This window comes from Pinus tabuliformis, chromosome X (genome assembly GCF_031772625.1).
Source record: "Pinus tabuliformis cultivar Carrire ecotype Pingquan chromosome X, CPIR1, whole genome shotgun sequence".
Taxonomy (NCBI): Eukaryota; Viridiplantae; Streptophyta; class Pinopsida; order Pinales; family Pinaceae; genus Pinus; species Pinus tabuliformis.
In genome coordinates, this window is record NC_142308.1 from 1,528,251,872 (window position 1) to 1,528,323,960 (window position 72,089).

A 72,089-nucleotide genomic window follows, 5' to 3' on the forward strand; every position below is an offset into this window, starting at 1 on the left:
CCTGAGGGAGCTTTTAAGTTAGCAATGCGTTGTTGAACTTTTTCTGAATTACAGGAATTTTCCAAATCTCATATAAGGATATATTAGCCTTTATCTTTTTAAGGTCGTCTATTGGAACATACTCAATATCTTAAACTGTATATTTTTTAGCGCTAGGTATGTATTTTTTTATGTTTTTATCTACTATAGGTTGTGTTTGGATTTCAACTAAAGCTTTACTTCTAGTGTATGCAAAAACAAAACCAAAATATTCATCAAATACATTTAATGAAAAGGTAGGGGGTTAAATTTCTTCTTTGTCCCCTGAATCAAGTTCAACTTCTTTTTCTTCAACATTATCAAAAGTTGGATCTAGATCTATTGTCAAATCCTGTAAGATATTTTCCAATCCCTCAGTGTTTAGACCTTTGTTAAGAGGAGGTGGTTTATGAACAAGTGGTCTCTTCAAAGACTGTTTAAAATTTCCCCTATCAGATGGCCTTTCAAATTTTCCTTTCATAAGTTCAATTATTTACTTAGATAATTTTTTAATGACCTTTTGAAGGCTTTCTAGATGTAAGTTTGTTTGATATTTTTACTAGTAGATTTCTTTGATGATTCTTCTTTTTTACCGAAGGTAGAAGCAAAGTCGACTTCTTTTTAAATGCTTGTTTTAAGGCTGATAATATTTTTCTCTACAATTAAGGCTTATTCAAAGGCTGCATGCAAGGTGGGATTTTGAGCCCCTTCCACACATACAACTATATCATGATGTAAAGCCTTAATATAGTAAGAAATAATAACGTTTTTAGGAGGTAAGGACTCAGGTTGGATTTTGTATTTTAATGATAAAAATACAACATTAATGTCATTATCAGTTTCTTTATTATGCATTTTCATGTTAGAGAATTCATCAACCAAGACTTTAGGTGGTTTGTTATCCCTGAATTTCTCCAGGAATGTAGACCTGAATTGTGCCCACGAGACTATGCTCTCAGGAGGCTGAGTGGAATACCACACAATCGATTTCCCATCAAGTGTGTATGGGAAGAGATTGCATACTACATCCTCATGTCTAACACTCTTTTTCATACTTGCAAGCATAAAATATTTCACATGATCCTCAGCAGGATGATTTGAATTAGGATCAAAACTTGGCTAACATTTATGAGGATTTATTAGGAGAGGATGTTGCATGCCTGGGATGGCTACTACATCCTGGTTAAGCCAAGGAGTTGTAGGATCATTTTGGTAATTCCATGATTTCCCTTATTATCTTCCATCCTAGGAGATCCCTCTGATTTAAATGAGTCTGAGGAACTTCATTCACCAGAAGAATTTCCTGTGGATGAAGGTGAACTAGATGGAGAATCAAATCCTCCAAATATAGTTGGTTCTCTACCAAGTATTTCAAGAAGATAAACAAATCTATCAGTAAGGATATCATGCAATCTATTGTTAGTTGTAATTACAATTTGTGGAGGACCTATAGGTAGTTCAAGCATTGTGGCGTAGAAATATCCTCTCTGCAAACAGAGACGATCCCTCTAGCCCAAGAGAGTGGATCTAGCCACAAACAAGACAATCTAACAAAAGTTCCCTTAGATTGAGAATGGATAAGATCCTTCCTCTTGTATCGCTTATCCTTGTTTGATTATGTCCTTGTGTTTTTTCTCCATTAATCATCTCCTTACTCGTTAATCAAACACCTGAAACAAATAGACAATAAACCAACGCAAACATGGTAGCCTACAATAGATTTAAATCTGCTTAAGAGGCTAAGGAGTCTTAAGCTACCAAATATAGTATTGCAATTGATATAGGAAACAAAATAGAAATTGTATTAATATGATAAAAAGGAAAGTACAAACTTCATCTTAACGTTGTAGGTTTCCTTCGATGGGTCTAGATCCCAAGCATCATTCTAACATCTCATCAAACACCTCAATCATGGGAGTTTAAGGTCTCTTTCTCCTTGTTCACACCAAAACATTCTACAAGCTAATGTCCCTTTAACAATCTCTTAATAAGCATAAACTAAGAGCTAAGACTAGCAAGCCCTCCAATCTTCCAAGATGAATCCAAGCTAGCAGAGGTTGTAATAGCAAGGGGATTATATAGGCATGAGAGAGGGGATATGGTTCCTCTTATGATAGGAAGAAGCCTTATCTCTTGGTTTAGTTCCTTTTTAATATGGGAAAGGATCCCAAACAGTTTCTTTCGGATCCATCTCTACTAATCATTTACCAGAACTCCGCCCATGAAGCTTCTAGATCTAGAAGCTTCGATTCCATTTTTAAAACTCTCCAGAAGAGGATCGGCGTAGGTAATCAAGGGATAATGGTGCTGATCAGTGTGGGGCTCAGTGTTATTCTCAACAAACCAGCGCAAGGAAGAAACCAAGGGATAGTGTCGGCCTTTAAATCTTGGTTTAAAGGAAGTATCTTTGGAAACAATGTAAAGGGAAAATGCTTCGCAGATGGAAAGTGACTCAAAGAGATGTTCTTCGTGATAGGGAAGTACACAGGGTTTACTGTAGAGGTGCTCCAAGATCAAGGAACAAGGAGTAAAAGGACAATGGAAAAATTATGTGTAACATTTTCCCCCTAAAGCATGAAGGCTGAATAAGAGTGAGGGATGAAATGCTTTACGAGTAGATGCAAGGAACCAGATACCATCGTTGGAAAACCTGCAAGTCAAACATACATACACATATATGAACTCATATTCATGCCTAATAAACCAGAGTGGCATATAACAATACATGAATCCATGGTATAGGCACAACTATCCATCAAGAAAAGGATCATGTGCATGAATCCTCGGCATGGATGCTACCATTTGACTGAGGGGATAAAAAGTGATACCCATGGCATGGTCGCAACCATCCGTCTAAAGAATCATGTATATAATCATGAATGACTCATCACTCCTTGCAACATGGACTTTTGTGATCTAATCCCAAGGTCTTGTGCTCCAACATGACCCAATCAAAGTACAAATTCTAACATGTGAATAGATGTGCTAAAGTCGAACATGATAGAAATTCACTTGATTACCGATCGATGATGTGAACCATTAACAAGCGCGAGAGAAACCACCAATAATGACAATGGCTTGCAAGGTACTAACAACACAAATCACGCAGTGTGAATAAGGAATCAAAGTTGAACACTTGTGAAATCATTTGATCGAAGGCCAATGATGAGAATTGTCGTCGAGTGTGAAGAACTTTCCATTGTGGCATGTAAGCTCTAAGGTACTGGAAGAAAATTTCTAGATCAACTCCCTAGATAATGAGCTAAAGTCAACATGAATTGATTTGTTGAAGGAAGGTCATAATGAATGCTTCATCATCGACACAAAATGGGAAACAAAATGAATTAGAGTAATCCAAGAAGGTGACATATGATCAGATAATGTACAGGTAGGAAGACTTCTCTTGAACATGTGGATGGCATGACTCCGGAGTTTGGTAGCATTTTACATCATAGGATTAAAGGTCATGGTGACGTGGCAGAGATCATATGAGAGGTTTAAAATGGATAACCCAAAACCCATGGAGGCAAGTGATAGAGTGAGGATGTACCAAAACCTGACATGAACAATAGATGAGTGTCAATGTTCAAGATTGACATGTTGCCTCAAGTGAAGAATACAATTGATGAAATACTTCCAATTTTCCCCCACCATTTATGGTGAGTACGCCAATTATTTTTACACAAGCTTGACGGGGATATCATATGCTTTTAATATAAGTCCATCCTTTAGATGGATCCATCCTAGTAAGTTTTACGAGCCCTATGAAGGAGTATCTCTGTCTCATCATAAAGACAAGTCCTATGTCATTTAATCTTTTAACGAGTCCGACAAAGGTGAAACTCGGCATCTTTGTCATTTTATAGAGAGTTTGAAAAAGACACGGAAAAGAAAACTCCAAAAGGTCCCTTTTCATAAAGTTGTCTCTCAAGCCAAAAAGATAGAAAAAATACTTGAGAGAACCTCTTGACCATGTCAACCAAGGAGTACATTTTTCGTAAATAGTTTATCCCGGCCCAAAAAAGGGGTAAACATATATTGGGTAAACGACGTTTCAGAACTGTTTATGACATCAAAATGACAAGATATCAGCAATCTTTTCATGCTTTGAGCATCAGAAAATATATTATGATAGACTCCCCATTTGTATTTACTTTAACGAGTCAAAAAGGGAAAAAATACTCGGCAATTGTTTCATTTTTTGGAGTCTGAAAACAGTTGAAAGATGACTCCATCTGGAGGAACGAGTGGTATGAAAAGATAACAACTAGTTATATAGTAATGATGGAATTGATCAAAACATGTAATGGTCAAGAGGCTAGCTAACAAAACCACTCATTTCTGTGGTTCCTCAGGAAAGGAAAAATAACCAAGTGAAAGCATATAATCATCCAAAGAGATGGGGTGATGGAATGAAACAACCAAGGATCATCTAGCAGAAATTAGCTGATAAAAACGACGATCGCAAGATGTAAATTGGTCATGGGTTCATTTTTACACAAGCTTGAACCATGAGGAACTCTGCTTGAATTCAGTTTCATGTTTACACAAGCTTGAAATGAAAAAATATGCTTGAGTTTGGTTTCATTTTTACAAAAACTTGAAACAAAGACAAAATATGCTTGAGTTACATGCCCCCCAAACTTCATTTCATTTAGCTAGGTGGATGGAATGAAGGTTCAATTTCGAGATCTAGGAAAGACTAAACTGGGATTTTACAAGATCTTAATCAAAGACTTGATTTGGAAAAGGGAGTTGTTTCATTTTTTGAAAAGGTAGATATAGGAAGCTGAAATTATCCTCGAACATCTGTTTCATTTTTTTTAACGAGTTTGATACAGGAAGAAACTGTCCTCATACATTTTCTCCATGTTTTAACGAGGTTGATACAGGAAGAAACTATCCTCGGACTTCTTGATTCATTTTTTAACGATCTTGACACAAGACAAGGAACTATGTTCTGACCCCTTTTCATGGACCATATGAGAACATGGCTCCCAAGAGGTCCTCATTAGACAGGAGAACCACGCTCTGGGAGGAATACATGTCAACTAGTACCAATGGCAGATCGAGTTCCAATGCCCCCAATACATAATGTACTATACCACTTGTGTGATCATCAGTGGATGTGGAGACAAAATGGGTAGCCACGTAATTGACCTGTAGGGGGGAAGGTATTGATTGCAAACAAGAACCAATATGGGATGATGGTTGCAAAGGAGGCACTTGGTGACCAATGAATGATAATTGATCAATGGTCACTATTCTCCCTTCGTGTGGAAAACAAACCACACGTAAAAGCGAAGAAACAAGAGCTCCCATGACATAAACATAGTCGCGTCCAAGGAGAAGATTGAAATCTAAGGGACCTTGGACTACCATCACGTCTATGTAGATGGTATTTCCTCCCAAAGTAATAGGGAACTTCAGAAGGATCCATAAAGGTTGACTAGCTCCTCCGTTGAAAGCCAACAGATTCTAGGTGACAAGCACAAGCTATGGGGATCCCAAAGCTTGCCAAGTAGTAGAAGACATGATGTTAATAAATGAGTCTTCATCTAATAGAGTGTCGTGTACTACCATATTATAGGCTTGTACCGTCATCTGGAAAGGCACATAAGATGGGAGGCGGAATGCAGTCAATTGACTCCAATCAAAAGGAATAATAAAACTACTTGGTGGGGGTATCATAGGATTGCCCCCATGCTTTACAGAATAGGAGAAGTGTTAGAAAATTATATATATTACAAAGAAATGGAACATGTAAAATATATTGCATAAATACAAACACATAAAACAAGATAGACACAGATATACGCGGTTCACCCATTTTGGGCTATGTCCACAGAGAAACATCCAGTCCTTCTTTTTATATTATCCAGCAAACTGAAGAGATACAACCTACAACAGATGTGTTGTAATTCCCTCTTTTCTCTCACACAATCCCCTCTCTTTCTCACTCAGAATACAGATCTACATAGACACAATACAATTCCCTCATATATAGCAAGGGGTTGCCTTCTAGGGAGAAAACCCTAAATTAAACATAAGTTCTACTGTCAGATCTTCACCTAATCAATATCCCAGATTGACTACATATATTTGGATCCCCCCTGCAGCGTATATTTTACGGGCGGTGTTGCCACCACATTACGAACTGGGGTCCAATGTGGAGATACCTCTAAATAAAGAATATAATTAGGCTCCACACCCAACAAGAAGGACTCTCTTGAACAACTGGGATGGGAGGGCCACTCTTCAATTCTTGAGAACCTAAGGAGACGAGAAGAACATGAGCAATATGGTCACTTCTATCTTCGGGAACAAAGTGAAAAACTAAAGGCAGAGCCAAGTTGACACTCTTTTTGACCAATGGTTGGTCGAGAATAGATAGAAGAGAGTCATGCTTAGGAAGAGCAGGATGGGAAAGAGATGAATCCAAGTCGATCTCTTTACCAACTAGGAGAGGGTTAGAAGAAAGTATCTGATAACCAACAAGGATTTGGGCATGCAGAGTTGTAAGGTTTTCCAAAATTTTGGAAGCTTTATCCATAAGAGGACAAAGGTGAATAAGATGCTTCCCTTCACATAACCGACAGGGGTATCTAATATTCCCCTTCTTCCTACCATCATTAGCTAAAGGCATAGCATCAACATGATCTCTAGAGGTCGACAAGGATGGTCGATTAAGGTCTTGAGACCATACCTCTAGGACTCTGGGAATGCCAAGACAGTCTCGAAGGAGATGGTCAATGTTGGTCAGGTAAATCCCCTCTGCAGACAGAGGCAATCCCACTAGCCTAAAACAGAACTAGCCACAATCAAACCACGCTGCTACGCAAGTTCCTAGTTATGCATCAAAGGTGAATTAAGAAGACCAACCTGGAGTCCAACGCTATGATTGAAGCAGAGTTGATATTCCCGCTTCCTCGCTCCAGCAGATCATAAACGAATACCTGCACATGCAAAGGAAGGGACAGATACCGACATAACATCTACCAAGGCACAACTATATTTCAGTCAGAAAGGAAATAAATCAACACATCACCATAATAGACAATGAGATTGGAACTATAATAGCAGTCGCTCATTAATTAATAATAAACAGGAAAAGTTACAACCATGGTTCTGACGTCGAACCTCTCCTGGCTGGGCGAGTAACTATATGTGTCTTGCAATGCATCTCTTCTCCGGCAGCATAACCTCTCTAGCATTCACTAGCATTCCTCCAAGAACTCAAAAACTCAACATCTAACCCTCCATGACTAACGACTATCCCTTAGCTTGTCAAATGCATAAGGACAAGCTTATATAGATGAAGAAGGGAGGAGGATACAATGAACCGGGACACCTATTGTGGATTAACATTATCCCCAAAATCCATTAAAGATGGAGATAGGATAGAGCTCGACATAAGACTGATTTTTTATCCTCAAAAAGCTCCATGTAATGAAGGAAACAATAGTCGGACGTGCGTTAAGGCAAAAAGCATGAACAAACTTGGTTGGTGCGACTTCTGCTCTAAGACAGAGCCAATGGTCGCGCCCTCTTTTGAGGATCTCCATGATTGGCGCTGGTAAGATACTGTGGACCTGCGCCAATGGAAAAAAAGCATTTTTCAGGGATAATCTGTAGAAGGTGTCTTCAGGGAACATGAAGTACATACTCAGGGGAACATAATGCAAGTGTTTTTAGACTTTGTCACTTCTTATAACTCCCGGGATGAGTCCTCCAAGGTACGACAAGAGGAGTAACAGGGATGGTGACAAATTACTGTGTAACAGATGCCCCCTAAAGCATGAAGTCCGAGAGGTGGAGAGGGGTGAAATGCTTTACAATAACACACAAGAACACATAAGAACACATATAGTTACTGCCGCCGAGGATCTGTGTTAAGAGACATGACTGATAGTTCAATTACATGATGTACGTGGTATGGTCGTAGCCATCCATAAGAGAGTACATAAATAATCTAGATCCACAGTATGGACGCAGCCATCTGGTTAGGATCAATGAATTGACTCAGGTATGGTTGCAGCCATCCAGTGAATGAGTCAAGTATCAAGAATCACGCCTGAATTACAACAGACACAATCCAGGGTCTTGCGCTCCATCTCGACCCGAACAAGAGTACAAGTTCAAGCATGTGAATATATGAGCTGAAGTCGAACATGCATGAACATCGTCTAATTACCAGTCAATAGTGGAAACTGTTAACAGACGCGAGAGGTACCACCAATAATGACAATGGTCCTCAAGGTACTATAGGTACAATCTACGGTGCGTGAATTAATGATCTGAAGTCGAACGCCCGTAGAATCATTCGATCGGAGGCCAATGATGAAAACCTCACGTCGAACACGAAGAACCTGCCATTGAGGCATGCAGGCTCCAAGGCACCGGAAAGGAGTCTCTAGATCAATTTCCTGGATAATGAGTTGAAGTCGACAGGAAGTGACCTTGATCGAAGGTGGGCCATAATGTTTCCCACATCATCGACACGAGACAGAGAGATAATGTTGTGAATCAAGATTATGCGAACTATCAAAGGGAGGTTGTTTCTTTGCAGAGGTCAACTTCTCTTGAACATATCAGTGGCACACTAATGGAATTGGCAATATTCGACATCAATGTATCAAAGGTCATGATGACGAGGCAATGAGTGGATGAGAGGTCAAATAAGGTACCCAAGTCCATGGAAGCAAGTGAAAGATATGAGATGAGATATCCCTACCCTGCACACGAAAACAGAAAAGCGCCATGTTCAAGAGCGACATACTGCCGTCACGGTAATAATTATGGTTCAAAAAATTTTCTTTTCCCCCCGCCATTTCTGGCGAGTACCCCAGTTATTTTTAACAAGCTTGATGGGGATAGCATATGCTTGTGTTGTGACAAAATCCGATGTCATTAAGTTTTAACGAGTCTGAGAAAGGAAGAACTCGGCGTCTTTTCATGTTTAGAGAGTTTGAAAAGACAGCAGAAAAGGAAACTCCAGGGATGTCCTTTTTCGTAAAGTTGTGTCTCTCGGGCCCGAAGAAGTATAAAATAATACCTGAAAGAACCGCCCGATCATTATGATCGAGGAGTACTTTTCATAATTAGTGATTTCGACCTGAAAAAGTAAAAAAGTGGTCAAAACCACGTCGTTTCGTGACCATTAATGAGTTCGAAACGACAAAAACCCGGTAATATTTTTATGTTTTAACAGTCGACAAAAAGAACTTAAAACGACCGCCCCTTATTAACGTTTAACGAGTCAAGAGGAGTAACTCGACAATCTTTTCCTCTTTAAATGGTCAGAAAAGAGCTAAAAGAAGACCTCCATTTTATTCTCTTTAACGAGTCAAAAAGGAAAAAATACTCGGCAATCTTTTCATATTTTACGAGTCAGAAAAGAGCTTAAAGGCGACTCGTCCTGAAGGAACGAGTGGTATAAAGGGTAGCAACTGGTCCCGGTAATGGTGGAACTCGCTCGAAACATGTAAAGGTTAAGAGGCTGGCTAATAAAACCACTCATCGCTGCAGTTCCTCAGGAAAGGATAAACAACCAGGTGAAAGCATATGATCGGCCAAAGAGATGGTGGCGATGGAATGAAACAACCAAGGCTCATCTAGCAGAATTTAGCAGATAAAAGGCAATCACGAGATGTAAATCAGGTATGGGTTCATTTTTACACAAGCTTGAACCATGGAGAACTCTGCTTAGATTCGGTTTCATGTTTACACAAGCTTGAAACGAAAAACTATGCTTGTTATTAGTTCGCATGCCCCCAGCATAATAACGCAAATCGAGGTACATGCCCCCCAAGCTTCATTGCATTCAACAAAGTGGATGGAATGAAGGTTCACTCTCGAGATCTGTTAAAGACTCGACTTGTATTTTACGAGATCTTAATCAAAAGACTCGATTTGGAAAGGGAGTTTTTTCATTTTTTAATGAGCTTGACATAGGAAAGGAACTATGCTCCGACCAAACTTCATCATAATGAACAGGAAGTCGGGGCTACCAAGAGTGCCACTCCCGGTGGAAGGACAACATCTCGGAAGTCAGGACCCAATGCCCCCAGGACACTGTGCATGACGGCGGTATCACTGGATACAGGCACGGGATAGGTGGCCACGTAGTTGATCTGTGGTGGGGTAGATGCAGCTGGTGGATGAAAACTAGGAGGGAATGACGACTGCGTAGGAGGGACCCGTGGACGAACGAACGATAATTGATCGATAGTCACAATTCTTCCATCGTGTGGAAAGCAAATCACACGGAAAAGTGAAGAGACAAGGGCCCCCATGGCATAAACATAGTCACGACCAAGGAGAAGACTGAAATTTAAAGCACCTTGGGTAACCATTACGTCTATATAGACGGTCTTGCCTCCCAAAGTAACAGGGAACTTTGGAAGGATCCCTAATGGTTGACTAGTTCCTCCGTCAAAAGCCGTCAAATTCGATGCTACTGGCACAAGCTGTGGGGAACCCAAAGCTTGCCAAGTGGTGGCAGGCATAAGACTAACAGATGCACCCTCATCCAAAACAGTGCCAGGTATCGCCTTATTATAGGCGTGTACCGTGATCCAGAAAGGCACATGGGATGGAAGGCGGAGTTTAGTCAAACGACTCCAGTCGAAGGAAACGACTGAACTACTTGGTGGGGGAATTGTATGATTGCCCCCCTGCGGGACCGAAGCAGGACTCTCAGGAGCGGCTGGGATAAGAGAGTCATTTTCAGATGCAGGAGAATCTGAGGAGACGAGAAGAACATGGGAATGATGCTCTTCCGAAATAGAGTGGTCGGTGGGTGGTGAACTCGAGTCGACACTCTTTCCGACATATGGTTGGTCTGGAACAGACTTGGCAGAGCCAGATTCAGGAAGAGGAGGCTGGACAAGAGAGGAATCGTGGTTGATCTCTTTGTCAGCAGGTGAACGATCTGCGGCTGCAGAGAGACGTTGATAACCAGTAGGAAGTTGGGTTGAGGGAGCTGTAAGAATTTCCAATAAATAGAGGCTCTATCCATGAATGGACAAAGGTGAAGGGGATGATTGCCTTCACAAAGTTTACAAGGGATTCAAATCTTCTATTTTCCCTTACCGCTTCCTGGTGATAAGGTAACATAGCCATGATCTACAGAGGATGATGTAGGGTGGTCCGGATCATGAGACCATACTCTAAAACCCTGGGAATGCTAGGACAATCGCGGAGAAGGTGGTCTTCGTTGCACAACTTACAAGGAAATTTGACCTTCCGCGGAGGAGCACAAGGTGGCTCGACTTGGGTTATACTTTTAACCTCTGGTTTAGGAGTCTTCTTCTTCTTTGTCTTCTTCTTCTTCTTCTTAGCCACCTGGTTACTGGAATCTAGAGGTTCACCAGGCGAAGTAGAAGATGAGGACGCAACAGTAGGCGAAGAAGGGGAAGGGTCCACCTTGGAATCAACAAGACGTTGTTCGGGTGGAGGAGGTGGTGGTTGACCCGAACTGAACGGAGGAGCACTAGAGGGTATCTCAGGCTCCTTCCCGGCAGATGGCGGGTAATCTTTTGTTCGAGTACTGATATTGATGGGTATCGTTCCAGCCATAAACACTTGAGAACCAAAGGAAGAGGGAGGCTGAGATGGGTCAGCCACCATCTGAGTTTTTTGAGTGTGTTGGGTGGGAAAGGGCTCTTTGAGCACTGCAGGAGTCCCAGGGGTGCCTTTTAACAAACGACTAACTTCGGACCACCTGGGGCAGTGTTGTAGGGAAAAGTATCCGACTCGGATGGCCCTATCCCACTCTAAGGGTGACAGTTCCTTAGCAACAACTGTAAAACAAACTACTTAAGGTTTACTTCTTTATGAAAGCAAAAGAGAATGGAGAAAGCACTAACCGTTGCCTTGCGCTTAATGTCGAATCCAAACTCTTCTCTTTGGCCGCTTGCTCCTAGCTCTTTGTTCTTCTGCTCGCCCAGCTACGATGAGATCCTGCAAAATAACAAAGAAGGAAACTACAAGAGGCATGCAATCATAACTGGTTCATGGATTAGTGTAAACCAAACATGCAATCATCACAATATATAATTGAAACAAGAGCACATAGAAGAACCTCAATAGCTTTTATTAATGAAGAAATAAAGGTTCTGAGAGTATTACAACCATTGAAGGCTCCAACCCAGCAACACCTCCCAGCAGAAAGAATTGCTCTTCTTCACCTCTCTCAAACAATCACCCAATAACTCAATAGTGAAACCAACAGCATATCATTACTTTGCACAAAATTCCAGCCTCCTGAGCTCATAGGAGAGAGCTCAATATATAGATGAATTGAGAAAGGATGAGTCAGCTTGCAACTGATGTGTAGCTGCCTTGTGTCCTCTCTCTCTTCAGTTAATCTTTAGTTGATCTTCAGTTCTTGAGTCCACTTGGAGAACTTTGCTTCCACTTGGAGAAACAGAGCCTCTGACTCATCACAAGGCGAAATACCTGATCCAAGTGTCATTTTTGGAAGATTCCAAAGCAATGACTCACTGTGCCACTTGTCCCTTCTCGCTCAGTGCAGGTGGCCTTTGTCCCACTTGCTTTGCAACGCAGGTACACCATGGAGCAACTGAGTTTCAGCGCAGAAACCTAGTGGAGCACCTGCTTTGATTTCAGGATTGCTTGTTTTTGAGTGTTTTCAGGTGGAGAACTGATCTGAGAGCTGTTGGTTTGCTGACCTTGTTCCTCTAGGGGTAGGAACATCATGTTTAGGGAACTTTGGATCCCTTGGATTATTGACAATTCGTGCTTGTTGCTGTAAGGCACAAAATTGTCTATAACAGATGCCCCCTAAAGTATGAGGTCGTTTATCGGGTGAAATGCTTTATTGAGAGGATCCGAAGTTCATTCAATCTGCTGAGAAGTGTCCTGTAATAAGATACAATACAATACATTATTTTTCATACATTTTTCATGATCTAGCTGAGGCGGGCATTCCCATGCTCAGCTTTATAAATACATTTTGGTACATAGAACAGACGATCGTCTGATTGTAGACTGATAATTCTCTGCTGAAATTATCATCCTTTGAGAAGGATGATCATCTGCTGTAATGGTGTACATATCAAATGTCTTTATGTCCTGAATATATATCGCAGCTTGGATAGATGAAACTAGATCCGGGGTCTTCAATCTCTTCCGATCTTCACTCGATGTACAAGTCGATCCATGTGAGAATTTCTTGAAGTCGAACATGGAAAGACATCGCTTGATTACCGGTCAATGATGTAAACCGTTAACAAGCGTGAGAGGATTCACCGATAAGGATGATGACCCTCAAGGTACGGCAGTACAATCCACATGGTGGGAATAAAGGACTTGGCGTCGACCACCATGCAAAATCTTCTGGTCGAAGGTCATTGATGTATACCTGTCGCCGGAAGTGAGAAACTTGCCATTGAGGCATGCAAGCTTCAAAGTACTGAGGGGGGTGTTCCTAGATCAAATCCTTGGATAATGAGCTGATGTCGACAAGGAGCAATCCGTCAAAGGAGGGCCTTAATGAATCCCACATCAGTGACACGGAACGGAGCTAGTGATTGTGATGAGGTGAAAACAAACTGTGATGTATGATTCAGGGTGGCGGTCATGAAGTGGATGAAGGATAATGTATGGCAGTGGGTGGAACACGGTTGACTCTTTACAGAACCACATCTCTTGAACATATAACGACACTGATGTGATGGATTGGTAGCATTACCCCAATTGTGGATGGTGTGGCGAAGACCATGGTTATGAGACCGGTGAATGAAACAACCCAACCCGATGTGATATGGAGGACAAAGTGTCATGTTCAAGAGCGACTTGCTACCATTAATGTTGTGAGGTTCTCCCAATTTTTCCCCAGTCATTGCTGACCAGTACCTCTTTATTTTTGTCAAGCTTGAGGAGGATAACATATGCTTGTTCTATAACCTGCCCTTCGGGCAAGCCCATCGCTATGTTTTAACGAGCCTAGCGATAGGGAAACTCGTTCTCGTCTAAAGACAAGTTTGTCACTATTTAATCATTTTAACGAGTCTAATGACAAAGAAAACTCGGTCCTTTTCATTTTTAGAGAGTCTGAAAAGGTACGAAAAGTTAACTCCAAAATTCCTTTTTCGTCTTCTAATCCCTTAAGTCCGAAAAAGTATAAAACAATACAGAAGGGATGAATTTTCGATTTCTTTAACGAGCCGAACAAAACAAGCGCTCGATCTTTTTGTGTAATAATCCCTCAGGTCCAAAAAGATTAAAATCTAGAGGAGGGATAGCTCTTCTTGTCCTTTAACGAGCTGGAAGGCCAAAACTCGGCAAACTTTTCATATTTTACGAGTCAGTGAAAAGAGCTCAAAGAAGACTCGTCTTTTGAGGAACGAGTGATGAACAGGGATAGCCGCAGATTCCAGGTACAGGTTGGAATTCTCCAATCACGGCAGTGTCACAAGGATGGCTAAGTGAAATCACTCTTCGCAGCTGTTCCTCAAAATGGGTAAACAAACATATGGAGGTGAACGATTGGCCAAATGAACGGATGGAGGTGATGGCATATAAACACGACCAAGGGCTTTTAATATGGCTTTCAAAGGTTACATTTCTCGAGGTTGTTTACCGGTTCATTTTTTCTGGATGAGCTTGAACTGTAGGGAAAGATTGCTCACAACTTGTGTTTATTTTTTAACGAGCATGAACTCTGTACAAAACTGCTCGATTCTTGCGTTTATTTTTTAACGAGCATGAACATTGCTAAAACTGCTCGATCATACCAGTCTTAATACAAGGAATGCTTTAGGTGAGGTAATCTTATTTAAGGAGCGATACCTCACTAATTACTCCAATTTGGCAGGTTTTAACTTTTGCCCTTCATCCTTTCTTTATGCAAGCTGGAAACGGCTAATCCTACGAGTTTAACGGGTTAGACCTACAGGTTTAAAGGGAGGACCTAAAAATTTACAAAAAATAAATAGTCGTCCCGTGCTTGCACTCCAAAAGGTTTGCATGCCCCCAGGTATAAAGTATAATTTCAAGGCTCTTCTTCTCCTCTGTCCCACCTTTGTTTTTCTACTTGTCATCTTGCTATATTTTTAACGATACTTGTCTTCTCGTTATTTTTCAGTGCCGATGGTACTTGTCTTCCCATCAGTTCACTTTTTGATTTTTGCAAGATCGCAACAGATAAAACATTGGTGTTACGGGGGAGAAGTCCTCTTACTTATTATCCGAAAAATGGTTTTGTTTGCTGCCGCAAACTAAACTCTCTTTTCGGCGATGTCTATCATTAGGTTGCTAAGGATGGTGACTACTTGTTGCAGCAATTTCCTCTCTTTCTTTGAAGACTTCCCCTACTTCTCTTTTAAAACATATTGTTTTAATGGGTGAGGCTTGACATTCAAAGATGGTGCCTTCTTACTGCCACAAATAGACCCCCTCCTTAGGAGAGCCCACTTCTTTGGACAAAGGGAGTGATTCTTCCGCTTCAACATAACTTTGACAAAAGAATTTTATCCTAGAACAACCCTCTCTTCCTTTTTTGGATGGGGTACGGACTAGTCTATTCTTCTGCGGAAATTAACTTTATACCTAAGGTTTTCTCTGCCCGAGGCAGGCCAGGGTGCATGCCCCCTGGGTCCCCATTCTTTTCTTCTCGAATTACTCGCATTCATCGGGAAGTAGAACCAGGGGCGGTGGTATTCCTTGAGTGAATAAACCGTTAAGGGATGGTATTTGACTATTTGCAATGCGTGATCCTGGAAATGAAAGTTGGTCTACGAGCTTGACCATTCTTCCTTCGTGCGGAAAACACATGACTCTAAAGAGCGAGGACACTATTGCCTCCATGCAATATATATAGTCTCGTCCAAGGAGCAAGTTATATGCCAAGGGTCCCTGGACGACCATGATGTTCATATGAACTGTCTTCCCTTTCAATGTAACTGGAACATTGGGGAGAATCCCTAACGGGTGACTGGTTCCTTTATCAAAACCTGATAGATTTCTCATCTCAGGTAAAAGCGCCGGGCAACCCAGTGCTTTCCAAGCAACAGAGGAAAGGATACTCACAGATGCCCCTTCATCAATGATAGTTCGAGCCATCACCATTCTGTAGATTTGGACTATGATTCTGAATGGGATACTGGCTGGTAACCAGGGTCTGCCTAGTTGATTCCAATCAAAGGATACAACTAGGTTGCTTGGTGGTGGGACCGAATATACGGCCGGATACGACCCTGACGATGTTCCTTCCTGCGATAAAGGAATGGGCGCATTGCCCTGATGCTCATCAGAGTCTGTGTTGATGAAAAGAATATGGACGGTGTCATCCTTATCCTCTTCAGTGAGGGTGTCATTTGAAGATGGGTCTTCAATGACGGGGTCATTGGAGGATGAAACCTCCGAAGGAAGAACGGGGTCGACTGCCGTTTCGACCTTTAGACTTTCGTCTGTTCTGGATTCAGTAGGTTCATTTTCAATGACCGACACTTCAGCTGACCACTTGAGCGGGTCAGCTGGATTTTCAACTACCGAGGGATTAGGCGCGAGTTTTTGGTATCCAGGAGGAAGTCGTAACGGTGAAACCGGACGATCTTCCAAAACTCTCTTTGCTTCATCTAAGAATGGACATTTGTGGATGGTGTGATCGCCTTCACACAATATACAGGGTGATCTTGGTCTCCCTCTTCGTCCTTCACTCTCGCTAGTTGACGGACTGCAATCAACATGACTACCAGAGGTTGATGCTACCGGATTGTGCAACCTTGGGGACTAGTCCCTTAGTATCCGGGGAATACAGGGACAATCACGATGGAAGTGGGCCCCTTTGCAAATGACACATGGCGATTTAGGCCCGGTCGGTGCAGTGTGTGGGTTTTTGTCAGCTGTCTTTTGCTTGCCCCCAGTCGCCTTCGCCATAGGCCCCTTCTGCTTCTTTTCTCTTTTCTTCTTTTCCTTCTTCTCCATGGGAGGCTGACTTTTGCCGGCTCTACCTTATGAAGATGAAGGATCAGAGGAAGAATTGTAAGAAGTGGAAGGCTGGTGGGTAGCTCTAGACTGTTCTGACTGTTGATTCGACTGCTCAGGATTAGTGGCGATCTGGACTACATTAGTTGAAAAGAGCCATACAGGTAGGCCGATTGTCAAACCTGGAAGTGACAATGTTGCCATATGAGGCGCACCAACATCTCCCCAAGAGGAGAAGGGATTTGGACTTCCACCAAGGTTACTTCCTTGGTTGGTGGGCTCCATACTTTTCAACTGAAAGATCAACGTGGGAATAACAGGTGATTATGTTCCGCTTAAAATAAATTTTATTAACGACGCTTTTAGACACAAACTTGCTTTTTCATGTTTTAAGAGTCGAGAAAAAGCTAAAGATGACTCTAGTCGCCTTCGATGTTTTAACGAGCCCGAAGTGACAAATGCTCGGATGGACTTTTTCAGTTATAGAGTTTGAAAAAGGCCAAAAGAAACTTCTCTGGAGTTCTAGGCAGAGGGTGTGCCAAACTTTTCGCGAAACCACAGAATACGTTTTACGGTACGGGTGGTCGATCTTCGTGAATGCTGTGTTCACTGCATCGCGATCAGTAGGGCGGTCGACACGGCTTCCTATGGATAAAGGATAATTGCCTATAGGGGTCTCCCAATATATATGCGACGGTACGTGGGAGCACAAGTCCGTATTAGTGCCACCGACTCTCAGGAGGAATCACCCACCTTCGTAGAGATCGACAGTCACTATGTTTAACGACGCCGGAACACATCTCTACCTAGACCTCTATGTGTTTGCGTTATGTTACAAAGCGTTGTTATGTAAATTGGATTTATTTTAATGTTGATCTTGCTTATCAGTTTGCCTTTAAGGATCACCACGAGATGTATATAACAAATTCCTGAATGCAGTCTAAGATGAGAAGCAAACTTTTCAATCTTTCAACTTTGAAAACCTTAACTACTGAGGGAAAAGAAAGGAAAATCTTTTCACACAGATCATAGAGCACACACTAAAATGCAAATCTTTCCTAAATCGTCAAGCACACAGTCAAATGAAAAATGCACAATGCATGTATTTTCTTTTCCCTTTCTTAATGTGGATGGATTACAAAAAGAAAGTGGTTATATAACTTTGATTTCGATTTAAAGCGAAAGTAAACAAGTTTGTCCAAAATCAAAAGACACCTTAAGATTCACTTGCTTAATCACTGGAAATACATGAAATCAAACCATACTAACGAAAGTAAAATGACTAATCAGCTATGGACAACAAACAAGCTAACTCTTTAGACCAGCAAAATGCTTAACACAGGTTCAGATCTAAAAGGCCAAAAGCATGACTAGTTTACTTTTCGTTATGGGAAATTGTAAATGAGTAAGAAATACAAAGAACAAGTACAATTTCGTTATATAACAGAGGCAGAATGATGGCAAGTAATATTGGTTTCAAAACAGGCACAAGACTGACACCTAGCAGCAAAACTAAGTGAAAACAGGCAAGAGAAAGGAGGAAACCCCAAATGCACTAGGCAAATTTGGGCCAACGCAGGCTCTGCACAGCCAAACTGACTCTCAGCGCAGGTAGCCCCTTCGGGACCTGCGTTGCAAAGCAGGTAGCCTGTGTACTACCTGTTTTGGAAAACGAGAATTGCGTTTTCACAGTTTCCGGGTCATAATTTTCTCAAAAATGCATGGTTTTTGCTCAAATCAGAAGCAATCAGTCAAGCACACTCAAAGGGATGATTAAGAAGGTGCAAAGCTATCACTAAGAGCTTACAAGGATCCTTGTAGATCAGCTCTTCAAATCATGAATTTGCTCAGAAAATGAGCAAGAGTAGCTGTCCTCTACTTCGCTTTTGATATAGTCAAAAGCTTTTCGATTTGGTACTCTTTTGTTCAGGAAATGAATAGCAAAATACTACAAACACAATCAAACGGATACGATCCCCAGCGGAGTCGCCAGTTTGTTGTAGGGAAAAGTATCCGACTCGGATGACCCTATCCCACTCTAAGGGTGACAGTTCCTTAGCAACAACTGTAAAACAAACTACTTAAGGTTTACTTCTTTATGAAAGCAAAAGAGAATGGAGAAAGCACTAACCGTTGCCTTGCGCTTAATGTCGAATCCAAACTCTTCTCTTTGGCCGCTTGCTCCTAGCTCTTTGTTCTTCTGCTCGCCCAGCTACGATGAGATCCTGCAAAATAACAAAGAAGGAAACTACAAGAGGCATGCAATCATAACTGGTTCATGGATTAGTGTAAACCAAACATGAAATCATCACAATATATAATTGAAACAAGAGCACATAGAAGAACCTCAATAGCTTTTATTAATGAAGAAATAAAGGTTCTGAGAGTATTACAACCATTGAAGGCTCCAACCCAGCAACACCTCCCAGCAGAAAGAATTGCTCTTCTTCACCTCTCTCAAACAATCACCCAATAACTCAATAGTGAAACCAACAACATATCATTACTTTGCACAAAATTCCAGCCTCCTGAGCTCATAGGAGAGAGCTCAATATATAGATGAATTGAGAAAGGATGAGTCAGCTTGCAACTGATGTGTAGCTGCCTTGTGTCCTCTCTCTCTTCAGTTAATCTTTAGTTGATCTTCAGTTCTTGAGTCCACTTGGAGAACTTTGCTTCCACTTGGAGAAACAGAGCCTCTGACTCATCACAAGGCGAAATACCTGATCCAAGTGTCATTTTTGGAAGATTCCAAAGCAATGACTCACTGTGCCACTTGTCCCTTCTCGCTCAGCGCAGGTGGCCTTTGTCCCACTTGCTTTGCAACGCAGGTACACCATGGAGCAACTGAGTTTCAGCGGAAGGTGAAGAAATAGGGGAAGAAGGTGAGAGGCCAACCTTAGAATCAATGTTACATGGATCAAATGAAGAAGATGGTTGGACAAGAGTTGGGACACTCAGGACCACCGAGGTCGAAAATAGCCAGACAAGTAAACCAATAGTTAACCCAGGAAGGTACAACGTTTCCATATAAGGAGTGCCATCATTTCCAAAATAAGGAAAAGGACTAGGACTCCCATCGGAGGGGAATCATTGACTGGTAAACTCCGCAAATGTTGCCATTGGAATTGACCCTAAAGAATCACTAAGGACGATAACTTTAACTAGGAATATTTCGTGGGCAGTTAATTTTAAGACACTGAAACAAAAATTTGCCTTCCGATATTTTAAGAGTCGAGAAAAGAGAAAAAGGTGACTCTAGTCGCTTTCGAAGTTAACGAGATCGAAAGGACAAGTTCTCGATTATATTTTCAAATTTAAAGAGTCAAAAAGATCAAAATTACAACTTAGGATAATCTAGGCAAAAGGATTACCAGGTAATTGTGAACTGCAGAATACCTCCCGATGAACCAAAAAGTACGAGAAAGCTATCTCCCCGAATGTTGTGTTTAGTGTATCATGTTTACAAGGCGGCAGACTCAGATTCCTATGGATAAAGGATGGAAACCTATAGGGGTCTCCCTTTATATACGCGACGATACATGGATCACAAGTTCGTACTAGCGTTTTCTAAAGTTAACGACTGTTGCTAGGTTTAAAGACGTCGGAACACATCTCTAGCCTAGACGACTAAATGTGAGCGTTAAGTTTCAATGCTTCCTTAGGTTAATTCGATAAATTTTAATGGTTGATCTTGAATTAGGTTTCAATTGCAATGCCCTATCGCTGTAATCTGAAAACTCATATATGTAGTTGTATGAGAAAATAAATCTTTCTTCGATGAAAGTTAACACTAACTGAGGGATAGAGAGCACACAATCAATGCAACAATCAAAGAATGAAATCTTTCACTAATACATGTCCTAAATGCACTTAATCTTCCCTTAACAACAAAAGAAGTTTCATTTCATTTCCAATGCTTATGATGATGTAATTCTAGTTTCTCAATGATGCTACTAATGCAATATTTTCACTTAAGTAAACTAGAATGATGTTCTTCTTTTCATAAAATGCAAAATGAATCTTTCACATAGAGCATTTTTAATTAAAATTTCACAATTATGAAAAAACAAGCATCAATCAAATCCAAAGCATGATAAATGAAATTAAAAGCAAATTCTTCCTTGAATAAAACAAACCAAACACATAAATGCTTCAATCGACAAACCAAGCAAAATGTAATCTATGCTTTGGAAGAGAAAAGAGACACTCAAAATAAGAGGACAAACGAGACTCTTTCACTCATTCAATTGAAAATGAAGCAATGAATATGTTGCGACTGAACAATGGATTAAGTGAAGCAGCAAATTAGAAACTTGACATGATGAGTAAACAAACAAATGAACAGCGATCAACCTAGATGCCCTAGGGTCATAGAAACCATCCAACAAAACTCAAAAAATCAAGCACTGAAACTTCAAGTCAATCAATCAATCAAACCTAGCAAACAAATCATCCTAGTCATCTTAGTTCATAGGTAGAATAGACACAGACAGGCCAAGAAACAGAATCTAGAAGGGCAATACACACTAGCATATGGTTTAAAAGAAACCCTGATTTCCACATACAGGAATCAACACGACTGTTTAATGGGAAGAAAGCACAATAAAGGTTTGTGGCGCGACTGTTTAAGCAGAACTAGCATTGGTCGATGTGACTGTTAGCAAAATAACAACATTGATCGAGGGATTCAAAGAAAAAGAAAAAAAATTCTCAAACCACAGACAGACTAGCCACTTAAATTCAAAATCAAAGACTATAAATGGTGTAAAATTTAGAAAACAAAAGAGAAATGGTGGTACAAAAAAAGTCATCACAAACCACGAGATGAAGAACAATCCAAAGAGAGGGATATGTAACTAGCAGAGTCGTCAATTTGTGGTGTAGTAATATCCTCTCTGCGGATAGAGATGATCCCTCTAGCCCAAGAGAGTGGGTCTAGCCATAAACAAGACAATCTAACATAAGTTCATTTAGATTGAGAATGGATAAGATCCTACCTCTTGTATCACTTATCCTTGTTCGATGATGTCCTTGTCTTTTTGCTCCAGCAATCACCTCCTTACTTGTTAATCAAACACCTGGAACAAATAAACAAGAAACCAATGCACACATGATAGCATAAAATAGAGTTAAATCTAATTAAGAGGCTAAGGAGTCTTAAGCTACCAAATACAATATTGAAATTGATATAGGAAACAAGATATCAGTTGTATTAATATGACAAAAAGGAAAGTACAACCTTTGCCTTAGAGTTGCAAGTTTCCTTCGATGGATCTAGATCCCAAGAATCACTCTAACATCTCCTCAAACACCTCAATCATAGAATTTTAAGGTCTCTTTCTCCTTGTTCACACCAAAACATTCTACAAGCTACTCTTCCTTTAACAAGCTCTTAATAAGCATAAACTAAGAGTTAAGACTAGCAAGCTCTCCAATCTTCCAAGCTGAATCCAAGCTAGCAGAGGTTGGAATAGAAGGGGATTATATAGGCATGAGAGAGGGGATATGGTTCCTCTTATGATGGGTGTTAGAGTCGGTCTAGTAGCCCTCCATCACTGATCAAATCTCTTTGTATTTGCATAAATAGGTGTCTCATCAGTGTCATTCTTTGCATTCCGTTAGGCATGCCATAACCATGATGGAGGAGCTGGTGTCTTTGTCCCCCTCTTGGCACCGTTGGATCAAGTTGTTTCAGTCATTAAACTGTTCAAGCTTACTTGTCTTTGTCTTTAGGTCAAAATTTTTAGGTCTAGGGTTGAGGTCAAATTTGTCTTCAAGGTCATGTCTCTGAAGGTCAATAAGTGCCCAGCAAGCCAGAGGGATGATTTTCAAAGTGTTTCTTCGAAAAATTTCATCTTGTACCGTTAATTTTCACCTTGGATTTAAAAACACTGTTTTTAAAGCCAAGGTCATTTCTCAAAATTTTGTAAAAATTGTAAAAATTCAAAATGATTCAAAGGACAGCATGTAACCCTGGCTCCCTTGTCAAGATCCCTCAGATGCTATCCCTGCAAAAATTATCAAAGAAAAGCATCAAATCAATCAATTTCAGGACAAAAGGAAACCAAAAAAGTCAAGTTTATAAAGTGTCATGAAAAAACATTATAAAGTGGGTTATGACATGAAATTAATTCAAACAAGGCTATAAAAGCCCTAATCTCCCTCCATCAAGCCTCATTGTGCATTCAAGTGATAGAGCAATTGTTTCCAAGAGTGTTTGAGTGAATTGTGTGAGTTGGGAAGGTGCGCGACCCGTTGGAGGCGCGCGACCCGTCAGAGGCGCGCGACCCATCAGCGCTCCCTCTGCAAAACCACCAGCAAATTTGCCAAGGAGCCACAAATTGCTAAATTTTTCAAGGTAGGCCCTCCATCATAAAAAATTATTGCTTGTTATAGTTCAAGAAGGTCATGATTATATTTGTAAAGGTCTCCATTTGCAAGTAGAAGTCTCTATTATGCTTTGGCTTGAAGTTGTAAAAATTGCTAGGGTTTATTATGCTGTTTTGAGGTATCCCATTGTTCTCATTTTTTCCACCTCCCATTACATTTTCCTTATCATTTTATGTAAATTTCCCTTCCAAATTTGTTAAAGAGCCCTAAACCCTACCCTTCTTCCCAAGAAATCAAAAGAAAAATTAAACCCTAGCCCTTCCTCCCATATCATTATTGTAAATAAATTTGGAAAATAATGTATATGCAATAATCCTTTCCCTAAACTCCCTGTTTCATTATTATTCCCAGTTTCCCTTTAAAATATCCCTTCCCTAACATTTCCCTTGTGCTCCTTGTCCCCTTGAAATAACATTTTAATCAGCAGTTTGCAAAGCAGAAACAACAGTACATTTCAGCCACTTTGCTCCTAAAACGATGTCAGAAACCGAAACCAATTATGAGCAAAGTGATGACCATACATCAGCTTCAGAGTTTGAGGAACATAGGAGGCCTCACAAGGGTGGAAAGGGCGGTCATCATAGGAGAGAGGAGCCCACCTCTTTGACCGATTTGCAGGCTTGTCCAATGGCAGTATCATGTTTTCATTATATGTCTTGTTATGAGTTTTACAAGAGGATCTCTCGGATTCAGCATCACAGGGAGTTGGCTCGCTTATTTGTTTTACATTTGCATGATGGACATGTGAACCTTGCCGGGGTGGATTTTACATTGACATCCGAGATGATTGCTCAAGCCACAGGGATACCTAATGTCGGAGAGGTGTGGAATAAGCGCAGGATGTTGGACAGTGTTCAATTTGAGCCTTTCATTAGACCTGCATTCATGAGACATTTGACGGGTGTATTTCCCTTCAGATTTTTGAGGAGTGAGTATGCTCCCATGATGAGGCTTATCATGCTCTTTTTCACCTGTGAGGGCAGATTTTCACAGATATATTCGTAGCATATTCGCCTGATGATGCATTTCACACGGGTACGGATGATGAACATCCCTGTTTTCATGTGCCAGAACATTGAGAGGATGGTGCCCCTGATGCAGAGGAAGAGCCCAGCACAGCAGTATAGGAGCCTCTATCATTACGGTTTGATTCAGCTTGTGGTCAGACATCAGTTGGCTCAACAGGGCATCACATGGGAGGAGTTCATCTCTCGTGAGTTCTTTACAGCACCACCACCACATCCGGAGATTGTTCATGAGGAGGGAGGACCATCACAGCAGCATGACACCCCCGTGACTAGATATGTCAGCTCTTCTCCATTGGTCACTTATCAGAGAGGCCAAAGGGCTTTATTTGCAGCAGCTCGGCGAGTATTTTCTCCATAGCAGGTAGAAGGGGTCTCGCCTTCTTCATCAGCTCAGCGAGTGCTATCTCCACATCAGGTGGAAGGGGCCTCACCTTCTTCAGTAGCACAGGCAGCACAAAGGGGCAAGCAACCCATGATCGAGGAGGGAATGACCGGTGATCCCGACATTGATATCATTGATCTTGATACCCGCTCTCCTACCACAGAGCTTCATGAGATCATTCAGCAAAAGGAGGCCGAGAACCGCTTGTTGCAGCAGAAGTTAGAGATGGCACAGTGGAGGATCACCTATTTAGAGCAGCGCAACAAGCAGTTGGAGGATGAGCAAACTCTTGATGAGTTGTGGAGGATTCGTAGTGACCGCAACTTGAATCGAAGAAGACCCGGTGATTTAGTACCCGTTAAGCGAGAGTCTATGCTTATCCGGCTCAATGCTCCTTTGGAGAGGCTGTTGGCCAAGGCCAACCAAGATAAGAAATTGCTTAGAAACATGAAGAATCATTATTGGGCACAGATGCACGTGTGCAAGGCAAAGATGAAGGTGCTCCAAAGGCGGTTGGTCAAAGCACAAAAACGGAGAAAAAGGCCCGATCCCCTCCACATCTTGGCTGAGGCTTCCTTGAAGGAGAATGGCACTAAATAGCTCAGCCCCAACACAAATTCCAAGAAATTTTGAGCATTTTGGGTGATTTTTGGTTTTTAAGGAAAAAAACAGGTTTTTCCGCTTGATGGGTCTCACCCCCCGCGCGACCCTTTCACTTGGCAACTCTATTTTCAAAAAACTCAGCATTTCTGGATTTGGCATGAAAAGTTACACATTCTCACCCATTGCCAAGAGATTTTATGAAGTTTTGGGCCTCCTGAAAGTCAAAAAACAAGAAAAAAATGACTTTCTGCCACATTTTTGACACACAGAAAGCAGTCTTGGGAGATTGCAATTTTGGAGGGGTACATGACCACCAAATTCAGAAATTCCACTTAGGTTGGAAAGTAGACATCCAGACCTTTCCAACAAGCCCACTCTTGCCCCATTTGGACACCTAGAAGTACCCCAAAAGTGCTCTCAAACGCGCGCGACCCGTTCAGGAATGGCGCGCGACCCATCAGGCAAATTACTCAGGATTTCAGCCTACAGCTCAGCAAAACGCAGTTTTGACTATGTTTGACTTTTTGGAGTTGATTTTTATCCTCCTTGTTGTAAATGATGTAATTTTATGACACTTTTACACTTATGTATCTCTTCTAGAAGATTCATTCATGAGATAGGTGAAAATTAAATGAATGAATTGGTTTCCTAGCTTATAGAGGCAAGTTGTTTTGACTGCCTAGTTTTCAGTGCTTAGTTTAGAATTGGTTGAAACAGATCCTAGGATAGTGAGCTCGACCCCTAGAGGCAAGGAAAGGTGTTAGCTTGCCTATATTATGTATTTTCTTAGTCATTTTCAGAGGTTGGAAGGTTGGACTCTTGAGGGAGAAGCTCTTATTGTATTATTCACTGTATCTCTGCAATTTTTGGCAAAGGAAGACTGGGGTTTTGCAGTCCTTTCTGGGATTCTTGTGGTTACATGTATTGATGGTGTGTTTATATTTGTACTTGTAAGTGTGTTTTGTGAATCATTTCCTTACTTTTCCTTCTGCAAATTAGGTAAATGAAGTGTTAAAGTAGAATTCATGACTGTCATGCTCTGCTTTTAAGTTTGCTTAATATCAATGTTTTCAACTGTTTAAGGGGAATTCAAGGTTATTGCTTGCTCTCCTTAACTCCTCACCAGTCATTCTCATCCATTCATCTCTATCAAAGACATCAATATTGTTTCCTACCTTGCCCCAAAGAACTCCCTGCGAAAACTGTGTCCAATCCCCGCACCCAAAATTGCCATTCCCCAATTTTCCACCAAAACATTAAAAATCCCAAATTAAACCTCTTGATCAGTTTACTAGCCTAAAATCAGTGTTTCCCTATTGGTCATCTCGCCCATTGAAGATATTTACTGAGATAGACCGGAGAGAGCCCTCTCCTGCCCCGTAGGGCTAGCTACGAGGCTAAGTGGTTTGATGTTGCCTTGGAGTTTACCTTTCTCAGCCTGAGGTGAAATTTCAAGCGCTAACAATGGGAAAAATCATTATTTCTTGGTTTAGTTCCTTTTTAAGAGGGGAAAGGAACCCAAACAGTCTCTCTCGGCTCCATCTGGACTAACCATTTACCAGACCTCCACCCATGAAGATTCTAGTTCTGGAAGCTTCAATTCCATTTTTAAAACTTTCCAAAAGAGGATCGATGTGGGTAATCAAGGGATAATGGCACTGGTCAATGTGTGGCTCAGTTTTATTCTCAGCAAATCGGTGTGGGGAAGAAACTATGGGATAGCGTCAACCTTTAAAACTGAGTTTAAAGGAGGTATCTCTGGAAATGATGTAAATGGAAAATTCTTTGCAGATGGAAAGTGACTCAGAGAGATGTTCTTCATGATAGGGAAGTACACAAGGCTTACTATAGAGGTTCTCCAAGATCAAGGAACATGGATTACAAGGAAAATGGAAAAATGTTGTGTAACAAGCACTAAAGGATCTTGTAACTAGGCATGAGGACAAAATTCTCTGGAGGGTCGCTGTTTGCTCTATTATTTCTTGCGTTCAAGAAATAACTTTCTGATATCTTTGAAAAACTTTGTCGATCTCTTATTGTGTATAAGTCCTTATTGGTGTGGTTGGTTCACTTTGGGTCTCTCAAGAGGTGGTTGAGAACTTGCTAAAGCCTTAGCAGGAGGTAGTTCAACATGAATCCTAGTGTGAATAGGTGACCTAAATTTTTTAATTTTATGACCACTCTTAGCCATTTAAAGTCAGAGGATCCTTCCTTCTAGTGTCATTTTGTTGACACAGGTTTTTTTCACCTAAGTCAACAATGGAGGAATATCCCGGACCAAGGCTCTTTAATAGACCAAGTCATTTGGTATAGCTATTATTGACGGGTTTTAAGGCTTTGTTAGCCTTGGAACCTTTCTTCTTGTAAAGTATTGAATCCGAGATGAACCTAAGACTAACTGTAAACCTATGTTATACTATGTTAGGTTATGATTAAAAAAAACTAAAGATACTACTATTAACTAAACTACGAAAAATATTAATTAGTTCAAAAATTTTAACCTAAACTAATTTAAGTATAAGGTTGTAAATATAAATGCAATATACAAAATCTATTCTAATTTACAGATTTCATTTATAATAGAATTAGAAATAAAATTCAAGATTTATGTGACAAAATTAAACTATTATACAATATATACAAAGCTATATTACAAGAACTGAAAAAGACGAGATAAAAATAAAACTTGTATGGGATAAGAATTGTCTGAAAATAAACTCAACAAACATTCCAAAAGTATGAGATAAAATGTTATTTCTATAATGTAACTATCTATAAAATAATTCTCAATGTGAATAAATAATGAAACAAGAAATGTAAACATGCAGGTTACTTGATTTAATTAATAAATAGAGCATACCAATGATTATTTAAATATTTCACATTCAGAAAGAAGAAAAAAAAAAAAAAAATATATATATATATATATATATATATATATATATATATATATATATGTATATTACTAGGCTAGATAGAAAGGAGAGAAAATGTAATTGATTGTTAAATAAATCCACAAACTTTTATCTATTGACTTATGGATACAATGAATAAAACGTTAGACTGAGTAAATGATATAACTCATCAATCAATCACAACATTACATTAATTCAATCTGTTTATATAAGACAAATATTAGACATATTTAAACATCTGGGACACAACCACAAATACTCAAATATTATTTCTTCCTAGATGGTGTTATAGCTCCAAAACTCACTCTTATGGTTTGTGATGCAGCACTCATGGCATAGGGCAACCCCTCTTTCTAGACTTGGTCCAAAATTTAAAAAACAGTGTTTTATTCCCTATACGCGACATCCCTAAGCTAAACGCATGTATACGTGGGTCTGTGTATACCCAACCCACGTATATGTATTAAAACACTTTAAAAAAATTAAATCTCCTTAATTTCAGGTGGAGATCGCGGGTTTTACCTACTAGTCACCTGTTAGTGCTCGTGGCCCAATTGTTCCCAACGAATTCCCAACTATAAAACTACTTTGGGAGAAGTATAAAATGGCTTCAATGGGAAGGCCTAAGGGAGGAGAGAAGGGGAGAGAAGAGAGAGAAAGGTTATTATGCTGAGATTTCCCTAACCAGGTCTGAAGATCCTTGTGCCTCCTGCACTCCCCCCATTGTTACAGGAAACCCTTGTTTCCTTGTGTGATGATGTCCATCTACTACTTTTGATATCATGGAGTAAGTCATGGAAGGAGTTTGTTAAAGGCTTGAGACTGGACGAATCCGGAGGACGGTTCCGCTTGGAGCCTGCGAAAGGACGACTCAGGTGAAATTGTTCCTTTCTGTACTTTATTTGTCTATAATAAAAGAAACACATGTCTTTGTTCCTGATATAAATCTTCTTCATGTTTATGATATCCATGTTATGATTCATGTATGAATCGTTGTTTAAATATTTTTGGGAACTTTTAAATCTTTTTGTTTCTGAAGGTCTATCTGCTGGTTTGATTCAGTCCTGAACAGTTACTTTACAGTGTCAGTTGTTAGTTTTACAGTAAGTATCTGATTTCAAATTCTCTCTGATTGTGAGAAGTGTTGGTCTTGTTTTTGTTTTTGCAAACGTCATCATTTTCTCAACCACACAAGATTTCTTGTTAGGAGTCTTGGCTGCTCTGTTTTGTCAGAGCAGAAAGGTTGATCTCAGCCTTTGTGTCAAATCTTGTTTTGGTGACCTTTTGTGTTTGCTTGTTAAAACTACTTTTTTGTGACCATCTGCTTTTCTTGTTTCATGAAAGTTGTTGATTGACACTTTCTTGAAAATTTTCTTTTTGATCTTTTGGTCTTTGTTGCCAAAGCTTCCATTCCCACTTTTGATTGTTAAGAGCATATTTAAACACATTTCTTTTTGTTGAGTTTTCATCCATTGTGTGTTGTCAACTTGCAAAAGTGTTTTTTGCCTATTCTTCAATCATAAAGTTTGAGTCTTGTTGAGAGCATTTTTTGAAAAGACATTTTTGTTTTTGCTTTTGAAGAAAACTTTTTGAAAAACTTGGTTTTGCTTTCTTGAACTTTGTTTTGATTTGGTCTCCTTTTAGTGAATGAAAGTGCTTTTTGTTTGTCTTGAAACTTGTTTTTAGTGTTTAGACGAAATGAATGGTAGAAACTCATATTCCATCTAAACATTTTAAGTGGCAAAATAAAAATTGATAAACAAGTAACTTTCATTTCTTGATTTAGAGTAGTCTTAAGTCTTGCATCAGCATGTACTTGTTGCATTAGGATAGATTTGCACATCTTTTTAGGCATCCATAGTTTTGTTAACTTTTGTGAGTGTGAAGCTTGAATTAAAGAAAAGAAAAGAAAATTTTGTTTTATTTGAAGTTCCTCTAAACCCTGTAGAAATTTCTTTTCATCGAAAAACGAAAACAAGTGCATTTGCATGTAGTTTGGTTTTTATTAATTTCTTTTGCATCAAAACACCACTAGTTTCACTTCCGCTTATCCCGTGACTTAAAGAACAGCCTATTTTAAAATCAAGCGCTAATTAAAATTCACTAAAATTTTTTTATTATCAAGTTAGATACACCAACAAGTTTTAGGATTTTAGGTCCTTGGATTAGGCGAGTGGAGAGATAACTCTCCAAGGCCAATTAAATTGTCAAACATAGGAGTTTGAATCGTGAGTGAAAATCCAATAGCGTTAGGAAGACTAGGAAAGCTCCAGATCTGGGAGTTAAGCATGAGGGTCTGTGAATACAAGGAAGAGAGATACCCCCTCTCCTACTTGTCTGAACTTACCTCACGACTGTTTTTCCTGGCTTCTGCAATGAGTTGGTATCCATAGTTGCTACTCCTAGGGATCTACACAGGTGGTTGCGGAGAGGAATCCCGTGGCACCTGAGGTCGACGTTGCATCACTCTCAACGGTACTACTAGAGGGCACCCTTGCGAATCTTGGGGGCTTGCACTGGCGCAGGCTATTGTTAGGAGGTCAGCGTAACTTCCTCTGTTACCTTCGCTGATAGGACTGGGCCGTCATTATCCCATACTATCTTCGGAAGGCTCCTTACTTCACGTTCTTGTATTTTGGTGTCCGGTCCTCATCACCCGGAGTGGAAGTACTTGAAAGTTGTTTGACTGGTTGATATCTTTTAGGGACTTTCTAGTGAGTGCTCTTTGCTCCTTGTATGTTGTTGGCTTTAGGTATTTTTGTCTAGTCACGTTTGGACTTTGTGTTCTGAGTGACTGGCTTACCACTCTACCAATCTTGAAAGGCTTTTGGTCGTTTGTTCAGAAGTTGTGGAGTTGCCTCCTCAAGGGCAAAGGTTTTGATTGCATGTATATCTTCCTTGAAAAGTAATTTCTACATTCCCGTAAGGGAAGGCTCTGTGGATCAGTTTGATATGGCTAATATTCCTGTGGAACCCAACCAAGGTACCCTTCCAAAAGGAGATCCTTGTGCTTTTCCTTTCTTTGGAAACATTGGTACTCCCTTGATGGCCACTTTGAATATTCCTGGGTTGAATGTTGGACTACCCATTTGGCTGTGGTCCACTCCGAATATTCCAAATGCTCTTGAAGCTTCTCAGTTGAATGCTTTATTTAAAGGGCATCATATGGGTGCTAATTGTTCATCTTCTTTCAAAGAGAAATCTGGGATTCCTTCTTCTCCTCCTTCTTGTAACAATAAATCTAAAAAAAGGAGAAAGAGGAAGTCAAAGAAGAAGAATAATTCTATCCCTTCATCCTCAACCTCTGCCAGTCAGGTTGGAGATGAACCTTCAGCCGCTGCAAGTCATGCTGGGGGCACAAGTCTAGTCACTGCAAGTCACACTAGCACTTCATCCTCAACCTCTGCCAGTCATGTTGGAGATGAGTCTTCAGCCACTGCAAGTCATGTTGTGGGCATGAGTCTAGTCACTACAAGTCATACTAGCAAAGAGTCACCGACCTCTGCAAGTCATGTTCTGGACTCTCTGCAAACCACTGCTAGTCATGTTTGCGCCAATGGAGGTTGATAAGAAACTTGGACGTAGAAGTTTTAAACCTAAGTTCCCTTGTAAGATATGCAAAGGAGACCATCTTACTCATTTATGCCCTGGTATTCCAGAGGTTCAAAGGATATGGTCAGAGACTGAAAGTACTTCTACTCCTGGATCTGATATGGTTTCCCATCAATCCCATCAACCATTGGTTGATAATGTGGTAGAGCCAGTGCAATCGTTGGCCGATTATACTCCTCTTTTGGGGGGTGATGTGCCTAGCAAAAGAGTCTGTTTGATCTCTAGTAGAGAGTCTTCTGGTATAGGGAGCATTTCGGTTTCTTCGAATGTTCCCCCTCCAAGTTCTAAGAGTGTTTCCTTTGATTGGGATAGTCTTGTTGAGCCTCGTCTTCCTTCCGCTGCACCTTTCCAAATAAAGGTCAGAGTTAATTCCACAAATGTCTATCGATGTATGGTGGATGAAGGATCCTCTGCAAGTATTATATCCTCTTTGACTTGGAAAGCTTTGGGTTCCCCAAAGTTGTTGATAGCTCAGAGTCAGTTGTTAGCCTATGATAGAAGACCTGGCGAATCTATGGGTGTTCTTCCTCAATTGCCTATCACTTTAGGTGGGAAGACTATCTTAATCGATATGATGGTGGTTGATAGCCCTTTAGAATTTAATATGCTACTTGGGCGTGATTATGTCTATGCTATGAATGTTGTGGTGTCTTCACTCTTTCAAGTAATGTGCTTTCCTCATAGTGGGAATATTGTCACTATTGATCAGCTTGTATCTGATAATTACCACCCTAATTCAACTTTACTGCGAAATACCCCTTGGTTTGTTCCAAGTATTCAAATAGACTCTACCCCACCAGGGGTTAATTATGTGGCATTGAATCCTCCATGTTCAATCACTTCTAAGAAGGATCCTTTGACTTATTATTCTCCTTCTTGGGACTTGGTCCTGGTAGTTGACCGAGAGATTGTTCCTATAGGGACATGGGACCCCTTAATTCCCTCTTTTGATCCTTGTAGTTCTCATGATTTCTTAGAACTTGTTTTGCCTTCATAGGAGGAACTCTTTGAAGCCATGAGTCTTGACTACCAAAGGAGTCCTTGGTCCGATCCCTACAAGGGGTTTGTCCAGAAGAGCCATTATACATAAGCCGCAAGGTTGCATGGTTCCCTGTACCATATTGTATATATAAGGTACGCATTTTCAAGTTTTGTATTCTATAACACAAGATTTTATATGAAGTTTATATGTGCGATGTACTAACTTCTTGTCTAGTGTTCCTATTTATGTTTATAGAACTTGGAAAATTTCTCCTTTGGAAGTTTATGGTTGGTCCGTTTTGACAGGTATTGGTTCTCGAAACTGGCATATAGGTTAGGTTTTTCTGCCTGCATTATGCACTTATCAATTTACTTTCCCATTTGGCCTTAGGATCAACCCCACCAAGTTATTATGCGGAACTTTCTCATTGCTTAGAAGTATCATGACTTGTGTGGTAGAGCCTACCTTATCATGGGTGCCCTAGTTAGTACCGTGTTGTCGCTTGGCACTCATGCTAATTTTTCGTCCCTAGGCTCGGGAGTCCTCTTTAGTCCCGCCATGAATTATGCGATGAAGACTCATTCCTCTTTGCTTCTTTGCTTCGTTCTGGCCTTATACCCTAGAGGCTCCTTTGTGTTGAGTTGTACTACTGCATTGCATTTTGACCATTTACACCTTTTTGCCTTGAGACGGCTTCACTTGGACTCGTGTTTAAGCCAACTTTTGACCATGCCGACTGCAAAATCAAACTTGCATACCTTTAACTTCTGCAACTTGACGCACCTTGACCTGTGGAAGGAACACACCTTTGAGTGTCATTGACCAGTTTTCACCTCCCTGCATTGAGCATAGGAACGTTCCAATCCCAGGAACTAGATCATCTGCTTCACCGACACTCATTCTTTCCACTGTACCATAGAATTCTTTTATTATTTTTCCAGCTTAAAAGAAAAAGACAAAAAAATTATATATTCCAAAAAGAGTGGGAACAGGACAATATTTTCATTTATTGTTGGCAGCTAGAGTTAGTCGTTTCGCCCTTGAACAAAGCACTCAAAGCAAAGTATCCTCCGTTTGGGCGGGATTTAGTTTGACTTAGGTACGCCTTAACCTTGTTATTGAGTCAGTTCTCCCCCGATTGGTTATCTCTTCCAATAATATGGAGGGTTCATTCGTGCCTCCTGCATGAAAAACTTATACAGAGTCATCATATGCTGCCACATAGTCACATTGAGTCGTGCTTTTGTTCAAGGGAAGTTAGCCTGAGTTGGCCTCTCTGCGGTGTCTCTTGACTCATTTTTCAGTCGGCCATCCCTGGTTGTCAGTATCATGTCTATCATCACATCAGTTATATTGGTCCTTTACTCGTGCCGGTTTGAGAAGGTCTCCATTAAATTCTTGCTGGAGGGTCTTGTCCTTATCGACGATGACATCTTGCTCTGAGGACAGTCCTAGAGCTACACCCTAGCTCTATTTTCATTATTGATAGGTCACCTTGTGCTCAGCATTGATCAATATCATGGGTCTTTGACTGAGTGGTTTCCCTTGTGTTCGACATCAGCTTACATTATCACACATTGGGATTCATGCAGTACCTTGGTTTCCATTTGACCCTATTGGTGGATACCTCACCTCTGTGTCAGTTTCCATTATTGGTTGGTTCAAAGGGTTTCTGTTGTGCACTAGCCACATCTTGTGTACGCCGGAAACGTACTTCGGTTGGGTTACTACATCTCTTTCGTTCGATTCCTTCCACATTATTGGCCTATGGGTTACACTCGCGCTAGATTGATGAAGGATGCCTTAATGCCTTCCTTCTAGTGGATCTTTCCCTATCAACTCCGACTCATTGCTCTGGGGCAAAGATCTAGAGTCCATTTGGTAGTACCTTGGGGTTTTCAGTCATTAGTGGCAGATCCTTCGCTATCGACAGTGGGAAACCATCATTGTCTCCTGATCGATAGATTCTTAAAGGTGTTCGACTCTAGCTCATCTATTCACACTTTTTAAATTGTACTGGGTACCTTGATGCTCATTATCATTATCGGTGAGTAGTCTCGCATTTGTTAATGGTATACATCAATGACCGGTAATCAAAAGATTTCTCACATGGTCGAATTCAGATAATTTATTCCCATGGTGTAGAAATGTACCACGACGGTCGGTGAAGACCTCAGGTTGTATCAACATTCATTGGTTCACTTGGCAGTTGCTCCTGTTGTTGCTAGTTGATACCATTCCACCTTATATGTTGCAGTCAATCATGGAGACATTCTATATGCTGGCCCCTGAGTTTGCAGTGTAGTACCATCCTATTCCATCATGTTCAGTTGGTACCTTTTTTTATCACTTCTTCATATCAGTGATCCGGTTCATCCTTCAGCATCATTGACATTCTTATATATGATATTCAGACATGTACTTGTTCGATCATGATTATACGATCCATTATGTATTTTCCAGTCATTTATACTTGTATACTTAGTGGATCCGCTTGTACTTGATATGCAGACATGCTTTACTTTTTCTGAGCAGCCCGCCTCAGACAGTGTTTCTTTTTTATCTCCTTTTGTGGCTTGGCAGGCTAAACTCTGGTGAAGTCCTTCTTAGTTTTTGATAGATTTCCTTTCCATGTACTTGCTTAATACATTTCAGCCATCATGTACCCCTTATAACCTCATCTATTAGGGGGCATCTGTTATAGCTCCAAATCTCACTCTTATGGTTTGTGATGCTGCACTCATGGCCTAGGGCAACCCCTCTTTCCAGACCTGGTCCAAAATTTAAAAAACAGTGTTTTATTCCCTATACGCGACATTTCCCTAAGCTAAACACGTGTATACGCGAGTCTGTGTATACCCAACCCACGTATATGTATTAAAACACTTAAAAAAAATTAAATCTCCTTAATTTCAGGCAAAGATCGCGGGTTTTACCTGCTGATCACCTGTTAGTGCCCGTGGCCCAACTGTTCCCAATGAATTCCCAACTATAAAACTACTTTGGGAGAAGTATAAAAAGGCTTCAATGGGAAGGCCTAAGGGAGGAGAGAAGGGGAGAGAAGAGAGAGAAAGGTTATTATGCTGAGATTTCCCTGACAAGGTCTGAAGATCCTTGTGTCTCTTGCACTCCCTCCATTGTTACAGGAAACCCTTGTTTCCTTGTGTGATGATGTCCATCTACTACTTGTGATATCATGGAGTAAGTCATGGAAGGAGTTTGTTAAAGGCTTGAGACTGGACGAATCTAGAGGACGGTTCCACTTGGAGCCTGCGAAAGGATGACTCAGGTGAAATTGTTCCTTTCCGTACTTTATTTGTCTATAATAAAAGAAACACGCCTCTTTTCCTGATATAAATCTTCTTCATGTTTATGATATCCATGTTATGATTCATGTATGAATGGTTGTTTAATTGCATAACTAACTACCTTTCCTTATAATATGAATATGATTTCTTTATAATGTTTAGTCCATATACTGTTGTACTTTCTTGAATTGGTTGTTTTGCAGGTCAAAGGAGCAAAAGGAACTCCAAGAAGGGTTTGGACCCTGGAAGGACCTTCTCAAACGTAGGACCTCAGGTATGCACCTTATCGTAGAGTTTGCTTATATTAGCATTATGGCTGTATGGAATGTGTGTTTCTCTGTATAGACAACTTTCAGTCTGCTAGGGTATCAGCCCAAGACCCTAGGGGAACTTTTCCCTTAACAGATGGATAAGACTCTTAGAACACCAGTCATTGGAGAATTTTATCTGTTTGGTTTAAACAATAACAACATTGAAATAACTCTCTAATTCACAGATAAATGAAATAACCAATAATCTTATCTTCAAGAGATCAAATCATTGAGTGGAGGAGATTTTTATCTTCTAAAAGAATCAGAAATAAAATTAGAAAGAAATAATGAACATATCAATGAGACTATGAAACTGATCCCAAAAATATTTTCCTTCTGATGCATTAAAGAATTACATATTAAGCTTGCATTTAACCATGAAATTACAAGTGCATAAAAGAAGAGGAAGAGAAGAATAGCAAGTCATGCATAGAAGACACAGGATTGATATTAGAGTTTGTCCAAGGGGGACTACGTCTCCAGGCCCTTCTTGAATTAGTGGGGAGGCCCTTTTTTCATTAGATGGAAAAATAATGAAAGTACATCAAAACAAAAATGACGACCTTATACCTCAAAAATTGAAGCATCCCGAAAATTGCAGACGTCTAATGGAGAAATGGACAACACCATTGAGTTCGTGGCGTCGAGAAATGATGAAACCATATAAAATTTGTCAAAACATAACAAAATGAAAATTTGGCCCCCTGGAGAAAGTGCTCAAAACATGGTTTCGCCCCTCCCTCTGCACTGCTCATGGTTTCGCCACCTACAAATTAACCTGCCTCAAACTACATGCACGCTCCTTCTTCCTCCACGCACTGAGCAACTAAGTTCATTTAAGGTTTGGAGGGTGGATCCACCAAGAAGGCAGTTTTGGCGCAATGGAAATCTTAAGCAGTTTGTTGAGGAGGGATCGGGTGGTCAAACCCTGCCCCTCCCTTTTTTTATACATTATAGTTTCTTTTGTTTTAAAACTAGGCACATTTAATCATTGATGAGGTCGGGTCCACCTTGGGCGGCCCGCCCCTTAACCTCCGTCGGGAAAATGTGTATGAGCCATTAATTATGGTACAAGGGTGCGTTGGTTTGGTTGACTCATGGGGCCACCTGGTGGGGGATGGCCCATGTGGTCTTGGCGGGTTCAATCCCTGTCGGCCCTACACTAACTATTATGCATATACGATGAGGTTAGATAGGGGTGTGGGCTGGGTCCACCAGAGGTGGCCCGCCCACCCCAAATTTATATTGTTTTATGGTATTTTTGGGCTAGCGGGGTTCATGGCCCATTAGCCTTTTAATTCAAAAAAAAATTGTTATGTATATATATGATGGCCGTTGGGGGTTGCGGGGTTGGTGGCCTATTACCACAAAAATATGTTTTTTCTTTTGTTATATAAAAAAAAATTAGTTCTTTTCGAAAATTCTGAAAATTGACCGAAGGAGTCAATTTAAGTAGGCCACAAATTCGCCCGGAATCTGGCCTAGCTTTGCTAGAATCCGATGGCCAGATTTCATCCAAATTGCTGCCTCCTTAAGCCTACCCAGTCACCTAAGTCAACCCTGAACTTTGACTGCTCCTAACTTTTTCACACGGACTCAGTTTGATGAACCATTTGCACCACCACAATCACGACGACGAGATCTCCAACATGAATATAGTTCAAGTATAATCCAAACACTTTGATTTTTGACCCTTCCTGAGTCCTCTTGGACTTGTGCATGTGTCTAGAGCCACCTGGATCAATCCTCCCCACTGCAGAGCTTTTGGACCCCAAAAGCATTTACACTTAGCACACGTTTTTTCCTTTTCAATCCACACTTTCAATCACCTGCACACGAAATTGATACGTTATTTGCAATCATGCACACCACACATGATTTAACATCCCTTCCTTGCCAAGAGTTTATAGCACACACTCCCTGGCCAAGGATTACATAAAAAGTAATCAAGACTGCAACTACTAATAAAGAAAGGCTAAAATATCATCGTTGCGTTTTGAAGTGATAGGAAACACACCATCACTTTTACATTTACTTACAACATATGATTTACAATGGTGGCCATAACAAGCTACTACCTTAAAAACAACCAACTTAATAAAGTAGACCACCGTGAATGGGGTGGATTCATTTGTTGAACATTCTCACCTTTCGGCTCCTCTATCAATGTTCCTAGATCATGGAGCATTGGACACGTGGTTTGTTGGTGTCCCTCTTTGTTGCAATGACTACAATGATTCTTTTCCCTCCAAACTTTCAGGGCTACCTTGGGGCGCTTTCCCCTGGTTTTCCTTTGATAAGTGTTCATGGATCCTTCACTATCGATGGAATGTGAGGAAGGAGTTTCATTGTCTATCGTTGGCTGGTTACTAGATGTATTGGAGCTTTCTCCCATTTCCTTTTTTGTGTATCTAAGTCCTACACGATGCAACATTTCCTTGACTTCGATGGGGTTTATGATACCTTGGCCTTTGATGCCGAGGCCCTTTCCATGATACCCCATTTTCTTCAATAGTTTGGATCCAATCCCTATAGTATGTGTTAGCGCTTGAGATTTCACCCTAGGCTGAGGAAGGTAAACCTTCAAGGCCACATCAAACCATTTCACCTCGTAGCTAGCCCTACGGGGTATCAGAAGGCTCTCTCCGGTCTATCTCGGCAAATTTTCAATGGGGCGAGATGACCAATCAAAGGTAACACTGATATTAGGCTAGTAAACTGATGAGGAGGGTTGATTTAAAGTTTTTGGGGTTTTTGGTGGCAATTGGAGGGAGTGCAATTCAAGGTGCGGGGATTGAGCTCAGTTTTTGCAGGTGGGTCTTTGGGGCAAGGTAGGAGTTTGTGCTGATGCCTTTAGCTGAGATGGATGATCAAGGAGGAAAGAAGAGAAGCTAAAGAGGGCAAACAATGACTTTGAATCCTCTTTAGACAGTGGAAAACATAAACATTAAACAAATTTGAAAGCTGAGCATGACATGCATGAATTCAAACTTTATCACTTCATTTGTTTAATAAGCAGCAATAGAATAAGAGATGGAACACATAAACACACTTACAATGACAAGTAGGAAACACACCATCAACACAATAATCCACAAGAATCCACAATGATGTCTGCAAAACCCTGGCCTTCCTTTTCCTCAAATTGCAGAGATACAAGTAAAATATACAATAGAGCTTCTCCCTCAAGAGTCCAACCTCTCCAACCATGAAAATGATTGAGAAAATACATAATATAGGCAAGCCAACCTCTTTCCCCACCTCTAGGGGTCGATCTCAGCTTCCTAGGAGCAGTTTGAACTAATTCTAAACTAAGCACTAGATAATAGGCAGTCAAAACAACTTGCCTCTAAAACTTAGGTAACCCATCCATGCATTTAATATTCACTATTTACATCAAGGAAACTTCTAGAAGTTTTAAAGGAGAGTAAATGTATCCATGTGCCATGAAAATTACCCAACAATCCATCATTTACATGCCTCAAAAGTCAACCAAAGTAAAAACAGTGTTTTGCAGGCCGAAATAGTCAAAATGGTGAAATTTCCCTGAGTGGTCACGCCCCTCCCTTGGAGTGGTTGCGCACATTGGCAGCTGTGTTTGAGGGCCTTCCTGGTGTCCAAATCAAGTTCAAGATAGCTTGTTGGAAAGTTCTATGAGTCTACTTTCCAACCCCACTGGAATTTCTGAATTTGGAGTTGATTTGACCCCTCAAAAGTCATTTCGCCCAAGGCCGCTTTCTGCAACTCTAAATAGGGGCAGAAAGTCAAAAATTGCATGTATTTTGAGCTTTTGGAAGCCCAAATCTCCATAAAATTTAAAGTCCATCCATAGGAAAGTGCATTTTTGCATGAAAATTCCAAAAATGTAAAGTTTTCCCCGTTCTGAGCTGTCCCCACGAGTGGTCGCGCGCGGGGTGAGACCACTCCAACGGCCAAAACCTGTAAAATTGCACAAAAAATTCACAAATGACAAAATTTTCTCCAAATTTCTTGAAATTTGGGCTGGGAGTCCCCAATCAAGTACCATGCTCATTCAAAGATGCTTTGGCCAAAATTTGGAGTGGATCGGGCGTTTTCCTTCGTTTTTGTGCTTTGGCCAACCGTCCTTGGAGCACCTTCGTTCTCGCCAGTATTTTTGACATTTCTCTCAAACCATGACACATGTGTAAAAAGTGAAATAGGTTCTTCTTCCTTGTCATGTTGTGGACAAAAACCTCTCTCAGTTTTGCAAAATTCATCTTTGATTGCTCAGAAACAGCTTTTGAGTGAAACTTGTCCCGATGTGTGAAGCAAGGGATTTTGTCGAAATGGAGCGAAATGAAGGGGATAGAGGGCTTCTAAATTCTTGGGGAAATTTTTGGGAGTGGGGAGGGATGTTAGGAAGCAGGGGAAAGTGGAATCTCAGAGATTGAGTGAGGGGAAGGGGTCGAAAAGGACAAAACACAGGCCAAACCTAGAAAATTGCCAGGTTGTAGCTAGAAACTAGGGTTTGTGCAAAAATGAGGAATTTGGCGGATCTAAGGGATGGGAAGTGTTTGATAAGGTACTTTAAGGATAGGGGAAGGTGTATGAACATCAGGAAACAAGTTTTGCCAGTGATTTGACCATCCAAGAGAAATTGCCTTCAAAACCCTAGGAGAGGGAAATGACCTTGCCTGGGCGCAACATGAAGCATGAACAAGGTGTAAAATGACTCATTAGACACTGACATGATAATGACAACCCTACGAATGATGATAAACTCAGCTAAATGGTGACATGGACTGACATTTGGGCAAACCCTAGACCTAATGCCTAGTGACCAAATTTTGCTTGAAGACTCACTGAAATGACAAAATTTGACCTTGACACTTCAAAATCACTTTGTAAGAGCACATTTGATCACTGTAGGAAGGCTGGAAAGACTGACATTAACATTGGCTCCAATGGGGAAGGTAGCTCCTTGGAGGTGCCAAGAACCTTAGACCTCTGGGAGAGCAGACCAGTGCCTTACAATCATTGGGCAATGGAGTCGTAAACTCAAGCTGAAATGCAAGACTGAAAACTGACACAAACTAACTTAACCACAAGGCTAAAAATTGACTCATAAAGGATTCATGACTCAACTAAAAATTGACTCGATACTTAAACACACTCGACCAACTGAAAATGATGCTCAAAGTGAAGCTTATTCATCAAAACCTACTCTAACAGTTTCATTCATCACCTGATCAAGTGAAATGAAACAACCAATGTAACCAAGTAAGTGTCCCATCTGCTGTTCGAATTCTCCACAAGTGCTTGCTTATGAACAACAAAAGAGAACTATTGAAAGGCAACTCCCATGACAACTTAGAAACAGACCCATTGAATGATATGAATTCTCTATCCGCCTCCAATAACACTGCATAAGGATCTTGAAATTCAAGCACACTGGAACTTAGCTCATCCAATGGATTATTTCTCTTTTCCTCATTACATGAATGCAAACTTTGATCTGAGTCTTGTGATGAGACCTCTGCTGAAAATGACAAAGAAACCGGCTGCCGGATCAAATTCATATCAGCACATGTTTCAAGCTCACATGTGGTCAATGGAGAAAGACTTTGACTGCAAACCTCATCCAAAACATCAACTATTGGATCATGAAAAACTTGAAAAGACTGCTGCAATGTATCCATTGAAAATGTATGACATCCTTCTAGCTGTTCATCCTTTTCTTGAGAGATTTTATGAAAATTCTGCCTTATAAACTGAAATGCTTCAAAACAAAAGGGTATAGAATCTTCCTGTATCATCAAATCATGTATTTCGGCTGCCACAGTTTCATCTGTAATCTGCCTTTCAATTTCATTTGGTAGCTGCAAATCTGATGCTACAGGCTGCTCAAGAATTTTGTCATCTGTCTCATCCTTAACATTTACACTGAGAGATTGCTGATTTGTTATAGGCTGTCCATTTAAAGATTTACTATACAACCTACCCTTCAAAAACTGAAATGATTCGAAACAAAAAGGTAGGGAACCTTCTTGTATCATTTGATCAAATATGTCAACTTCCATGCTTTCATCTGCAACTTGACAATCAAAGGCATTTGGGGACTGCAAATCTGAATATGAAAAGACTTGAACAAGGTTTTTATTGGCTCCAAGATGGTCTAGATCAAGACTTGTTGACAGCTTATTTCTAATTCCATGGAAGTTGTCTTCAATGAACTGACATGAATCAAAACAAAAAGGTAAAGATCCTTCACTTACTTCAAAATTTGCTGCACTTTCCTCATCACTGTCATAGCTGATATATGATGGCTGAACATTGTATTCAAGCTGCTGAAAATGAACTTCTTCCTCCCACAAACGAGCTGCTGATTTGTCTGCAAGATTAGCTTCTGTTTGGAGAACATAATCATCATCATACTGATCATAATGAGGCAAATCATCATCAAACATACACATCATATCAATAGCTCTCTCTTCTTCACAATGATCTATAAAACAATCACTACGACAACTAGGGTAAGAAACAAAATGTTTTGGATCAGCAACTTGTTCTTCTTCAATCAGTGCGCCATGAACATCATAATCATTCCTTGAGTTGATCTTTTGCATCATATCTTCTACTGCACTTACCAAAATGTCAAGCTTCACCTCTAGAGATGCTGATTTTTCCGGATCTATGTTTTTCATCTCTTCTTCCTTCATCCTTGCCCTTCGGATCAACAGATGAGCCTCTACACTTACTGCACTGTTTTGCATCTCATGAAGTGTTGCAATATCCCTTTCTTTCAACTGAAACTCCATCTCCGGATCAAAGGCACCCGGATAGTGCAAGAGAGCAGATCTAGGAGAAGGTCTTATATCAACTGGGATTGAATAATAAACTTGGTTAAATCTGGCTGAAAACTGTTGTACTGTCTCCCCTGGCAATCTTTTCAGATGATTATACTCTTCAACAATCAAGAAAAGGTTCTGCCCGATCATCCACCTGTCGAGAAAAACTTTGACGAACTGCTGGAAATCTGAGATGCTTGCATCAGGCAGGGTTTTGAACCAACTCTTCACTTCAGCTTGCAAAGAAAGAGCAAAAAGCCTAATACTGACATCTTCTTCATCAACTTCAAAAAGATCTAGAAAATTCTCAAAATTCTGGACATGTTGCTCAGCGTTGACATTCTTACATTCACCATCAAACATCGGCAAGTATAGATCATAGTTTTTGGGGAAAGCATGAAGAACAGAAGGTAAAACAAGAGGCTTATACCGATCTGGAATTTTACAAGGTGTATGGGTATGTACAGCAGGTATATAATCGGACTTGGTCGCTTGGGGTTCATCACAAAATTCGGAAAAAGGATCTTGATCAAGCTCAAAAGCATGCAAATCTTTGGTATTCACAATCTTCGAAGGAAAAGAATTAACTGTAGGCTGAGGATCTCTTCTCAAATACAATATACTTTGCAAAGCCTTCTTGACATTCGTGGGAAAAGAGAAGAAATAATTTATGACAAAGAACAAAATGTCTTGGATGAAATTCCAACTTGAATACCTGATTTTGCCATATTCTCCTTTCATGTTTCTGCTGGTCGGGATCATCCTCCAGTGGAGTCTTTGGATCTGATCTTCAAAACTGATTTAGAGTCGCCAAGTGAATGATTTCAGCCTTTCAAGTGTCTGATCGCTGTTCACCATCAACAATCAGATCTGAACTTGATACATGTACTGGGGTAAAATGCAAATGAAGTGCTATATTCACAAGCTCACGGAGATTGACTGAAGCAGCGTTTATCTACTTACGCTGATGTAAAACAAGAGCGTTTTCGAAGGCTACCTGGCGTAACTTCAGGCTCCGTCTAAGACTTATGAAACAAACACATCAACCCACAACAAGTTTTTTCTCCCCAGTATGGTCGCCACTATGTTAGCACTTGAGATTTCACCCTAGGCTGAGGAAGGTAAACCTTCAAGGCCACATCAAACCATTTCACCTCGTAGCTAGCCCTACGGGGTATGAGAAGGCTCTCTCCGGTCTATCTCGGCAAATTTTCAATGGGGTGAGATGACCAATCAAAGGTAACACTGATATTAGGCTAGTAAACTGATGAGGAGGGTTGATTTAAAGTTTTTGGGGTTTTTGGTGGCAATTGGAGGGAGTGCAATTCAGGGTGCGGGGATTGAGCTCAGTTTTTGCAGGTGGGTCTTTGGGGCAAGGTAGGAGTTTGTGCTGATGCCTTTAGCTGAGATGGATGATCAAGGAGGAAAGAAGAGAAGCTAAAGAGGGAAAACAATGACTTTGAATCCTCTTTAGACAGTGGAAAACATAAACATCAAACAAATTTGAAAGCTGAGCATGACATGCATGAATTCAAACTTTATCACTTCATTTGTTTAATAAGCAGCAATAGAATAAGAGATGGAACACATAAACACACTTACAATGACAAGTAGGAAACACACCATCAACACAATAATCCACAAGAATCCACAATGATGTCTGCAAAACCCTGGCCTTCCTTTTCCTCAAATTGCAGAGATACAAGTAAAATATACAATAGAGCTTCTCCCTCAAGAGTCCAACCTCTCCAACCATGAAAATGATTGAGAAAATACATAATATAGGCAAGCCAACCTCTTTCCCCACCTCTAGGGGTCGAGCTCAGCTTCCTAGGAGCAGTTTGAACTAATTCTAAACTAAGCACTAGATAATAGGCAGTCAAAACAACTTGCCTCTAAAACTTAGGTAACCCATCCATGCATTTAATATTCACTATTTACATCAAGGAAACTTCTAGAAGTTTTAAAGGAGAGTAAATGTATCCATGTGCCATGAAAATTACCCAACAATCCATCATTTACATGCCTCAAAAGTCAACCAAAGTAAAAACAGTGTTTTGCAGGCCGAAATAGTCAAAATGGTGAAATTTCCCTGAGTGGTCACGCCCCTCCCTTGGAGTGGTCGCGCAAATTGGCAGCTGTGTTTGAGGGCCTTCCTGGTGTCCAAATAAAGTGAAAGATAGCTTTTTGGAAAGGTCTATGAGTCTACTTTCCAACCCCACTAGAATTTCTGAATTTGGAGTTGATTTGACCCCTCAAAAGTCATTTCTCCCAAGGCAGCTTTCTGCAACTCTAAATAGGGGCAGAAAGTCAAAAATTGCATGTATTTTGAGCTTTTGGAAGCCCAAATCTCCATAAAATTTGAATTCCATCCATAGGCAAGTGCATTTTTGCATGAAAATTCCAAAAATGTAAAGTTTTCCCCGTTCTGAGCTGTCCCCACGAGTGGTCGCGCGCGGGGTGAGACCACTCCAACGGCCAAAACCTGTAAAATTGCACAAAAAATTCACAAATGACAAAATTTTCTCCAAATTTCTTGAAATTTGGGCTGGGAGTCCCCAATCAAGTACCATGCTCAGTCAAAGAGGCTTTGGCCAAAATTTGGAGTGGATCGGGCGTTTTCCTTCGTTTTTGTGCTTTGGCCAATCGTCCTTGGAGCACCTTCGTTCTCGCCAGTATTTTTGACATTTCTCTCAAACCATGACACCCGTGTAAAAAGTGAAAGAGGTTTTTCTTCCTTGTCATGTTGTGGACAAAAACCTCTCTCAGTTTTGTAAAATTCATCTTTGATTGCTCAGAAACAGCTTTTGAGTGAAACTTGTCCTGATGTGTGAAACAAGGGATTTTGTCGAAATGGAGCGAAATGAAGGGGATAGAGGGCTTCTAAATTCTTGGGGAAATTTTTGGGAGTGGGGAGGGATGTTAGGAAGTAGGGGAAAGTGGAATCTCAGTGATTGAGTGAGGGGAAGGGGTCGAAAAGGACAAAACACAGGCCAAACCTAGAAAATTGCCAAGTTGTAGCTAGAAACTAGGGTTTGTGCAAAAATGAGGAATTTGGCGGATCTAAGGGATGGGAAGTGTTTGATAAGGTACTTTAAGGATAGGGGAAGGTGTATGAACATCAGGAAACAAGTTTTTCCAGTGATTTGACCATCCAAGAGAAATTGCCTTCAAAACCCTAGGAGAGGGAAATGACCTTGCCTGGGCGCAACATGAAGCATGAACAAGGTGTAAAATGACTCATTAGACACTGACATGATAATGACAACCCTACGAATGATGATAAACTCAGCTGAATGGTGACATGGACTGACATTTGGGCAAACCCTAGACCTAATGCCTAGTGACCAAATTTTGCTTGAAGACTCACTGAAATGACAAAATTTGACCTTGACACTTCAAAATCACTTTGTAAGAGCACATTTGATCACTGTAGGAAGGCTGGAAAGACTGACACTAACAGTATGTTTTTTAAAAGCAACAAATTCATCATCATGAAAATCATATGAAATCAGAGAATCATTTTTTACCTTCGGGTAGTGATGCTGCAGCTTTTCCAAGGCCTCGTCCTTGGCTTGCAACTGGCGTAGTAGTCTTTGTTTTTCTTACCTTGCCTCCTATAGAAGCCCCCTTAGCTTAGCATTCTCTACTTGAATGCGGTGTTTGATCTCCTCAAGTTCTTGGAGTCCTGCTGTGGGAAGTGCCCTTTTCGTTATGTCTGTTGAAACCCTTGACTCATTGCCGGAATCAGACCCCAAATCTATGGGTCCTTCTGCCACAATCCCAAGGGCTGCAAACATCATTTCATTACCGGAATCAGACCCCAAGTCAATGGGCCTACCTCATGAAAATCCCGCAGCTGTGACCTTCTCATCTTCCTCTGACTCGGAATCTTGGTTTTGCTGCATGGTGGTGGTGACCTTCTGCTTCCCCTTTCTGTCATTTCTTTTAGGTCTCAGCTCAGGGTGTAGCTTCCAACAATTTTCTTCATCATGCCCCTATTTCTCACAATGTGTACAAGAGGGGTTTGCTCCCCTTCTCTTGGCTGCTGTAGTTCTCTTTGGGTGGTCATCTCATCCACGTGTTCCCTTGTTTTCTAGATGAATGGCCTTTACGCTGGCCGAGTCAATGGTAGTAGGTTCAAACAATAATAATGAATGTCTAATGTAACTATGTAATGATCCAATATACTTAGTTACTACTTCAGGTGAGTCAAGTGCAATGCCCAAATTAAGTGCTTGTTTTATAAACTCCTCGGTAAAGCTCTGAACATTCTAACCTCTGCCTTGCCTTAAGTATTGCCAATCCATTAAGTTTTGTTGCTTATAACCCAAGGGATAAAATTGTTCTTTTAATGTAGAAATGAAACTAGGCCGTGAGGAAAGATGATTACCCACACTCTTACTGCTTCACAATTTTCTCTCCCACCAGACGAGAGTGGTTCCACTCAGCTAAAGAGAGGCCAACTGAATCTCTTCCTCTTCCTCTTCGATCTATTGAATCCTGCAATAGATCTCAATTTGCCTAATCTAGTTTTAAGATTTTCTGCATTACTTTCACCGTTATACATGGGCAGATCAAATTTTACATCTAATTTAAAGAAAGGTTTCTTAGATGCACCCCTTGAATTTCTATGATGACGATGATGAGAGGAAGAAGAACTTTCACTCGTGGAAGGAGAAGGACAGGGTTCTTCTCCATCATTTCCATGCACTGAACCTTGTTCTTCTGCCTTTTTCCCTTCTTATTTCTCCAACCTTGAAAGAAATTGACCGATATTGTCTACCATTGTATAGAAGGTTTTGTGGAAATTGAGCTCCTCTTCATAATGAGCCCCTTCATCTGCCATGCTCCTCCTTCGATGTGCATGCCCTGCTTTGGGATCGAAAGACTTTAGTTTCCCTTCGCCTCTTCGGAGCCTGTTTCTTGTTAGCATAAAAACATGCAATTCATATCTACAAGGACCAGCTCTGATACCACTTGATCCCAAAAATATTTTCCTTATGATGCATTAAAGAATTACATTTTAAGCTTGCATTTAACCATGAAATTACAAGTGCATAAGGGAAGAGGAAGAGAAGAATAACAAGTCACGCATAGAAGACACAGGATTGATATCGGAGTTCGTCCAGGAGGGACTACGTCTCCAGGCCCTGCTCGAATTAGTGGGGAGGGCCTATTTTCATTAGATGGCAAAATAATAAAACTACATCAAAACCAAAATGACGACCTTATACCTCCAAAATTAAAGAAGCCCAAAAATTGCAGACCTCTGATGGAGAAACGAAAAGCACCGTTGAGTTCGTGGCATCAAGAAATGCTGAAACCATATAAAATTTGTCAAAAACTGACAAAATGAAAATCAGGCCCCTTGGAGAAATTGCTCAAATCATGGTTCTTCCCCTCCCTTTGCACTACTCATGGTTCCGCCACCTGCAAATTAACCTGCCTTGAACTGTGTGCGTGCTCCTTCTTCCCCCATGCACTGAGCAACTAAGTACATTTAAGGTTTGGAGGGCGGATCCACCAAGAAGGTAGTTTTGGTGCAATTGAAATCTTAAGCAGTTTGTTGAGGAGGGGTCGGGTGGTCAAACCCTGCCCCTCCATTTTTTACACATTGTAGTTTCTTTTGTTTTAAAATTAGGCGCATTTAATGATTGATGGGGTTGAGTCCACCATGGGCGGCCCACCCCTTAACCTACGCTGGTAAAATGTGTATGAGCCATTATTATGGTACGAGGGGGTGTTGGTTTGGTTGACTCATGGGGATGCCCGGTGGGGGTTGGCCGACATGGATCAGGTGGGTTCAATCCCCATCGGCCCCACACTAACTATTATGCATATCTATGAGGTTGGATAGGGGTGTGGGCTGGGTCCACCGGAGGTGGCCCGCCCACCCCAAATTTATATTCTTTTATGGTATGGTTAGACCGGTGGGGTTCATGGCCCATCGGCCTTTTAATTCAAAAAAATTTGTTATGTATGCATATGATGGCCATTGGGGCCACCCCAAAAATATGTTTTTTTTTTGTTATATAAAAACAATTAGTTCTTTTTTAAAATTCCAAAAATTGGCTGAAGGAGTCAATTTAAGTAGGCCATAAATTCACCTGGAATCTGGACTAGGTTGGACGGAATTTGATGGCCGGATTTCATCCAAATTGTTGCCTCCTTAAGCCTGCCCAGTCACCCAATTCAACCCTGATCTTTGACTGCTCCTAGCTTTCGAATACAAACTCAGTTTGACGAACCATTCACACCACCACGATCACAACGACGAGATCTTCAACATGAACCTAGTTCGAGTAGAATCCAAACACTTTGATTTTTTACCCTTCCTGAGTCCTCTTGGACTTTTGCATGTGTCTGGAGCCACCTGGATCAGAAACATAGAGATGAAATAAATTAAATGAATCCAACCAAGTCAATTCACTGTATAAAAATAAAAATATTCCACAATCATATATTAAAAAACATTTATTTACCTGTACTTTCCCCTTTCATATCACTTTTACAATTGAATCCAAGAGTTTATATAACCAAAAGGTCCTCAGCCTTACAATAAAAATTAAATATAAATATGTCTGAGTCATTTGGTTACAGAAAATAAAAATAAATTTATCAAGTTCAGGCCTTCTCAGACCAAAAGAAAATCAACATAAGGCATATGATAGGAAAAATACCTTACTAGGTTATGAGCGAACACACATTGGGTAGAAGCATCTCAAATCATATTGTCCAAGAAAGCTTCCTTCCCATCATTGAAGATCTATTGCGAAGAAAATATATGTAAAATTAGATAAGATGATAATAAGACTAAAATGGCTGCTACATAAACTAAAAAAAATTAGTGATTTTTTTTTTTTTTAATTTAACAAACTAAATAAAAGAAATATTACCTACATTTATTTTTCAAACAAATTGAATATTTTCAAGTACTAGGTTCCTCTAACTTGGAGGAGATGGTGACCTTTAAGTTCAATGAATTTATCACAATGTGAGTGTCATTAGACCTGGTCTTACCTTCCAAAAAATATTATTTGTGTTCACTTGACTTATCTTTTCTCTCGAATGCAACCCTCAATTGTTCATTTTCATAAACTAATTGACTAATTTTATGTTCGAGACAAGGAATAGTGAGAAGATATTGTTGCTTCCAATACATGTTTGCAAACAAATCATCTGAATGAGGGTTTTTGGAGGAAGCATCACCACTATTGAGAATATGATTATGACTTGGAGACGGGGCTTATTACTGTGACTTATTTCATTTCAGAGATGGTTTGGGACTCTTTTCAAGTAAACCAAAGCGATGGTTTCAGGAGGATCTTTAAGACCTATTCCCCTAGATATTTTTCTTTGAAAATGTTTTATTTTCACCATGTCCTGTCAATAACCAGTTCCGTATTGTTGGGAAAAATACTTGGTGGGGGCGGGGGGGGGGGTGAATCAGTGTTTTCAAATCAATAACTTTTTCATTTCATATTTTCATTTCTATACGCAAATTTACTGAAATGAACTCACATGTGTACGCGATTGTTCTTAACACAACTAGCATATATCCAGTAAACTTATGTTTCAGTTAATTCACCATATGTTTGTCTTCAACCAGTGCATCGGTACTCTATTAAACATTATATAGACAATGACCATGTGTTGTAAGAATAAAATAAACCATCACACATATGAACACCAAGATTTTAGGTGGAAACCCAATGAGGGAAAAAACCACCTGCTGTTGTTGTCCCTATCTTCTTTTTAATATAAAGAAAAATCTTTTTGCAATCTTGTACTAGTGTAGACTCATACCAGTACACAGGCACCCACCTATAGAAGGCTAAAACCTACGATCATTCTCTTTCTTCTACTGTAAGGGACCTCCAACCCCCTTATTCGATTACTAGCTACTACCGACAGGAAGCTTCGACTTCCTCGCTAAAGGCTCCAACCGTGAGCATCATCCATGGACCACGTTTCATGAATTTTCACACTAGATCCAATATCAACACTTAAGCTCAAAAATCAATAATCAAACTATAACTCATCACAGTAACTTAGTCATCAATCTCTGAGACAACTGAATCAACCAATCACTGAAACCCAATCATCAATCTCTGACACAATTCAACCATTCACCGATACCCAATCAACTGACACTTAATCAAATCTCAACCAATCAACTGGAATAGTCAGGTCATTATAACCAGTACATGGAACTGAACTCGGAATATTGCATCAACACACAGAATCAACTGCAACCCTGATCATTCAAATGCCAAAATATATATGCTGCTTCACTTAAGGCAACCCACATGCATGCACGCTTTTTTGTAGAGAAACCTGCATACAGATCTTAATATACTGAAAATTGAAAAATTGACCACTGCAATTTCTGAAAAGAACACTGAATCATACTCAGATCTACTACAACAATCTGAACCAATCACAGAGCTATCTATGATCTTCAATCATAATCAACAAGTAATCTTAACATTCTTCAATCAATTCAATCATCAAGTAACCAAATTCAACTTCATCATTCAATCATTTCTACTTCAGACATTATCACTTAACCTAGACCAATCATGAGGACATCATTGACAAACAACAGAGAAGCAATAGAATTGATCAGATTGATCAGTCATTTATGAACAAAAACCACTTACTTTGTATACGCGACTTTGAAGAAGCTAACCGAGGTGTATATGCACTTTTCCCGAGACCAACCAACATATAGATCTGTAATTTTGACCTCAAATTTTGTAGCTCTTCAGAACTTCAGAAAGACCCAAATCATAATATTCAATAAAAAAACATGCATCAGTACTTATATCTAGCCAACCCATGAGAAAATCATATAATGAAAAGTCATTTCAGGTCTCATGATCTTGATCCATCATTGTATTCATTAGCGCATAATTATTTCAGATCTATTGGATCTCACCCATCATCAAACACTCAAGTGCATACTTTAGTTTAGATCAAGAAAAGCATCAAAAACCCATAACATGCATATTTTCTTTTGATCTAACTCTTCATTATATTTCCATCACTTGCACTCTTAGCACTTTGTGTAGAAATTTTGAATAATAAACACTTATTCACATAGATTATCCCGATTATACACTATTGCGGAATACATGCATAATACATAACCTCCTCTACGTTGATCATCTATTTAGCAGCATCAAAAACAATGAAACATCAATAGCATGCACACATTAACACAGTATGTATCCCAGGGAAAGCTTACATCTGAAAACCCCACACTATCTGTATATTAATGAATGAGAACATGTAACATTACATAGTACAATACTCCTCACAAGTATCCAGCACTATCTCCACCTGTTACACACAAAACTAGCTCAGATCCGAACAAGTCACAAGTTCAAATCTTCTCCACTGCTTTGCTTGCCTCTATTGCACAATACCTGCTGAGAATCACTCACACTGGAAATCACGTGAGCACAAGCTATTCTACTGGGCATATACTGGGCAATTCTCATGGGCATGCTCAATACATTGCTTGTGCAAGACCACATGCACAACTATAGTCACAACTGATAGCAATCTCAACCTCTAACACCTGTCACCACTGAACTGTACATGCACTGAGTTAACTGATGTATTCTTCAGTTGCATTATGATTTAATAATTAGTGAATTAATTTAATCAATTAATTCACATCACTCATCACTAGTCTATTTGTAGTTAGACTAATTACAACTAGTTTAACAAAGTCAAACTGAACACAACTCCATCAACTCCACAGAACTCGACTGCTTAAGTTCTAACTTAAGTCCTGCATGCAATAGCTCAACTGACTCACAAGAAAAGTGTATTTCCTTCTGACAGTTGCATGTGCCACATCTATGGCTCAAACTGAAGTGCTCCAAGAGGATAAGATAATGTTTATAGTCTAAATATTATTATGAGACAATAATATTTGACTTTTCTATTTTTAACCTGGCAGTCTAAAAATAGACTTTGATCACTCCTGCTATTAACCAGAAATAGAATTCCATCTATTTTTCCCAACATGACCAATCATCCATAAACAACATCCTACAACTCATAGACCACGATCCATATGTCTAAAAATAGACTTTGCGCCATAATTTGCCTGCGGGCCCACTTAGTGAAGGTGACTCCTTTCCACTAAGCTCCATCATCTTGTTGCATTCTCAACACTCCCTCTCAACAAGATATGGATTATCAGCAACCCCTATCCTACCTCAATGGCATTCGAATTTGCTCTTGGTGAGTGCCTTCGTCAAGATATTAGCATCCTGATCCTCTGTTGGAATGTATGAAAGTAACATGATTCTCCACTACACACAATCTCTGATATGATGGTACCTGATGTCGTCCATTGAGCTCCCTGCCCAATCTGCATCCTCCTGTCTGTACCAAGATTCATATCCCGATGTGCCTCTCAAATAACGTAATACATGCTTGCCTGCCTTCCAGAAGAGCTTGGTAGGCTTAACCATAGCTTGTGAAAGCTGGTTAACAGCATAGCATATATCGGGTCGTGTATTGACCAGATACATAAGTGACCCCACTAACTGTCGATAAACAATGGCATCCACTTCGTCTGCTGAAGTGGCATCCTCCTTCCTCCAACCTCCAAGAAGAGGAGTATCAACAGGCTTACAACCATGCATGTTGAACTTCTCTAGTATCTCCCGAGCATAATTACCCTGAGAAACAAATAGTCCATCACTGCGCTGCCAAATTTCCAATCCCAGGAAATAATGAAGGAGGCCCAAGTCCTTCATTTCAAACTCCTTAGCAAGATCATCCTTGCATGAAAGTATCAACAGCTCATTACCCGTTAGAATCAAATCATCTACATAAAGTACAATGATAAGTAACTTACCCTCCACCATAATCTAGTATAGGTTAGGATCCACCTCACTCTTGGAGAATCCAAGCCCGGTGAAATAACTGTCTATCCATGCGTACCAAGCACGTGGTGCTTGTTTCAACCCATACAACGCTCTCTTGAGCCTCCACACATGCGACTCGCTGCTGAAGATGTCAAAACCTTCAGGCTACTCAATGTACACCTCCTCCTCAATGACTCCGTTGAGGAACGCAGTCTTCACATCCATCTGATGAATTTTCCATCCCATCTATGCTGAGAGAGCAAGAATCGTCCGTATGGAAGAATACCTTGCGACAGGTGCAAAAGTCTCCTCATAATCGATCCCCTCTATCTGTGAAAAGCCTCGGGCAGCAAATCTTGCCTTGTACTTCTCCACACTCCCGTCAGCTGCCTGCTTAACTTTGTAGATCCATCTTGAACCCACCACTAATTTCCCTTCTGATCCAGGAACAATCTCCCATGCACTATTTCTGACAATCGAATCATACTCTTCCACCATGGCGTCTACCCATGCGGGATCCTCCACAGCTTCCTCGAAAGAGGATGGCTCAGTCACAACACATTTGCTCATAAGAGCCATGTATCCAGTGTACCGATCAGGTGATTGTCTCTACCTGCGTTGGGCTGTAGGTGGTCCTACAACTTTCTCTGCATCTTGAGCCAGTCGCTCAGCTTCTGTCAAGCGCTTTCGCCCTCTAATGGTTGTCGCTACATGAGTGGTCTCTTCCATTCCATGAACCTTGTCCTGTGGCTCATCCACATCCTGAAGCTCATCCTTAGGAACTAAGAGCTCCTCATCTGCATGCAAGTGTAGCTCCCTCTCAAGCGAACACTTCATGGCTTTCTCCTCCTGAAATTTTATATCCCGTCACACAACAGTCTTACCGTTGTCTGGCAAATACACACGATAGTTGTGGGGCGTATCAGTGTACCCCACAAATATCCCAACCTGTGCGGTCAGCTCCAACTTCTTCCTGGCATCCTTCGTCACATGCATGTAAATGTTAGCACCAAAAATCCTCAAATGAAAAAGATCAGGCTTCTTACCAGAATAAGCCTCCTTGGGTGTACTCATGCCAAGTATCTTGTGAGGACAATGGTTCTGCACATAAATTGTTGTATTGCATGCTTCCACCCACAAGTGAAGGGGTAGGCCCTGATCATGCAACATCGCCCATGCAGCACCCACGATCGTTCTGTTCTTCCGCTCAGCAACCCCGTTCTGCTGTGGGTTATGGGGATCTATGAGCTCTCTTCGAATCCCTTCTGCACAACAGAAATCCTTGAACTCGCCAGAGATGTATTCACCACCATTATCACTCCTAAGATCCTTCACCTTCTTCCTCGACTCCTTCTCGACCAACGCTTTGAACTCACAGAACTTTGATTATGTCTCGCTCTTCTTCTGCATGAAGAAGATCCATCACTTACGATAGAAATCATCAACAAAAATCACATAATACCTGTGTTTTGCTGTCGAAGCTACTGAGAAAGGTCCACACACATCTGTGTGAATTATCTCAAGGATTGTCATGGCGCGACTATCCTTCTCGTGAAAGGTGGCTTTCACAAACTTTCCCAAAGTACACCCCTTGCACCAATCTGACTGCGCAAGATTGCCTTTAGGAAGCCCTGTAGTGATCTACTACAGTATCTTCAAGGCTCCATGGTGAAGGTGACCCAATCTCCTGTGCCACAGCTCACCATCTTCCCAGCTCATCAATCCTTCTGCCTTGCATTCCATTATTGTGCATCCATCTACATGCAACTGATAAAGGTTTCTCACTCGAACCCCTATCTTCGGGGTTTCTCCAGTTGTCTTGTTGTGCAGGAAAGCCTTTCCCTCGCTGAAAACAACATCATATCCCTTGTCTTCTAACATCGCCACAGAGATAAGATTCTTCTTCAATCCTGGAACATGCATCACTTCCTTCAATACAAAGGGTTTACCAGACTCCCTCTCAAAGGAAATGGTACCGATACTGGTCGCACTGTATCTACCATCATCGCCCATCTCGATGTGCACTCCAAGATCTTTCTCATCCAGATCAGAAAACAAATCTCGATCTCCTGTCATGTGAAAAGATGCACCACTATCCAAGAACCATACCGATCCCATCACACTTGATACCAAGCATGTGATCAATGAAAAATCAAGCTCAAACTGCGAGGCTAGAGCCTCTCCTGCTGCAAATCCAGCAGCTTGCTTGTTCTTCTTCTTCTGCGGAAAATTAGTGGCATAGTGTTCGTGCTGGTGACAGTGAAAGAACTTCACCTTGGACATGTCCTGCTTCTTGCCTTTCGCACCGGAATGAGAAGCTTTCTTGTTCTTCCCCTTCTTTGCTTTGGCAGCCAAAGCGCAATTTTCTTCATCAGGTCCCTTTGATGAAGATATGTCCCTGGTATTTCACTTGATCTCCTCCTACACAAGATCTGACCAAAGTCTCTCCCATCCTGGCAATTTCTCCCTACCATTGACAGAGTCCTGATAGGAATTCCAACTCTTCAGAAGACCAAGGAGAGTTAAGCTCACCAAGTCCTCATCATCGACAGTCACCCCCACACTTCCCAGCTCATCCCTTCACTGAGTGAACTTCGTCAGATACTTGGGCATACTGTCTCCCTTCTCGCATTTAATGTTTCTGAGTTTATCCTTGAGAGGCTTCCTCTGATCACTCTTGCTTTGGAATAGATATGTCAACTCTTTCCACATCAAGTATGGAGAAGCCTTTCCATGTAGGCTAGACATAATGTGATCCTTCACGCCCTCCAATAGAATCCTTCAACACTTTGCTGTCTTCTTTTGCCAAACCTCAGCTTCGGTAGCATCAGTAGGCTTTGGGACCTCAACCTCTATGAACTCCTTCAGCCCATTATCATCTAACACCGCCTCCATCATATCCTTCCATGTAATATAGTTCGAGCTGCCCTCAAGAGCATACTCCAATCGCAATCCGTTGAAAGACTCTGCAACATTGAAACCAAGAAAAAACTGCTGCAAATTCGAATTCCACCAACTCAAAAACTCAACCACACCGATACCAAAATGGTACAGATACCGGTCACACTGTATCTACCATCATCGCCCATCTCGATGTGCACTAAAAGATCTTTGTCCTCTAGATCAGAAAACAAATATCAATCTCCTATCATGTGAAAAGACACACCACTGTCCAAGAACCACACCGATCCCATCACACTTGAAACCAAGCATGCGATCAATGAAAAATCAAGCTCAAACTGCGAGGCTAGAGCCTCTCCTACTGCAAATCCAGCAGCTTGCTTCTTCTTCTTCTTCTGCGGACAATTAGTGGCATAGTGTCCATGCTGGTGACAGTGAAAACACTTCACCTTGGACATGTCCTGCTTCTTGACCTTTCGCACCAGACTGAGGAGCTTTCTTGCTCTTCCCCTTCTTTGCTTTGGCAGCCAAAGCGCAATTTTCTTCATCATTTCCCTTTGATGAAGATCCGTCCCTGGTATTCTGCTTGATCTCCTCCTGCACAAGATCTAACCAAAGTCTCTCCCATCCTGGCAGTTTCTCCCGACCATTGACAGAGTCCTGATAGGAATGCCAACTCTTCGGAAGACCAAGGAAAGCCAAGATCACCAAGTCCTCATCATCGACAGTCACCCCCACACTTCCCAGCTCATCTCTGCACTGAGTGAACTTTGTGAGATACTTGGGCATACTGTCTCCCTTCTCACATTTGATGTTTCTGAGCTTTTCCTTGAGCGCCAGCTTCCTCTGATCACTCTTGATTTGGAATAGATTTGTTAACGCTTTCCACATCAAGTATGGAGAAGCCTTTCCATGCAGGCTAGACACAATGTGATCCTTCATGCCCTCCAACAGAATCCTTCGACACTTTGTTGTCTTCTTTTGCCAAGCATCAACCTGTGCAGCATCAGTAGGCTTTGGGACATCAGCCTCTATGAAATCCTTCAGCCCGTTATCATCCAACACTGCCTCCATCGTGTCCTTCCGTGCAATATAGTTCGAGCTGCCCTCAAGAGCATACTCCAATCGCAATCCGTTGAAATACATTGCAACGTTGACACCAAGAAAACACTACTGCAAATTCGAATTCCACCAACTCCAAACTCAACCGCCTCTGATCTAGAATTCATGAGAACAAAGTATTTATTGCACAGAGATTGACTGTATGGGCTTTTACCGGATATCTCACCTTCCAAAGGAAGGATGAATCCAGAGGCTACCTGGCCCAATTACAGACTCTGCTTGAAGAAATAGAATGTAAACACTTCCTAAATAGTAGATCTGATGATCAATAGCTCCGATACGATGTAGAAATTTTGAATAATAAACACTTATTCACGAAGATTATCCTGATTATACACTATTGCGGAATACATGCATAATACATAACCTCCTCTACGTTGATCATCAATTTAGCAGCATCGAAAACAATGAAACATCAATAGCATGCACACATTAACACAGTATGTATCTCGGGGAAAGCTTACAGCTGAAAACCCCACACTATCTGTATATTAATGATTGAGAACATGTAACATTACATAGTACAATACTCCTCACAAGTATCCAACACTATCTCCACCTGTTACACACAAAACTAGCTCAGATCCGAACAAGTCACACGTTCAAATCTTCTCCACTGCTTTGCCTACCTCTATTGCACAATACCTGTTGAGAATCACTCACATTGGAAACCATGTGAGCACGGGCTATTCTACTGGGCATATACTGGGCAATTCTCATGGGCATACTCAATACATTGCTTGTGCAAGACCTCATGCACAACTATAGTCACAACTGATAGAAATCTCAACCTCTAACACCTGTCACCACTGAACTGTACATGCACTGAGTTAACTGATGTATTCTTCAGTTGCATTATGAGTTAATAATTAGTGAATTAATTTAATCAATTAATTCACATCACTCATCACTAGTCTATTTGAAGTTAGACTAATTACAACTAGTTTAACAAAGTCAAACTGAACACAACTCCATCAACTCCACATCCAACTCCACAGAACTCAACTGCTTGAGTTCTAACTGAAGTCCTGCATGCAATACCTCAACTAACTCACAAGAAAAGTGTATTTCCTTCTGACGGCTGCATGTGCCACATCTGTAGCTCAAACTGAAGTGCTCCAAGAGGATAAGATAATGTTTATAGTCTAAATATTATTATGAGACAATAATATTTGACTTTTCTATTTTTAACATGGCAGTCTAAAAATAGACTTTGATCACTCCTGCTGTGAACCAGAAATAGAAGTCCATCTATTTTTCCCAACATGACCAATCATCCATAAACAGCATCCTGCAACTCATAGACCATGATCCATATGTCTAAAAGTATACATAGTATAAAAATAGACTTTGTGCCATAATTTGCCTGTGGGCCCACTTAGTGAAGGTGACTCCTTTCCACTAAGCTCCATCATCTTCTTGCATTCTCAACACTTTGATCTTCACCTCTTTATATAGTTTATCCCTTATCCAATACCACGAGTCAAAACAACACTGGTGTTGGTAGTAATCTTTGATGGGATCAATATCCATTTTCACGCTAATTAATATGGGTCAATACCATGGTAAGGCCCTTGGTATTTAGAATACCATGGTGCAAAAACCATATGCTACTTTTCTTCGCTAAACTTGTGTGTATACGCGACTTGGTCTTAATGGACCCGTATAGATTTTCAAAGGTTCACCTATATCAAATTTCTGATTTTGATTTGTAAACATGTGCCCCATCGTGTAAGGACCAGTTCTAAACTATATATATTATTTTATTTTTTTTAAATAAATACCAATAAAATACAACCAGAAGAAAAAAACACTGGGAATTCAAATTTATTCAGCACTATCTAACACATCCTTAAATTTTCATTTCGCTAAACATATCATAAAATTTTTAACTAAGGCCATAAAGAAATCATACAAAAGAATATTGTAACACATATGTACTATTCACCAGAAGATGAGACTCCACTTGAATTGTAGTTACCAGTTTTCCCTTGCTATTGGCCACCTCCAAGTGTGAATGACAACATACTTGAACCGAATGTAATGACCCACCAGTTAACCTCCTAGCCTACTACTTGGGTACTCTTCTTCCCCACGAACCCCCGAGCTGCAATGGGGTTGTACAATGGAGGAATGCAATAGCTGGTAGAGGAAAGCACTCCTTGGCTCAAGAGTCCCCTCTCTAAAATCCTCTACCTCACCAAACTCACTATAGTATCATAATCACTGCTCTAACATAGTCTCAGCCAACCAACAATAGTGTTCCCAAAAGGTCCCTTCTCCCATGGCTTACCCCTTCTTTTATAGGAGTCCTCATAGGTGACACTTGGCATGTCATGCATAATTAATTATTTTTAATAGTTCAATTGTTTGATTATTCACCCACCCATGTGTCACTCTCTCATCAAGGATCTCCAAAATTATTTACTTAAATTTTAAATTAAAAATAATATTTTTCCTCACCTCAACAAGATTCCTATTTCTTCTCCTAGTTGTCTCTTGATCTCCCTTTTTACTCCTTAATTTGTGTTCCTTACTAAAGTCAATTAATGTGTCAATATTTGATCCCCTATCTACTCCATAATTTAACTCAAGTTATCTCTTAGATGGATATTCTTATGTTGGTTGTTGCCACATGGAGGTTCTCTACATTCTCTAAAATTTAATTTATTAACCATATTTTAATTCACCATCCTCTTCTCTTAATTAGGTTTAACTATTTTAGGATTAATCTTTATCCTTACATTTATGTCCCTCTTTCCCCTTTTTACCTAATTAAACTACATAATCTACCTAATATTTTCCAACATGGGGAGGGTAGAGTTTTTAAGATAAAATATTTTATTTTCTTCCTATGATCCTCTTAACCCAAGTTTTATTCTTGATTTAATTACCTCAGTTTCTAACATCATTTACCCTTGATGTAAATTTACCTAGTTTTCATTTCTTGATTATATTTATTAATTTATTTATTTTTAATGATTCCAAGGTGCTAGGTTTGGTCATGCCCTTCAAGAACTTCCCTTGAAGCTCCAAGGGTGCCACACCTAACAATTTATTTGTGATGCCAAGGGTGCAAAGTTGGTCGTGCCCTTCAAGAAATTCCCTTGAAGTTCCAATGATGTCATTCCTAACATTTTATTTTTTATGCCAAGGGTGCCAAGTTGGTCGTGCCCTTCAAGAAATTCCCTTGAAGTTCCAAGGGTGCCACGCCACTTGCCCTTCAAGCATTCAGCGATTACGAGGGGAAAGTATAGGTGCAACGTCATAGACCACTATCATCTCTTATGTTGCCTACTATAGTGAGGCTAATGGTGTCAGGGATCAAGGAATCCGCCTAGATGCGCACCCCCCGGTAAAATCCTCATGAGCGACCCAACTTTGGGACCTACCCTCATGGCATTGTGATCTTCAAGGCGAAGGTGTTTCAACCTTTCCAGCCCAAGTCATGGCGGGAGTGCTAGTGGGTGAGATCAGGGACACTGTCCCACCCCTCCCACGTAGTTCCATCCACTTGTACAACCCCATCACCTATATGTGAGTCATTCGGCCAAGCAACTAATATGTGCCTGCAACCACTAACATATCATCAGAATATAGATAAACATATATAGCAGGTTTCAAAATTGACTTAGAATTTCAAAGATAAAATAATATAAATTTTCATCAAAACAGGTGTTGTCAACTCGTCATATACGAGTGCCTCTGGTGGTTTCCTGCCATGTTCAATAATCATCAGTAACAAGGTTTCTCAGTGTTATCCATTGTCATAATAACATCATCGCCTTCACCTAGTCATTCGCATCATTGTTCATTGTGAACCAGAACTAATGCAAGTAGGTAACATAGGGGATACATCCATCATGGATATCATCATCATAACATCAATGGAAACATACATATCCATCAAATCTATCAACATTGTAACATCAATAGAAAACATACCTATCCATCAAAGCTATCATCATCATAATGTCAATGGAGAACATACATAAACATCACAACCACTAATATCACAATCACTAATAATAGAATCTTGTGTCCAGATCCTCAACCTGAGGTGCTCAAAGAATAAAGTATCTAAGATAATGTCATATTAGGGTTAGGAAACTAGAGTGGGCACTACATACACCCCCTCTTAACAATGGACTTCGTCCCGAAGTCCTTAGAACATAAAGGAAAAGGATGACACATATCCTAGGAAACCTTCCTAAAACTCTTGCTAACCTTCTGGTGGGTAGGTTATAATTTTCCCAAGGTATCTATACCATGAATTCTGTTATAAACTAAAGGACTATATCTGGGGAACATTGTAGCCCAATTTTTTTTTTATGGACTAAGCAACAACAAAACAAGGGGCAAGATAATCACAATCAATATTCATCTCATGGTACAATTAATATATGATGCTTTCAACCAAGTAAAGTCATCCACACACTGTACTCCTATAGCTTCCAATTATAGTCGTTCATTTCAAACTACGTCTACATGACCCTATAAGTGATAATGTCGGGGACAATATGTAACACAAAGTGATTTGTATGATCATCATTGCATATGATAGAGTTCATTGTCATAGAAGTTGCAATAATATTGTCGTAGAAAAAAACATCGTATAAATTATTCCAATGAGTCTTGGAGTTGTCCATACGTTTGATATTTTCATAAGTCTTAAATTCTAAGTTATCCCTTCTGATAATTCTGCAATATTTTCCCCAATATCTCAATAAGTGTCATTTTGGACCCTTGTCAGTATGTTCCCTAAAATTATATTTGTAGCATTTCATTTAGGCCATCGGCAAAAAAATGTCGAAAGAGGTGGACAAGTAAGAATAAGAAATTCAAATGGTGAAATTAAGCTCACGAGCTAGCAAAAAGATGAAGGACTTTGATGTCAAAAGAGATAAAAATTAAAACATTCTTATTAGCAGTTGCAAATAAATAAATAATTAGATAAATTACAAATCAAGTGATTGTGTGTCAAGATGTAGTCTTCAATGAATAGTTCCTAGGAGTTCATCCAACCAAGAAACTCTTTGAAACATCACCACATTACTTAATTATAGATAATATCCTAGTAAGCAATGATGTTAGTGTCTCAACTAGTTAGAGATGATGTGGCACATGACCTAACAATGGAAGAATCTAAACATGCAGTCGATAATATATCGAGCATTGAATTGGGCATAAAGAAGAATACTCTAAATAAGGAAGTTATGCCAATCAAACAAAAACATACTTCCCAATCCAAGGAATCAAAACTATCGAGAGGAATCAAATTGGTTATAACACCTACCACACCTCACCTATCAAGAAAGAGATAGTGACATCCCTGCTATCACTCAAGTTCATCTCCAAAGAAAGATCCCAACCTTTTTCAAAGAAAACCCAAGGATACTATTAAGTGATCACAACTTGTGACCAGTGACCACTCCACTTCACTTACTCATGCATAAATAATTAAATAAATTATCAAATTATCATAGCAACCTATTGAAAATATGATATCCAAATTATAATATATATTTATATCAATAATGATATTTATGAAAACTATAATTTAATTCAAATTATTATTAAAAATTTCAAAACAAATTAATTTAATAATATTTTAAAACACACTCCTAACTTTTCATGTACCCATAAAAAAAACATCCTTTTGCAATCAATATTTAATTATTGACAAATATATAAAAATTCTATACAATTGATGTAAATATTAAATTCAACCAAGATATTATACATAAAACATAATTTCCATATGTCAATTCTTAATGTGGCACTTTTAACTCGTTATTAATTTTTGAAATAATGCTTCACATCCAACCACTCATAAAGCCTAAACCAAGAAAATTAGCATATGACGAAGTCAAGATTAAGTTTTTGGTATTATATAATGAAAAAGGACAACTTATTGAAATGGGATGGAACTAGTTTCATTAGTTAAACTTATTCTTAGGTTTTATTTTATTATTATTATCTCGTGATTTTTAATCATTATATTATTATATATACATATTGAGCACATTATCATAAAAGATGTGCATTAGCCAATTCATTTTAAGGATGAGGGCTTCTCAGTTGTATATTTCAATACCACCCTAAACAGAGTCTTTGATTCTGTAGCTTTAGCAGTTCGATATATAAATATACATTTATTCTACACATGTTGTAACTATCATTTATTTATTCAGATATATCACAAAATGTTTGTGCATTGTTTAATATCCTAAAAAAATTACACGGAGTATATCCAATGAATAGGAAAATGTAGGGTCAAAATATTGTTGAACCATTTGGAAGATGTCTAAGAAGATAAAAGAGAATGGACTGAAGAAAGGAACAATATGCTACTTAAAGTATTATAAAATTGCATGTTTAGATATTTCTTTGAAGTTTCTATTTGTCTTAAATTTAGCTAATATTCCAGTAAGGGTGGTATTCCAGTAAGTCCCTTTAAAAAGAATTATGATTGAAAAATGAGAGAAATTGAAGGTACAGTTGCAAATATAATTGATTGGATAATCAATGTTCAATTTGGTCTCTCCATTTTTGGATTGAGAAAAACAAAAACAAAAATGCATTGCACAGAGTTATAATTTAAATATATATGTGAAGAAAATAATCTCTGAGAAATACCTATATGTGGAAAACAATATTGATTGAAGTAGAACCTGAATTTCCTAATCCATTCGACTAAATGTTTGAAATATCATTTAGACACATTTCAAAAACTCCTTAGTTAAGAATTATGAAAGACAGTTAAAACATCATTAATCCTTTTAACTTTATGCCAAAATCAACTATCAAAGATTTTCACTAGACTTAACTATTATATATGTCGAGGTGTTTAAATAATATATCAAAATATTCTTGATACTATCTAGTGCCTCGTTTCCTGTTTAATAAAAATTGAAAGTGCCATTTCCAAAACCTACAACCATTTTTGAGACCAATACAGTTTCCAGGGTCTATATGACTCTGCCTTGCATGTTTTAATAGAGATATTGTCATTGAAAATGAGTATAATGATTGACTGGATGCATTTCAAAAGAATCTAGTTATGTCAACGCTGTAGTAAAATCAACGACTTATATTCCTCAGAATCTCAAAAGACATACAAGTTAAGAATTGAAACTGATAAGCTGGTACAATGCATGTGACGCACTGAGGGAAATACTTCCAAGTTAGCAAGGAAAACCAACATCTAAATTTCTCAGCGGCCAAAGCCCATTGTCTTATTAAAAAAAAAAATCATTTACCTTTAGAAAAACAATTAAGCCAGCTAAAATGAATATGCATACTTAGAGAACATGAAACTGATATTATATTGATCATTTTGAGAAAGAGAAACAAATAGATCCACTTAGCACAATGCATAATATTCAGATATTAGTATTGTCATTGTTGTTGGGGACTTGAAGATACAGGGGAAAATATCAAGAGTTCAACGCAAAATCTATACAACTCTTATGAAGATTGCTTGAAAAGTGGGATTTCAAAAGTTACAACTTCATTTTTCCTTTGGTTTAGCTAAGAAAAAAACAAATCGAAACTCTGTTAACCTTGAGAATAGAAACAAACAAACCCTAAAAGTGTAGAGAGAGTTTTTTTTTGTGTGAAAAAAATAAACACTAGCGGTTTCTTATCTGTGAGCAATAAGCATTGCTTTATTTCAGAGAAAGCACCGAAAGGAGTATTTATACCAGATACCTCGTCATAAGCTCCAGCATTAGCAGTTTTGGGCTCGTCTGGTCCACTCTCGTTACTTCTATGAGGTGGTGATTGAGAACCATGTTTCCATCAAATTTTTCTAGCAGAGATTCTATGGTGCATACCAAATTGGGAAAAACACCATTGTTGGGGTTCAATACCTTTCTAGGGAAATTTCCCCAAGTTGCTAGGGCTACATCACTACGTTGAGAACAAATCTTGGGCACTGGAGGATAATATGGTGACAAACATCAATTTGACTACATAAAATGTTCAAATCAATCTTGATGTGTGACAACCTTATTGCACCGCAGAAAGAATCTCCACCAGACCTTATCAAGTGGGTGTATCCTGATTGGGATGACCGAGGCAATTAACATCTTAAGTTCTAAAACACTAAGCAATTTGAATCTTTAATCGAATCAATTTATGTCGAATAATTACACTCAGATCTAGAAAATCAACCCAATCAATTTATGTCAAATAATTACACTCAGATCTCGAAAATCTCGCCCAAATCTCAGATGCAAAGCATTGTTGGCATAATTAATTAATAATTATAGATTTCTGTGGGTGAAACTGATTCAATTTGTTTTCTATCTGCAAAATTTTCATGGCACCATTTTTTATTTGTCCGATAAGCCATGCCATGAGATAAGAAGAAACTATCGTTAGTTGGAAACCAAATCTATTAGTTTTCCATACGCAATGTGCATTGATTGCAACTGGAATCTTCCTGGCCACTGGAACTTTGAGTTCATTAAAATCCTAGTGAACAAACCATGTTGATTTTTTTTTACATGAAGGCAACAGAAATGACAGGATGATGAAGTCGAGAAGAAAGAATATTGAAAGTGATTGATCAAATGCCTTTGAAATTTGTCAATTCTCATCTGCATTGTTTCGTTCTATCTTCTTCATCATATCCAGGAAACAATTTGGGTTAATGCGAGAGCCTTGTGTCGCCATGGGTTTAAATTTTGTTTACTTTGAGCATTTTCTTTCCTAACCCAGTTATCTCAATCGAAGCTAAATGGTATTGAAACACACAGGAATGATCATCACAACGTGAAATATATTCTATATACTCGGTTTCGAAGTGTTTTGACTTCACCAGAACTCAAAAATATCGCTTGGAGGTAAATTCCTAACATGAGAGATCAAGCTTGGAGTATTAATATGTTAATTAATTTTGGGCATAAGGTAACTGTGAGTCTGCATTGAGTTTAATGAAGCATTTGGAGATTTTTCCCAATGACCAGCGCTGAAGAAATTGAGTATTCTGATGGGGTAATAATATGAATTGGACATTGGCTACTATGAGTAGAGAAAAGAAGATGTCTAGTTGATTTGATGGGAATTAATGCCGTGAGAAGGAGCCAAAATTAATTATGATCTAGAATGTTGGATTGTGAGGGCCACCATAGCATGGAGCTTTGTGTGTACTACTCTAGATCTGTGTAGAGAACACTATGTGTAATGGTGAATTGCGTGGGTACAGAAGGGAACTGAACCAATTTTTAGGATACAAAACACAATTTTCAATTTCAAGGTACAAACACAACTTTTAATTGCTGGAATGTAGAAGCAATGGAGCTAATTTGGCTCTTACAAACTTAAGAGCATTAGCTCAATACATTTTAAAACAAAAATAGGAATAAAATCTTCTAAGACCATCAGAAAATAAACAAACCTGAAGGAATCTATATATATTGAGATTGTGACAATGATACGAGACCGAGTTAACAACCAAACTTATATCCCTTGACCATTAGGATTCCATGCTTAGGTTATAAATACATTGTAAGATACTACAAATTAGGGAGTCTTTTGTTGTCAAAAGACCTACAAAAATTTACTCCAGAATCTTCCATAGATTGAGACAAAGAATAAGAATCAATCCCTTAGATTTAGGTCACAACCTAATGTAGAGGTATCAATTGCATTTGCTTAACTTGGTTGTTATACTGATCTGTTTGTTGCCTTGAGATTATAACAATCCTTCAGATAGTTATACCTACATATGACTTCAACGTTCAATTATTCCTTTATAATTGTGAACTAAACTTCATGAATCCACCTTAAATAGTATGAAGCATAATGATGATAGAAGTTACAAACTCATCCAGAATTCCAGATCCATCAAAGCTTATCATGCCTCAAGGGTTTGCAAATGAGCCTCAAATACTGATGCATCTATTATAAGAAATGAACCCTTTTCATAAGTATTTTAAATGTTATTTGGAGAGAAAACTTCAATGAATCCAAGAATCCTTTCACAGATCTACAAGATCATGCCAAGGAGATCTCATTTGCAAAGATTAACACTAGTTAGCTCATAAATCCTAAAAAGAAAATAATCGTTGTCATGCAATGATCATAATGAGCAGGTCTGTGTTTTCCAAATAGACCGGCTTGATGCAAACGCTATCAAAGAGATTGATTCACACATTTAGGATTTCAATATCGTGAAGCATCCACATGGAACATTATTGTAATAGGCTAATTTCTAGACTGGCAAAATTCTTCCAGACTTGTGAATACTTTTGAATGTTTAGATTGATGAGCAAGTATGGGCTTATGTAAGATCTAGGGCCACATCTTAGACTGTGTGAAATTTTCCAAGAGGGCTAGCTACAACGGAGAGAAAGAATTCCTAAGAGCTACAATTAATATTAAATCTCATGTTGTCCTTATCTGCCGTAGAGAATTACAGAGGTCATTTCATTAAGAGTCTGAACATGATTCTAGCATTCAACATGAAGCATTTTCACTTAGATAAGACTTTAAGGCCGAAAATACACCTATAATCCAAAATGCAACCCTTCCTCTTGCACAATACTACCCCAATGAATAATCTACACAAACACATTGATTGAAACCCCTTTCTCTTGGCCAAAAATTCCATATATGCACTCCTTAGACCGCAGATGAACCTCGCATAGTCACAGATAGAAGGATTGCTCCATTATACCGCAAGGTAGCATACAACCTCGAAATAGAGCTGGAAACCCAGGAACATCGCTGTGGACTCTTGGCATTTCATTTCAAACCAAATTACAAAAATAAATAAATAAATCCTGCAGTTCATGGGATAGCAAGACTATCCAATTCTTCAAACCCAGCCCATGAGAAAAACAACTTGGACTGAAGTAGATCATTGGAATGAATAGGATTTTTTTTTTAACCGTTACCATGTTACGCTAAAACTCATTGTTAAACTCATTGTTTTAGGTATGATTCAACAATTATACAATTCCTCAAGGACATCTGTCATGAATATTCCCTGAGATAAATTAGGTAGAGATTTTCATCATATTATTTAAAAAAACTAGCCATGCATGCTGTAGAGCCTCTAACTTGCACCTAATCATCCATTATTACCTACAGTTTTTCCTCACTTATCTCTCTCTTTTGCCTCATTTTCCTTGTAAACCTACCCAGATCATTACATTAGATGTCTTTAAGCATGATCAAGTGAACTTTGCTAATGTGTGACTGTTTTGTTTAGATTTTGACATATTTACAGAGATTCCGCAGTTGTCTGGCAATTCCGCAGCCATTCAGTGATTCCGCAGCCATCTGGTGATCCCGCAGCCTTTTTGTTGTTTGATATGCTCCACGTGTCCTCTCAAGGAACGAGCCACATGGGCATGTTGGGTTGGATGTACACATGGATTGTATGCTATTGGTTGAGCCAAACCAGTCACGAATGCCCTTGGTCAACGCAGGTATTCCCTCGGTCAAACGGTCAAGTTCTGAACGGTGGCACAAGAGCCGTGAGCAGTTGGGACACGAAACTGTAGCTGGCACCTCTTCCATGCCACGAGGACAGCTAAAGATAGGATCCAAGCATAGATTTGTCTCCCATGATGACCGTTTCCCTCAAAAGTGCACGGGGTTACCTACGTGTTTGCTGCACAAGTTAATTAGCTATGACTGCGTGTTGCTGCGTAGTTAATAGGTTAAGCTGTAGTTGCTTAGTTCACGCAGAGAGTAGTTGCCTCTGTGCTTATAAATAAGCGTGTACCAACGCTTGTAGATTAGCTTTTGGATTATTGTAATTGCTACGCTGATTTTGTATAAAAACTCTGTTTTAAGAAGGCTGTTCCTACAGCACTTTTCACTGTATTTTTGACATGATATTTTTATAAAAGAAGATTGTTTTGTTCACATTTTAGTAGCTGATCTTTCAAGTTGGCTGCGTGGATGGAGGGCCCCCATCTGTGACAGCCCGTGTACATAGTGTTTGGTTTCATTTTCATGCTTTCAATAATCTTTATTTCTTTTATCATGTATAATAGCATACCATTTGATTTCATGTCATCATTTCCAGCCTTTATTTTAAACTGATCAGCATTTTTCTTTTGCAGGTTTTTAACCCGGGATTGTTTTTGTCTTTGTGTATTTGCTTTATATCTGATGGTATTTTCAGTTGACAGATTCAAAGTTGCTGCCTTTACTTTATTTTCATAGCTGATTTCTAGTTTAGTTTCTCAAAGTTGTTTGCTAACATATTGATGGTCTCTTTATCATAAATTGTTCATCTTTTAGAGATCAGAATACTAATAAATTACAGCTGGCTTTGAGTACTTTTTAGACTAATCTTTAACTACTTTCTAATCATGCTTTACATAGTACCATATGTTGGAAGCAGAGAGTTAGGAAGAGCTGAACATTATAACTAGTCTTTAAAGTAGATTTTTCTCATTTTTGATCACTTTTTAAACTCATCTCTAACTACTTCCTAATCGTCTTTTACATAGTACCATATGTTAGAAGCAGAGAGTTAGGAAGAGATAAACATTATCATTGGTTTTTAAAGTGATTTTCTTACCTTTTATTTGCAGCAGCATGAATGGTGTCTAGTGCCATTAGAAAGTGGTTCTTTTCTTTCAGTTCATTTCAAGTTATTTATTTCTTTCAAGCTTTTTCTTTGCAGTTTAGAAGGTAGTTAGAAATCACCTGTAACACACACTCACTCATCTGTTTATAAAAACTCCATTTCATCTTAGGAAGATCAATTGACCACAAACAACACCCCCAAACGACAAAAAGATCTAAGAGGTTGCTTAAGTACATATAGTACACCTTCACTTCATCAGCTTACGAGCCCCAGGTTGACAATTAATGACATCAATTTAGAAACACTAAATTGACTAAACATTTTGGTGCCGTTGCTGGGGAAGTGAAATTAAGTAGCCATATTCTTAGAGAAAAAAAAAAACATAAAATTTCAAGGAAAGAAGTTGATAACCTATCAAAGTATGCTCTCCTCTTGCACTTCAAGGTGATCTGGAGGATCAAAAAAGAGAAAGTTATTGATTTGGTAGTTTCTTGAGTATGCTCTCTTCTTGCACCTAGAGTGAACTGGTAGATAAGAAAAAGAACTATTAACTTGACTTGAAGAAAAATAAAAAAATGACATGCATAGAGCTAGAGATTCTAGGGGAAGGTTTTTAGCTAGAGCTCGAAGTTCAATTTTTACAAGTCCATCTGTTTCAAGGGATAGACAAGAGACCCCTCCCTTATCTCCAACCGACACTCCTAGTCCTAGAATTCCTGGAATTCAAGAGCCAAGAGTTGACTCTCCTACACCTTCTATTGAATTTGAGCCAGGAAGAGACTCTTCTCTTTCTCCTACAGAAAGACCAATTGTAATTGAGGAAGTGGAATCATCCGAAGAAGAAGGAGAAATCTCTTCTCATTCACCTTTTGTAGAGGAACCAGAAGATTTTGAAATCCCTAGGAGAACCATCATGGCAGAGGAAGAAGGAGGTGGTAGAGGTAGAGGTAGAAGTAGAGGAGGAGGAGGAAACAACAATAACAATAATGGAGGTAGAGGTCCCCTTGGAGGAGGAAATAGAGATGGGGATAATTCATTTGGGTTTCCCATTGTTAATGAGGATTCCCGAGCCACTATGAAAAACATATCACCATCTGTCCTCCCAAACTTCCATGGGTTAAGAACTGAGGACCCTGAAACATTTTTATTTGAGTTTGAAGTGGTGTGTCGAACTTATGACTACCTGGATGACTCTCAGAAACTCAAATTGTTCCCTTCAACACTGAAGGATCAAGCCTTGAAATGGTTCATGGGGTTACTCACTCAATCCATTAGGTCTTGGGATGAAATGAAACAGA